The sequence below is a fragment of the Mixophyes fleayi genome, chromosome 10 (assembly GCF_038048845.1).
Source record: "Mixophyes fleayi isolate aMixFle1 chromosome 10, aMixFle1.hap1, whole genome shotgun sequence".
Taxonomy (NCBI): domain Eukaryota; kingdom Metazoa; phylum Chordata; class Amphibia; order Anura; family Limnodynastidae; genus Mixophyes; species Mixophyes fleayi.
The window spans coordinates 67,000,041-67,072,129 of NC_134411.1; positions in this window are offsets into that span (position 1 = coordinate 67,000,041).

The following is a 72,089-nucleotide window of genomic DNA, read 5'->3' on the forward strand; positions in this document are numbered from 1 at the left end:
GTGTTAGAAATAATCCAAAGTTAATGCATCATTCATAGTAACAATCATGTAACAACAATTGAAGCATATATATGGAATACATATTGCGAAACTGACAGTTCTGCAATTATTAGCATCTAGATGATAAATATTGCAAATAATGGCCTGTTGGAATTATAAGGAGAATGATATTGTGTTCACAGATATTAATACTTGTGACTTATCCGATTGTGTCCTCTTTCAGCGCTGTGCATTTTCCTTTTTGTATTTTGAGATTATCAATTTGGGATGTGACACCATCCTTGCTTAGCTGCGTTTTTTGGTTCCTTTTAAGTGTATATCTGTTCCAATTAGCGCCAGGTGTTTTTTTTGAGTGGGTTTAGAAATTAACCAAACTCCGTTTGTCTTGATTAAAAAAAAGAACATTTTGCCTGAAAAATTTTATCTTAATGAAATACTGACTAGAAAACAGACAGAGAACGACTTGTACACCATTTTGGTGCAGTGGTGCTGGGTGAGGTTGAGTTTGAAGAAACATCCCTTTTAAAAATTCTAACTATTGAAATCTCTTAGGGATTCAATTCTGTAATATCAGTTGTCCAGGAACCACAAGAATGGTAATGTGCCCAATGTTGGAGGCTCCATTCTCTTTCATAAGTTATTTCCTCTCACATTTGGTTGTTGGTGTGTGAGGATCCCCAAGGGAAGGGACTTTTACCGTGACACAATTTTGACTGTTTTTTCTTCAGTTGAAGAGGGGTTAGGTAAAATGAAATTTATATATAGTTTTTCCAACTTGTTTCATCCCTATAGAGAGTTACTCAGGGGACTCTGTGTCTGAGTGGTAAACTGGCCTATCTGTTTATTTTAATATCCTGAAGGTTAACAGAAATTAACACCACAATCTAAAAAAATAGAAAAAGAACATGCAAACAATATTACTACAATTATAACACTATTATTGACTTTTAATCTCTTAGTAAAATCATCTGGTCTTTCCCTATAGCAGCCCTTATTTTCCATAAAGTGTTATGTGCTCACCGGTACTCAGTTGCATCCAGGTCTTGGGTGTTAGTACAAGTTTATGAAGACTAGTGCATACAATGATCTACTAGAGACTAGACCATGAACAGTAAACAGTAGTAAATGACTAGATATAATAAGAGTAAGACAAACATCATAAAATGGCAAGAAAAGTCAGCTCCAATCCAAAATCAAGGCACGTGGGCAACAGCGTAGAATAGGTCAGAAACCGAGGTTAGGGCAGGTGGCAGACCTTCCAATCCACTAATTATTAAATCTAGTAATTTGGAGATGAAAACCACCAGTGATGTTTGTCGATGTTCAAACCACCCAAAAAATGACACTACAAAGCCCCTTCTAAGCTTATTATTAATTTCCACACATCAGGATTCCCTGTCCCATAGGAGTACCAAAATAACACCAGCTGGTTAGGGACTCCCAATAAAGTGCTTAAGCCAATTTTAGCTACAATTGCGATGGTGTAGAGGAGGAAATCAGACATGGCCATCACCAGCAGTGGCAGGTTCTTAGTACTACCTGTATGCTTGCCAGATGAATGACCGCAATAAAGGTAGCACTATTCTGAGTGACCCAGTCTACCATTACAGCTGCTGGGCAGCCACTCCTAAGGTCTCCACTTGGGGGGTTCGTAAAGCTGCCAGTCCTGAAAATCGGTGACAAGAGGTTGCCTCTACCGGATAATTGCCAATAATCAAGCAACTGATACAGATCTAGGGCTGCCAATCTTCTACTTTATCTAAGTAATCAGCAAGACACTGTCAAGGAACATCTCTACCCTTGTTGTGGGACTGTGACTTGAAGGGAGTACGAATATCCCTCCACAATCCACTCTAGAGCCCAGAGCCATAATTCCTACCAGTAGACATGCGGGCACTGCAGGAAACACACTACATAACATATCCAGTTGGAAGAGTGATTCCCAGAACTTTCAGGCATAAGGTCTACTCCATGACCTATGACCACTAAGAAAACATCTAGCTCATTTTGCTGACCATCTCTCTTTACAAAGATTCCAGCTTCTGGTCCATATTTGTTACTTGGCTTTATTGTAAAACGCTTGCCAGACATTGGTGTACTGAACACAGGCATATTTTATGCTTTACAACATCGCTTGATGATGATGATCATTATCAACATTTATTTATATAGTGCCAGCAAATTTCTCAGCGCTTCACAATTGGAAACAAACACAATAATAAAACAATGCTCGGTAATACAGACAGAGAAGTAAGAAGGCCCTTCTTGCAAGCTTACACTCTATAGTAATGGTCTATGTGTCTCCACTGCCATCTTGTTACCATTCTGAAAAATTGCACCTAGTCATATTTCACTTGTTATATCCTTATATATAAGGAATACTCGTGCTTCAGCCAAACCATCTACTACCTAACACCCATGGACCACTCACTGTGCCTGCTGACCTAATGGATTAGTCACACCATTTTCTACTATGGGGGGTTGTGATAGTCTGTCAATATGTGAGAATATGTAGATGAAACAGCTTTACATGTCCTTGATCCAGCGTAAGCATTGTTTCCTGAAATGAAAAAGATAAAAGAAGTCAAATGAGAAAGATGCCTGAAAAAATAAGAGAATCCTCACCTCAACCTGGCATGCATCAGTTCCTCACAGCATCAACCTACCACTCCAACACAACTTGCTGAACTTTCTTAATCAAAGATGGAATGATCACATCAAGACTCACAAGCTCCTTCTTTCTACACCCCAAACTCGGGGGATTTTAAAGACATTCTTCCATATTTGAAATCACTCGTAATGAACCAAGACTTCTTATCTTTAAAGTAGGAACTTCAGGAAACTTTTCAATCAGAGATATCCACCCTTTCCGACAGACATCTCCTGCATGGGGTCAAGATTAACTGTGCTGGAGAAAAGTCAGCAGACTCAGGAAGGTACCTTATGCAAAATACAGGAAACAATTTCAATACAGGCTCTTGAGCTTCATGCACTCCAGAAATGTCTCTATGATCTGGACAATGAAGGTAGACAGAATAACTGTGAGAGTCAGAGTGTGGTGCCGATGAAGCTGTGCCTCCCGGTTATGCCCATGCAAATATCCTGGTGGGTCTTTAATCAGATGTTTTTTTTCCTCTTATGGCTGATTCAGGTGATTGGACTCTCCATGCAGGGTACAGTATCACGCAAGGCCATGAAGATTTCCTATATTTCATTGCTGCAGTGGCCATTTTTCTCCTTGTTGGATTAAACTGGCAGCAGTAGGAGCACATGTGTTGTGCATGTATGTGTTAAATCGAAGGAACATTCACATCTCTCTTGGTGCATTTATCCTCATAAGCGCAAGTACACTCTTATTATATGATAGAGCTTTATTTTAGAGTGAAAAAAATGTCAGGACATAATTAAAAACCCGCTGCTTATTGACATTGATAGGAACCCAAGTTATTTTACCAGTACTTATCTGCCTTAACATCTTGAAAATATGGAATTTGTGCTGCCTATGTGAAGGTTGTTTTTGCCTTGGTGATACTGTATGCAAGAAACTTGGAAAATTGCTTTTACTATTTGGTCCTGTGGTTGTTACAAATCCAGAACGTACTTGTGTCACTCCCAATTATTGCTAGATAACCAGAGGTGCCGAGTCTAAACGATTCCCGGGTAATCACCAAGAACCGCCGCGAGGCAGGAAGGACTTTGCTGCCGGGAAGCCGTAGGTAGCGGCCCCCTGAACTGCCTCAGGATGTAACACTAGGCCTTAAGAGCTAGGATCCCTGGAGGTATAGCTGAGACAGCTACTAAGACTGTAATCAGGAACACTGTGACTGGCTCAGAATGGTCAAACAAGCTTGGGTCTGGTACATAGGCTGTCAGGCAGATAATGGACCAACAGGCTAGGATCTGGTACATGGGTGATTAGACACATAGTGGTCAGACAGGCAGAATTCAGTACACGGGAGATCCAGCAATACGTAGTCAGACAGGCCGAGTTCGGTACACAGAAGATCCAGCAGGGAGTAGTCAGACATGCAGAGTTTGGTACACAGAGAGATCCAGCAGCACTTGGTCAGACAGGCAGTTAAAGGAACACAGGGAGATCCAGCAAAACAAAGCACCACACAAGGAGCAACAAACGGGGAGTCAGAAGTACAGCAAATGAGTTGCGCTGTCAGTGCTGAGATTATATAGAGGCAAGCTTGAAAATCTGGCCTGACAGGCGAATCATGTGACCCGCTACCCGGATGAGCCTATCACGGCACAGTGGAGACAGCGCTGGAATGCAGAGAAGGTAATCTGTTGCAGTGGTTCCCTGTTCTGACTGTGCAGGATTTTCCTTTTCATGACATCTTATTATTAAAAGCAATTTCAAATAACAGTTTGGAGGACCATACTAAACTGTCTAGTTCAGTGATAACTCTATGTGATATCCTGCGGTGCTCTAGAATCTTTTTGGGGCCGATAGGTACAGACTTCTTTGTAGTGTTAATCTACATACCTATTCTGGATATGAATTTACTCTTGCTTAAAAATTGGAGTTTCTGATAAGTCAAATCTGACTTATTTCTGCTCCATTTCTAGGCTGGTCCAGGTATCTGGGATTTTCTCTTGGTTTTATGAGCCTGTGGATTCATTCCTGCTCTGATTATTTAGGAGCATAAGCCATGTCCTCATTATTGATAGCGGTTGTGTTTTGTTCTAGCTTGCCGAACTGTATTTATTACATCATTCTGAGACACACTTGCACTTCTTTAGCCCTTGCTTTATTGTAAAACCACATACAGGATTATATTATATCTGCCTATTAGCTTCCTTGCATTGTGGTGTATTATTTGGATATCGACATTATGGACAAGAATAGCCAAGCTACCAAAACCATACGGTTGTAACAGTTTGCTCAAGCTTCTATTTCTACTTGTGAGTCTGGTGATACATCTTACACTGTGTCCTCGCAGTCTTTTGCTACATCTTTTCCCTCAAAAACCCTCAACGGACTCTGAGGTCACATTGTAACAGGTCTTACAGACCATTGGGACTTCTGTAAAACAAATGATGGAAAAATAGGAGAGGTGCAGGTTGACCTTTCCCTGCTTTGACATGATATGCAACAAACTAGGGAAAGAATTGGAAAGGTAGAGCCCCGTATATATACGCTAGAAGATGCCTCTGTTTCAGTGTGTAACGATCTGCTTACTGCTTTGCCTGGCAGCTCCTGCCTCCTGGACTTTTGGACTTTATTATTTGTTCTTTTTGTGTGTTGCAGCAGTACCTTCATTCACCAGAGGTGCTGCTATTGTGCCCTACTTGTTTGTTTTAGGGGTTAACCTGCCCTGTAATTATTCCTTGCACCTGGGTGTTTCCCTTCTTAAACCTGTCACTCCCAGCATACATGGCTGGTTATTGTTGTCATCCTGATGTCATATCCTGTGGTTTCACCTTGTGATTCTTTCTCCTGCCTTGCTCCTGTGATTGTATGCTGCATTGGGATCTATCTCAGCATACTATCTGCTGACCTGTTCCTTATTTGTACCTGGGACTTATCTGTGCATTTCCCTGTGCATGCTGCCTGGAATATTTCCTCACCTCCTATTTACCTGCATCAGCTGTATATCTGGTAAACTCTGCAAGATATTATGTCATTAACTGTTCCCCAGCAATAAACATTGTTTGTTTTTCACCTATCCATGACTCCTCAGCTGTATTTCTACTCTGATCCGTGACCGTATAACCAGCCCACAAAACAGCTTTGGAGTCAGGTGAAAGTTCTGTTTTATTCTGGGACCTTTTTCTGCAATCAAGTTTTCATTTGTTTTTTGCAACATGTCTGTTTCACCAATCATGGAATTGCCACTGCTACCAACTTTACAGATGGACATTATCTTGCTACGTTCCCAGCTGGCTAAATTTTCTACCTTACTTTTGGACCCACTCAGGAGACTGTCAGATTCTGTCTCTCCTAATTCAGAAGCTGCTGAGCTGTCTCAATCCACCTTCTCTGCTGATGAACCTGTGCAAACAGCACCTCTTAAAAGTGCTTCTACAAAGTTGCTGTTTTCTATGAACTATGGGGTAACAAATTCCCAGTACACAGGTGATCCACGCCCCCATCTGACCAAAGAGGAACGGCGGCACAGGATAACATACAAGTTGTGTCTCTACTGTGCCAGCAATGCACATTTCTTGCAGGACTGTCCTATCCGTAGACCACGTCGGCCTACTGATCCATCCCCTGTTGCTTTCCCTCTGTATTCCAAAATTGGTTATGCTCCACCATTTCTATTCTCTGGGAAGAGACCCAATCTGCCAGCTCCAGCCACCTGTCCTGAGGTGCCAGCTCCAGCCGCCTGTCCTGAGGCGCCAGTTCCAGCCACCTGTCCTGAGGCGCCAGCACCAGCCGCCTGTGCCGAGGTCCCAGCCTCTGTCTCCTGTGTCGAGGTCCCAGCCTCTGTCTCCTGTGTCGAGGTCCCAGCCTCTGTCTACTGTGTCGAGGTCCCAGCCTCTGTCTCCTGTGTCGAGGTCCCAGCCTCTGTCTCCTGTGCCGAGGTGCCAGCCTCTGTTTCCTGTGCCGAGGTGCCAGCCTCTGTCTCCTGTGCCGAGGTCACATCATCTGCCTCCAGCTCTGAGGTCACATCATCTGCCTCCAGCTCTGAGGTCACATCATCTGCCTCCAGCTTGGAGCCTGCTGTCACTGTGCCCGGTCCTAAACCTCCTGCCACTGTGTCCGGTCCTGAGCCTCCTGCCACTGTATCCGGTCCTGAGCCTCCTGCCACTGTGTCCGGTCCTGAGCCTCCTGCCACTGTGTCCGGTCCTGAGCCTCCTGCCACTGTGTCCGGTCCTGAGTCTCCTGCCACTGTGTCCGGTCCTGAGTCTCCTGCCACTGTGTCCGGTCCTGAGTCTCCTGCCACTGTGTCCGGTCCTGAGTCTCCTGCCACTGTGTCCGGTCCTGAGTCTCCTGCCACTGTGTCCGGTCCTGAGTCTCCTGCCACTGTGTGCGGTCCTGAGTCTCCTGCCACTGTGTCCGGTCCTGAGTCTCCTGCCACTGTGTCCGGTCCTGAGTCTTCAGCCGCTGTCTCTGTTCCTGAGCTTTAGCCTGCTCCAGAGGGGGCGCTGCCCTTAAAGTCTGCTTCAGAGAGGGCGCTGCCCTTCCAGTCTTCTCCAGAGGGGGCGCTGCCGTTACAGTATTCTCCAGAGGGGGCGCTGCCCTTCCAGTCTGCTCCAGAGGGGGCGCTGCCCTTCCAGTCTGCTCCAGAGGTGGCGCTGCCCTTCCAGTCTGCTCCAGAGGGGGCGCTGCCCTTCCAGTCTGCTCCAGAGGGGGCGCTGCCATTCCAGTCTGCTCCAGAGGGGGCGCTGCCCTTAAAGACTTTTTCAGAGGGGGCGCTGCCCTTAAAGACTGCTCCAGAGGGGATGCTGCCCTTACAGTCCGCTCCAGAGGGGGCGCTGCCCTTACAGTCCGCTCCAGAGGGGATGCTGCCCTTACAGCCCGCTTCAGAGGGGGTCCTGTCCCTCCAGCCCGAGTTGCCAGTCCATGTGGTCCAGCCCGAGTTGCCAGTCCATGCGGTCCAGCCCGAGTTGCCAGTCCATGCGGTCCAGCCCGAGTTGCCAGTCCATGCGGTTCAGCCCGAGTTCCCACTTGGTGCTGTCTGCCCTCAGGCTTCTCAAAGTGCTGTCTGCCCTCAGGCTTCTCAAAGTGCTGTCTGCCCTCAGGCTTCTCAAAGTGCTGTCTGCCCTCAGGCTTCTCAAAGCGCTGTCCCTTCTGAGGCTTCTCACAGCGCTGTCCCTTCCGAGGCTTCTCACAGCGCTGTCCCCTCCAAGTCTGCCGCCCAGTCCGGGCCTGGTGCCAAGTCTGAACTACCACCTACCAATCAATGGTGATATACAGCAATTTAATGCTCTGATTAAATTTTTTATATCCTATTTACCATCAGTACCTGACCTCCTAGATAACCAACGGAAGCAAGTATATAACCTGTTATCCAACTTTACAGGAAAAGCTTTGGAATGGGCCAGCCCCTTTATTGAGATCAGAGATCCCCTCCTTTCTGATTTACAGCTTTTTTGTGAGGCAGTGTTCGAAGAATTTGCTCCAACACTTGTCAGCCGTACGCCCTGCATGTCTTCTGTGCCAACTTCATTGTCTCCAATTGCCCAACCCTTGAGGCTACCTGCATGTGCTATTCAGTTTGAGCAATCCTGTGTCCCTAAAAAGAAAGCAAAGAAAAAGAAAGGTAAAAAGAAGAGAGGTGAGACTTTGGGATTCCTGCAGGCCTTGGACATGGTTCCCGTACCTTCATTGTCCATGGATGAGGATTTCTCCACTACATGCCCGATAGTGGACTATGACTCTGACACTTTCAAACACTTTTGGTAATGTGGGCGTCTGGAATCCGCCCTTAAGGGAGGGGGTACTGTAACGATCTTACTGCTTTGCCTGGCAGCTCCTGCCTCCTGGACTTTTGGACTTTATTATTTGTTCTTTTTGTGTGTTGCAGCAGTACCTTTATTCACCAGAGGTGCTGCTATTGTGCCCTACTTGTTTGTTTTAGGGGTTAACCTGCCCTGTAATTATTCCTTGCACCTGGGTGTTTCCCTTCTTAAACCTGTCACTCCCAGCATACATGGCTGGTTATTGTTGTCATCCTGATGTCATATCCTGTGGTTTCACCTTGTGATTCTTTCTCCTGCCTTGCTCCTGTGATTGTATGCTGCATTGGGATCTATCTCAGCATACTATCTGCTGACCTGTTCCTTATTTGTACCTGGGACTTATCTGTGCATTTCCCTGTGCATGCTGCCTGGAATATTTCCTCACCTCCTATTTACCTGCATCAGCTGTATATCTGGTAAACTCTGCAAGATATTATGTCATTAACTGTTCCCCAGCAATAAACATTGTTTGTTTTTCACCTATCCATGACTCCTCAGCTGTATTTCTACTCTGATCCGTGACCGTATAACCAGCCCACAAAACAGCTTTGGAGTCAGGTGAAAGTTCTGTTTTATTCTGGGACCTTTTTCTGCAATCAAGTTTTCATTTGTTTTTTGCAACATGTCTGTTTCACCAATCATGGAATTGCCACTGCTACCAACTTTACAGATGGACATTATCTTGCTACGTTCCCAGCTGGCTAAATTTTCTACCTTACTTTTGGACCCACTCAGGAGACTGTCAGATTCTGTCTCTCCTAATTCAGAAGCTGCTGAGCTGTCTCAATCCACCTTCTCTGCTGATGAACCTGTGCAAACAGCACCTCTTAAAAGTGCTTCTACAAAGTTGCTGTTTTCTATGAACTATGGGGTAACAAATTCCCAGTACACAGGTGATCCACGCCCCCATCTGACCAAAGAGGAACGGCGGCACAGGATAACATACAAGTTGTGTCTCTACTGTGCCAGCAATGCACATTTCTTGCAGGACTGTCCTATCCGTAGACCACGTCGGCCTACTGATCCATCCCCTGTTGCTTTCCCTCTGTATTCCAAAATTGGTTATGCTCCACCATTTCTATTCTCTGGGAAGAGACCCAATCTGCCAGCTCCAGCCACCTGTCCTGAGGTGCCAGCTCCAGCCGCCTGTCCTGAGGCGCCAGTTCCAGCCACCTGTCCTGAGGCGCCAGCACCAGCCGCCTGTGCCGAGGTCCCAGCCTCTGTCTCCTGTGTCGAGGTCCCAGCCTCTGTCTCCTGTGTCGAGGTCCCAGCCTCTGTCTACTGTGTCGAGGTCCCAGCCTCTGTCTCCTGTGTCGAGGTCCCAGCCTCTGTCTCCTGTGCCGAGGTGCCAGCCTCTGTTTCCTGTGCCGAGGTGCCAGCCTCTGTCTCCTGTGCCGAGGTCACATCATCTGCCTCCAGCTCTGAGGTCACATCATCTGCCTCCAGCTCTGAGGTCACATCATCTGCCTCCAGCTTGGAGCCTGCTGTCACTGTGCCCGGTCCTAAACCTCCTGCCACTGTGTCCGGTCCTGAGCCTCCTGCCACTGTATCCGGTCCTGAGCCTCCTGCCACTGTGTCCGGTCCTGAGCCTCCTGCCACTGTGTCCGGTCCTGAGCCTCCTGCCACTGTGTCCGGTCCTGAGTCTCCTGCCACTGTGTCCGGTCCTGAGTCTCCTGCCACTGTGTCCGGTCCTGAGTCTCCTGCCACTGTGTCCGGTCCTGAGTCTCCTGCCACTGTGTCCGGTCCTGAGTCTCCTGCCACTGTGTCCGGTCCTGAGTCTCCTGCCACTGTGTGCGGTCCTGAGTCTCCTGCCACTGTGTCCGGTCCTGAGTCTCCTGCCACTGTGTCCGGTCCTGAGTCTTCAGCCGCTGTCTCTGTTCCTGAGCTTTAGCCTGCTCCAGAGGGGGCGCTGCCCTTAAAGTCTGCTTCAGAGAGGGCGCTGCCCTTCCAGTCTTCTCCAGAGGGGGCGCTGCCGTTACAGTATTCTCCAGAGGGGGCGCTGCCCTTCCAGTCTGCTCCAGAGGGGGCGCTGCCCTTCCAGTCTGCTCCAGAGGTGGCGCTGCCCTTCCAGTCTGCTCCAGAGGGGGCGCTGCCCTTCCAGTCTGCTCCAGAGGGGGCGCTGCCATTCCAGTCTGCTCCAGAGGGGGCGCTGCCCTTAAAGACTTTTTCAGAGGGGGCGCTGCCCTTAAAGACTGCTCCAGAGGGGATGCTGCCCTTACAGTCCGCTCCAGAGGGGGCGCTGCCCTTACAGTCCGCTCCAGAGGGGATGCTGCCCTTACAGCCCGCTTCAGAGGGGGTCCTGTCCCTCCAGCCCGAGTTGCCAGTCCATGTGGTCCAGCCCGAGTTGCCAGTCCATGCGGTCCAGCCCGAGTTGCCAGTCCATGCGGTCCAGCCCGAGTTGCCAGTCCATGCGGTTCAGCCCGAGTTCCCACTTGGTGCTGTCTGCCCTCAGGCTTCTCAAAGTGCTGTCTGCCCTCAGGCTTCTCAAAGTGCTGTCTGCCCTCAGGCTTCTCAAAGTGCTGTCTGCCCTCAGGCTTCTCAAAGCGCTGTCCCTTCTGAGGCTTCTCACAGCGCTGTCCCTTCCGAGGCTTCTCACAGCGCTGTCCCCTCCAAGTCTGCCGCCCAGTCCGGGCCTGGTGCCAAGTCTGAACTACCACCTACCAATCAATGGTGATATACAGCAATTTAATGCTCTGATTAAATTTTTTATATCCTATTTACCATCAGTACCTGACCTCCTAGATAACCAACGGAAGCAAGTATATAACCTGTTATCCAACTTTACAGGAAAAGCTTTGGAATGGGCCAGCCCCTTTATTGAGATCAGAGATCCCCTCCTTTCTGATTTACAGCTTTTTTGTGAGGCAGTGTTCGAAGAATTTGCTCCAACACTTGTCAGCCGTACGCCCTGCATGTCTTCTGTGCCAACTTCATTGTCTCCAATTGCCCAACCCTTGAGGCTACCTGCATGTGCTATTCAGTTTGAGCAATCCTGTGTCCCTAAAAAGAAAGCAAAGAAAAAGAAAGGTAAAAAGAAGAGAGGTGAGACTTTGGGATTCCTGCAGGCCTTGGACATGGTTCCCGTACCTTCATTGTCCATGGATGAGGATTTCTCCACTACATGCCCGATAGTGGACTATGACTCTGACACTTTCAAACACTTTTGGTAATGTGGGCGTCTGGAATCCGCCCTTAAGGGAGGGGGTACTGTAACGATCTTACTGCTTTGCCTGGCAGCTCCTGCCTCCTGGACTTTTGGACTTTATTATTTGTTCTTTTTGTGTGTTGCAGCAGTACCTTTATTCACCAGAGGTGCTGCTATTGTGCCCTACTTATTTGTTTTAGGGGTTAACCTGCCCTGTAATTATTCCTTGCACCTGGGTGTTTCCCTTCTTAAACCTGTCACTCCCAGCATACATGGCTGGTTATTGTTGTCATCCTGATGTCATATCCTGTGGTTTCACCTTGTGATTCTTTCTCCTGCCTTGCTCCTGTGATTGTATGCTGCATTGGGATCTATCTCAGCATACTATCTGCTGATCTGTTCCTTATTTGTACCTGGGACTTATCCGTGCATTCCCCTGTGCATGCTGCTGGAATATTTCCTCACCTCCTATTTACCTGCATCAGCTGTATATCTGGTAAACTCTGCAAGATATTATGTCATTAACTGTTCCCCAGCAATAAACATTGTTTGTTTTTCACCTATCCATGACTCCTCAGCTGTATTTCTACTCTGATCCATGACACAGTGAAGGGCAAGGTTGCAAGTTTAGAATCTCAAGTTTCTTTGTGTAAGCATAAGCTCTCTGATACTGAAGAACGATTACATTGTAACAATGTGCGTTTGGTTGGATTACCTGAAAAAGTGGAGGATACTGCCCCAGAGAACTTTCTGGAAAATTGGTTAATTAAATTGTTCAGGAAAGATTCATTTACACTCAATTTGCAGTTGAAAGTTTACCTGGGGCATCTCCCGATAGCTAAAATCTTGCATTATAGAGATTGAGATACAGTGTTACGAATGGCTCAGCTGAAGGGTCCCTTGGAATATAATGGTCAATGAGTAGCAGTGTATGCTGATTTCTCACTGGTTGTTCAGAAAAGCAGGGCACAAGTTATTCAGATTGAAAGACACTTTTAGAACTTACAGATTCCCAATGCTATGGTTTTCCATGCTCGGATGCATGTGGCAGCAGAAGGCTGTACATTCTTCTTTGAGTCTCTCCAGAAGGCTACTGTCTGGACTGGTTGCCAGTAGGGTATGATGGCAGATACACACAATATGATGTTGTTGACTGGAGAATCCATGGATTTGAGACTCACTTAGTTCCTTTTTTCTTTTTTTTAAGTTAAGTTGAGTATCCCACTCTGCTGCCCATTGGACATTATCCGCCGCTAGACTGCTGCCTAGTTGATGTTATCTGCCACTGATCTTAGACTGCGCAAGGTGGTATGGGTCTGCTTGATGGTTGGGAGCTGGCTAGCTGAGTGTTTCTAGTTTAGTAAAGTTAGGGGTTAGTGGTATACTTTAGTTTTAGGTGGTATACAGGATGGGAGCTTGGGTTTAGTAGTAAGGTAATCAGGGTTTAGTATTTATTGTTATATTATTTTCTATTGTATCGCACGTATACTGTTTGAATACAAGTGTGTTATTGAGGTGCAGAATGCATTATGTTCAAAGTGGGTGATGTTGTCACTGGTTGGGCACTTGCAGGATCTGTTGCTGAGGTTTAAATATGTAAATGATTATGTTTTTAACTGGTTCATCTAATAAGGAGCTTAGACTCCTGCCTTGGAGTGTAAGGGGTTTAAATAATAATGTAAAATGCTTGGTTATGTGTCAAATAAGGAAAAATAATCCTTATACAGTAGTGTATTTTGGAAACACATTTGATGGGTGAGAGAATTTATTCTTTAACGAAACCTTCGGTAGGTAGGGCTTATCATGTTATATATTCAACCAATTCTCGTGGGGGTCTCAGTGCTTGTTCATATGAGGCTTACATTTACTTTAGAAAAAAATCAAAATAAATGCTATGGGGCAATGTGTTTAATGAAAGCTATTATTAACTGGTCCCTCCTGCTTCTTTTGGCAATATATATACCTCCACCATATAGTAGTGAAGTATTTTAAAACGGTGGTAAATTTATAACAATGTTTAAGCTGATATCCATTGTCTGTTTAGGTGATTTTAACAAGTTCTGAATTAAATTGTGGACAAATGGTGGGAACAGCACAACACTGGTTCTCAGTCAGCTTAAGCCATCACTGCTCTGATAGATAATTTAGGTCTGGTAGATGTCTGGCGCCTACAGCAGCCAGATATTGTTCAATTTTCATGCTTTTTCATGTCATGCCCTTAGGATGTAAGCTCATTGAGCAGGGCCCTCTTGTGTCCTTACCAGCTCTTCTGCTCCATCTCTACTGCATTAGCCTGATTGGAGCTCCTGAAGTGTCATTATTTTTTGTTTACTGTTCAGTAATGTACTACCCTGTACTGTCTACTGTTTGTGCATTGTACGGCGCTGCAGAACTCTTGTGGCGCCTAACAAATAAAGGATAATAATAATAATGTCATATAATGCATTTTTTAGAATAGATTTGGCGCATTTGACTTGTTCTCTTGTGCCAGTGGTGAGTACGATAGAGTATAGGGTCAGGGGGATTTCAGATCATTCTCTCCTTTTCCTGTCTATTGATTTTTCTATCACTGGAGGTCAGTCCTTTTGGAAATTAAATCCCTTTTGGCTTTGCCTGATGAATGCAGGAGCAGATTTGTTGACCCAATGTGAAGGGGTTTTTGCGGATAATGTGCAGTCGGCACATTTGCCAGTAGTTTGGAATGCACTTAAGGCTTTCTTACAGGGGACATTGATTGCTAGAATGGCGGACATTAAATAGTCTTTGAGGCATAGAGAGCGGGAGCTGGAGAGCAATGCTGGAAAGCAATAGTAAACTTTTAGAGCTGAAATATATTAATGATAGATCTGAGCCAAGTCGGTGGGCGTGGCAGCAGGCACAGAAGGAATGGGTTGATTATGTATTTGATAAATCCAAACGTAAACTCCACTTCTCCAAAAATGTACAATATGCACAAGGCAATAGAAATGGTAGTTTCTTTCCATATCTGATGCAAGTTGAAAAAGCTGGTGCAGCGGTTCCAGTCATAATGGATAATAGAAAGAAAACTTAGTATTTGATGCCTAATATTGTAGAAGTATTTTATGATTATTTTACCACTGTTTATAGCTCTCAGGTTCATTAAAATTTAGGTACCCTGTGGAATTATTTAGACATCTTCCTACACTCTCACTTGATAGCAAATTTAGACCGCCCCATTTATCCTTGAGGAAATTGTTGCAGCTCTCATATAATTTCCTTATGTAAAAAGCTCCTGGAGTAGATGGGATCCCAGTAGAGTTATATAAAAAGCATTGTTTTTTATGTGCCTAGATTGTCAGACATATTTGGTGAGCTATGTGAGACTGGCATCCTCTCCTCATTAATGGCAGAGACGATAGTTATTGTATTGCCCAAACCAGGTAAAGATCCATTGTATCCCAAATCCTATTGCCATATCTCCTTGTTAACAACAGATATTAAAACGCTAGCTAAATTGCTGGGCCTGAGGTTGAATAGGGTTTTATTAGAATTGGTACATGCTGAACAGATGGGATTTATGCCGGGTAAGAAAACTTCTATAAATCTTAAAAGGTTATGTAACCTCTTCCAGGTGCTCTCATTTCTAATGCACATGTTGTGATCTTTTTGGATGCTGCTAAAGCATTTGATTCAGTGGAGTAGCCGTACCTGTGGGAGGTGTTGTCCCGATTTGGGCTGTGCCCTAAGTTTGCTAATTGGATAAAATTGTTATATTTACACCCTGTGTTTGAGTTTGTGTGAATGGGTATCTTTCACAACCGTTCCAACTGGAAAGGAGCATTAAGCAGGGATGCCCATTGTCCCGGCTCTGTTTTGTCAGGCGCCGTCCCTGTGCTGTGTCCGTCGCACAGGGACGGACGCCTGCTACTACCTCTGAGCGCTCGGTTGCTAGGCAACCGAGTACACTTCCGGGTCGGCGGCCACGTTCCGTTGCTAGGCAACGGAACGCTCTCTAGTAAATCCGGTGGTGGTGTTCAGCGTCACCACCGCCGCTAATTGAAGGCTCTATTTAAGGATCACTCTGGCACTAGGAGAGTGCCAGAGTAATAGGTCCCACCTAGCTCCACCGTTCCTGTGTCCTCCTTGCTCTCTGTGTATAACCCGGCTTGCTGACCATTCTACTGCTGATATTCCTGTGTACCGAACCCGGCTTGCTGACCATTCTACTGCTGATATTCCTGTGTACCGGACCCGGGTACTCCTGACTTTGGCTTGGATTTTCCCTGTGGCATATCCTGATTCTCTTGTTTCTGACACGGCCTGCCTGACACCGTTTTCATCTCACCGCTTCACCGGTTGCTCCCTCTGAGGACCGCGACCTGCGTGTCTCCCGCAGCTAAGACCATACTCCCTTGCGGGGGTTCCTGGTGAATACCTGGAACACGTTAGACTCTGTGCCTCTTTGGTGAGTAGTGTCAAAACCAGTAAGCACATACTCCAGTTGTGACAGTTTACTCTGACCATGACGTCAGATGGAACAGGTAAACCCTCAGCTCTGGATCTGCTCATCCACCTGGGCCGCCGAGTGGAACAACAAGAAGCCGATCAGGGTCGGTTACTTCAGTGTGTCCAAGGAATACTGTCTCGTCTAGACTCCTTACAGGCGGTCCAAGCACCTCTGGTGAAACCTCCCGCTGCTCCGGTTTTGGCCGCAGTTGCTCCGGTGGCTCCATCCCCTTCCCCGGCTCATTCTACTGGGCTTAGAATTCCATCTCCAGAGAAGTATTACGGAGATCCTAAAAAATGCAGGGGGTTCCTCAACCAGTGCGCAATCCATTTTGAGTGCAACTCTGCTGCCTTCTCATCTGAGTGCACCAAGGTAGCCTTCATGATTTCCCTGCTCAGCGGACAAGCTTTGGCCTGGGCTTCACTGTTATGGGAGCACAACGATCCTTTACTAGAGAACTCCGCAGCATTCATCGACATGTTTCGCAAGGTCTTCGACGAACCAGGTCGGGTCTCCTCAGCTGCTTCTGGTCTATTAAATCTTCGACAAGGTTCGATGTCAGTCGGTCAGTATGCGGTACAGTTCCGTACTCTTGCGTCAGAGCTGCGATGGAATAACGAGGCTCTCATTACTACCTTTTGGCAGGGCCTTACAGACCGAATTAGGGATGAGATGGTCACCAGGGAACTTCCCTCTGACCTGGATACCCTCATTTCCCTGTGTATCCGGATTGACCTACGTTTTAGGGAAAGAACATCGGAGAGATCTTTCTCAAGACGTACCATCCGCTTGGCACCTACCTTTCAAAATCCTATTCCGGCTACAGAGGAACCGATGCAGCTGGGTCGCTCAAAATTGACGCCTGAGGAGCGTGAGAGACGATTCAAACAGAGACTGTGTCTATATTGCGAAGAGTCCGGACATGTACTAAGCCTCTGTCCTAAAAGACCGGGAAACGCTCCCTCCTAAACGGTAAGAGGGAGGCCGCCTTAGGAGTAGCTGTTTCCACTCCCTACTCAACTTCTAACCCTGAGTTCCTTATGCCTGTTCTACTGGTCAGTTCTAAGGGACCCCAGCAGATCCTTGCCTTCGTGGATTCGGGTGCGGCCGGGAATTTCATCTCGGCTTCTCTTGCCTCACAGCTTCAGTTATCCATTTTGGCTCTTCCACAGACATTAACACTAACAGCTGTAGACGGCAATCGTGTCAGCAACGGCACCATTTCCAGCATCACTAGTGCGGTTCAATTGCGGATTGGAGCCTTGCATCAAGAATGGATTCAATTCCTAGTGTTACCTCAATCCATCAATCCTTTAATATTAGGTCTCCCCTGGCTCCGGAACCACTCTCCACAATTTGACTGGGCTCGTGCCGAAGTTATCTCCTGGGGTCGGCAGTGCCATAATCTGTGTATTTTTTCTCCTCGCTCCAACATTTGCCTCACTCAAACCAATTCGGAGACATCCACATTACCTTCGGTCTATCTGACTTTTAAGGATGTCTTTTCCAAGCAAAGATCAGAGATTCTACCACCTCATCGCCCTTGAGGTGTCCGATCGATTTAATTCCGGGAAAACAGATTCCTCATGGTAGGACTTATCTCCTGTCTCTGCCAGAAACCCAAGCTATGTCCCAATATATCTCTGAAAACCTAGCCCGAGGGTTTATCAGAAAATCCTCCTCTCCGGCCAGAGCAGGGTTCTTTTTCGTCAAGAAAAAAGACGGATCCCTACGCCCCTGCATTGATTATCGGCAACTAAATAAAATTACCATTAAAAATCGTTATCCTCTGCCCCTTATAATGGATCTTTTTGACAGAATCAGCGGAGCCCGAGTCTTCACTAAATTGGATCTCCGAGGGGCATATAACTTAGTACGAATTCGCCAAGGGGACATGTGGAAGACAGCGTTCAACACGCGGGACGGACATTTCGAATATCTAGTTATGCCCTTCGGGCTTAGTAACGCTCCCGCTGTCTTTCAGTCCTTTGTAAATGAGATTTTTCAAGACTTATTATATCATTCCGTAGTTGTCTATCTGGACGACATCTTGATTTTCTCCTGAGATATCTCCTCCCATCGACTTCATGTCAAAGAAGTTCTATCTCGACTACGAGCTAATCAACTCTTCTGCAAATTAGAGAAGTGTATCTTCGAAGTTGAGCAACTCCCTTTTCTAGGGTACATTGTTTCAGGATCAGGATTACGCATGGATCCAAAGAAGGTATCCGCTATTAAAAGTTGGCCTCTTCCTCAAGGCACCAAGGCCATTCAAAGATTTGTTGGGTTCACCAACTATTACAGGCAGTTTGTTAAGGGGTTCTCCTCGATTATAGCCCCAATAACCGCTCTGACCCGGAAATCATCCAATCCCAGAGAATGAATGGTCTACCGATGCCTTAAAGGCTTTTGATTCTCTAAAACAAGCCTTCTCGTCTGCACCAGTTCTTTCTCAACCTAATCAATTGGAACCCTTTTTTCTGGAAGTTGATGCGTCTGCAATAGGTACTGGAGCAGTACTCTTCCAAAAATATGAACTTGGTACTCATCTTCCCTGCGGATTTTTCTCCAAAAAATTCTTGCCGCATGAAAAGAATTATGGTATTGGCGACAAAGAGTTGCTTGCAATCAAGGCCGCCTTGGAGGAGTGGCGACATCTCTTAGAAGGTTCCCGTCATCCAGTAACAGTTTTAACTGATCATAAGAACCTGCTGTATATCAGTGAAGCTCGGTGACTCAACCCACGCCAAGCTCGATGGGCTTCATTCTTTGCACGTTTTGATATTATTTTAACTTATCATCCTGGGTCCAAGAACATCCGAGCGGACGCCTTGTCTCGATCTTTTGATAACACGGATCTTTTCACATCTCTGAAGCCACTGCCAATCTTAACACCTACCAAGGTTATAGCCCTTACCAGAACCTCTCCCAAAACACCTCCTAGGGGTTGTTCTTTCTTGGAACCCAAGCTACGAGCCAAAGCTCTACGGTGGGCACATTCCTCCAAACTGGCGGGACACGCCGGGGTGAAGAAAACCTACGAATTTCTTCGTCAAATATATTGGTGGCCGGCCTTGCATTCTGACATACGGAAAATTGTGGTCTCATGTTTCACGTGTGCTCGTTGTAAAAACCCCAGATTGGCTCCACCAGGTCTTCTACAACCACTTCCTACTCCAGATTTTCCTTGGCAAAGTATATCCATGGATTTCATCACTGACCTTCCCCCCAGTAATGGGTTTACTGTCATTTGGGTCGTCGTTGACAGATTTTCTAAAATGGCCCACTTTGTACCCTTACCTGCCCTACCGTCTGCCTCTCAGTTGGCCCCTATCTTTATTAAGGAGATATTCAGAATCCATGGTTGTCCTCATGAAATCATTTCGGATCGTGGAGTGCAGTTCGTTTCTCAATTCTGGAGAGCCTTTTATAAGATTCTTGGTTCTGACCTCAAGTACTCATCCGGCTATCACCCACAAACCAATGGCCAGACGGAACGGGTCAACCAGGACCTCAAAGTATTTCTACGATGTTTTTCTGCAGACAATCAAACAGAATGGGCCAATCTCCTACCTTGGGCAGAATTTTCTCACAACTTTCATCATCACGAGTCTTCTGGTGCCTCTCCATTTTTTGTTGTTTATGGAATCCAACCCACCCTCCCAGATTTCTCTGGTCAGATTTCCTCACCAGTTCCAGCTGTGGAAAATTTAACACGGAACTTCTCTCAGATTTGTTCAGCTACTAAAACCAAACTCCAGGAGACTTCTTCACGCTATAAAAAAGCGGCTGACCGTCATCGGAGACTTATTCCTCTATTACATGTTCACGACAAAGTATGGTTGTCTACACGCAATCTTAAGTTGAGAGTTCCTTCTCAAAAATTGGCTCCTCATTATATTGGACCTTTCCCTATAACACATGTTATCAACCCGGTCACCTACAGACTTCAGTTACCTCCCTCCCTAAAAATTCATAATGTGTTTCACGTCTCTCTTCTGAAGCCACTTATACTCAATAAGTTTCATCGCTTGCCTCATCGCCCAGCTCCTGTATGGACTACCAATGGCGAGGAATTTGAAGTAAGCCGCATCCTGGACTCCCGTATTCTCCACGGACGACATCAATTCTTAATCCATTGGAAGGGCTTCGGTCCAGAAGAGAGATCATGGGTGGCTAAAGAGGATCTTCACGCCCCACGACTATTGAAACAATTCTTGGACTAAGGATCTATCCAACAAAGTAGAGGAGGGGGTACTGTCAGGCGCCGTCCCTGTGCTGTGTCCGTCGCACAGGGACGGATGCCTGCTACTACCTCTGAGCGCTTGGTTGCTAGGCAACCAAGTACACTTCCGGGTCGGCGGCCACGTTCCGTTGCTAGGCAACGGAACGCTCTCTAGTAAATCCGGTGGTGGTGTTCAGCGTCACCACCGCCGCTAATTGAAGGCTCTATTTCAGGATCACTCTGGCACTAGGAGAGTGCCAGAGTAATAGGTCCCACCTAGCTCCAGCGTTCCTGTGTCCTCCTTGCTCTCTGTGTATAACCCGGCTTGCTGACCATTCTACTGCTGATATTCCTGTGTACCGAACCCGGCTTGCTGGCCATTCTACTGCTGATATTTCTGTGTACCGAACCCGGCTTGCTGACCATTCTACTGCTGATATTCCTGTGTACCGGACCCGGGTACTCCTGACTTTGGCTTGGATCTTCCCTGTGGCATATCCTGATTCTCTTGTTTCTGACACGGCCTGCCTGACACCGTTTTCATCTCACCGCTTCACTGGTTGCTCCCTCTGAGGACCGCGACCTGCAAGTCTCCCACAGCTAAGATCATACTCCCTTGCAGGGGTTCCTGGTGAATACCTGGAACACGTTAGACTCTGCGCCTCTTTGGTGAGTAGTGTCAACACCAGTAAGCATATACTCCAGTTGTGACATGTTTGCACTGGAAATAGAGCCTCTTGCTTGTTTGATCCATGCTGTGTCCGTCGCACAGGGACGGACGCCTGCTACTACCTCTGAGCGCTCGGTTGCTAGGCAACCGAGTACACTTCCGGGTCGGCGGCCACGTTCCGTTGCTAGGCAACGGAACGCTCTCTAATAAATCCGGTGGTGGTGTTCAGCGTCACCACCACCGCTAATTGAAGGCTCTATTTAAGGATCACTCTGGCACTAGGAGAGTGCCAGAGTAATAGGTCCCACCTAGCTCCAGCGTTCCTGTGTCCTCCTTGCTCTCTGTGTATAACCCGGCTTGCTGACCATTCTACTGCTGATATTCCTGTGTACCGAACCCGGCTTGCTGGCCATTCTACTGCTGATATTTCTGTGTACCGAACCCGGCTTGCTGACCATTCTACTGCTGATATTCCTGTGTACCGGACCCGGGTACTCCTGACTTTGGCTTGGATCTTCCCTGTGGCATATCCTGATTCTCTTGTTTCTGACACGGCCTGCCTGACACCGTTTTCATCTCACCACTTCACTGGTTGCTCCCTCTGAGGACCGCGACCTGCGTGTCTCCCGCAGCTAAGATCATACTCCCTTGTGGGGGTGCCTGGTGAATACCTGGAACACGTTAGACTCCGCGCCTCTTTGGTGAGTAGTGTCAACACCAGTAAGCACATACTCCAGTTGTGACATGTTTGCACTGGAAAAAGAGCCTCTTGCTTGTTTGATCCATGCTGTGTCCGTCGCACAGGGACGGACGCCTGCTACTACCTCTGAGCGCTCGGTTGCTAGGCAACCGAGTACACTTCCGGGTCGGCGGCCACGTTCCGTTGCTAGGCAACGGAACGCTCTCTAGTAAATCCGGTGGTGGTGTTCAGCGTCACCACCGCCGCTAATTGAAGGCTCTATTTAAGGATCACTCTGGCACTAGGAGAGTGCCAGAGTAATAGGTCCCACCTAGCTCCAGCGTTCCTGTGTCCTCCTTGCTCTCTGTGTATAACCCGGCTTGCTGACCATTCTACTGCTGATATTCCTGTGTACCGAACCCGGCTTGCTGGCCATTCTACTGCTGATATTTCTGTGTACCGAACCCGGCTTGCTGACCATTCTACTGCTGATATTCCTGTGTACCGGACCCGGGTACCCCTGAGTTTGGCTTGGATCTTCCCTGTGGCATATCCTGATTCTCTTGTTTCTGACACGGCCTGCCTGACACCGTTTTCATCTCACCGCTTCACTGGTTGCTCCCTCTGAGGACCGCGACCTGCGTGTCTCCCACAGCTAAGATCATACTCCCTTGCGGGGGTTCCTGGTGAATACCTGGAACACGTTAGACTCCGCGCCTCTTTGGTGAGTAGTGTCAACACCAGTAAGCACATACTCCAGTTGTGACATGTTTGCACTGGAAATAGAGCCTCTTGCTTGTTTGATCCATAATAACAGGTTTATTAGTGGTCTTAGATCAGCGCATAGGGAGGATAAGATGGCTTTATATGCAGATATGCTGCTAAGTTACGGTGGAGTTTGAAGATTTTTCTGGGTTACAACTTCCAGTGGGCAGGGAGACCTGCATTGGGTACTGGCCATGTCATGATTACATAATTTGCTTTGGAGCCAACAAACCTAGTAGTAGTTCCTCTTAAAAAACAGCTAGAGTTTATAAGGGTTTAATCTCATAGGTATATTTTTACTAGAGATGGGCGGGCTCGGTTCCCCGAGAACCGAACCCACCCGAACTTTGCCTATCCGAGTACCGAGCCGAGCAGGCTCGGTACTCTCCTGCCCGCTTGGATTCCAAATCGAGGCCGAACGTCATTGTGACATTGTCGGATCTCGGTTCTCGCGATATTTGAAAATTATAAATACCTGCCTCCACAGCAATCCATCGCCATTTGACAGAGGGAGAGAGCAGGATATAGTCACAGGCTGATTAGAGCAGGGGCAGAGAATACAATTCTGATAACAATTCTGATTACAATTCTGATTACAATTCTGATAACAGTTGATAGAGAAGAGAGGAGAATAGAGGAGTCTTTTTTTTTTTCAATATTTGGCACTACAAGTGCTTTTGGGGTGTCCCGCATGCTTTTGCAATCATATTTCTGTCTGTCAATAGTCCTGTTTGTCAGCAATCTGAAAAATAATTTTTAGCACTCCCAAGTGCTTTTGGGGTGACCCCATTCTTTTGCATTAATATTTCTGGCTGTCAAAGTACTTTTTTTCAGCAGACTAAAAATATAATATTTAGCACTCCAAGTGCTTTTGGGGTGTCCCCCATTCTTTTGCATTAATATTTCTGGCTGTCAAAAGTACTATTTTTCAGCAGACTAAAAATATAATATTTAGCACTCCCAAGTGCTTTTGGGGTGCCCCCCATTCTTTTGCATTAATATTTCTGGCTGTTAAAAGTCCTGTTTGTCAGCAATCTGAAAAATAATTTTTAGCACTCCCAAGTGCTTTTGGGGTGTCCCCCATTCTTTTGCATTAATATTTCTGGCTGTTAAAAGTCCTGTTTATCAGCAGACTAAAAATATAATATTTAGCACTCCCAAGTGCTTTTGGGGTGCCCCCCATTCTTTTGCTTTAATATTACTGGCTGTCAAAAGTCCTGTTTGTCAGCAATCTGAAAAATTATTTTTAGCATTCCAAGTGCTTTTGGGGTGTCCCCCATTCTTTTGCATTAATATTTCTGGCTGTCTAAAGTACTATTTTTCAGAAATCTCAAAAAATAATATTTACCACTCCAAGTGCTTTTGGTGTGTCCACCATTCTTTTGCATTAATTTTTCTGGCTGTGAAAAGTCATATTTGTCAGCAGTATCTAAAACAATTTGTAGCACTACAAGTGCTTTGGGCTCATAATGGATTCAAAGCAGTCCACATATGAGCAGAATGAGCAACCAGGTTCTGTCACCAGTCCTGATGGTAGTGTTCCCAGTACGTCATCTGGGAAAGGCGATGTCAAACTACACAGTCTTTTGAAATCAGGCAAAAAAACACACACCAAAAAAAAATGTACCGTGTTGAAGCGAAAAAAAAGTGTAGCTGAGGTTAATTGCCGATAAAAAAAAAATTGCCAACATGCCATTCTACACATGCAGTGTCAAAGAGAGAATGAGGCCTTCACCTTTGTCTATTAGTGGCAGATCAAAAAATGTTACAGAGCCTACAAGTGGTGCACAACTACTGTTACGCGTCAAAGCCGAGCTGCAAGATAACAGTAAGGCATTAGAGGATAATGTTTGCTCAGAATCAGAAATTACACCAATTCCTGTGGAGAGTCCATCCAACAGTGGGATATCTAATCGTGAGCATTCTGTTAGTGTACCCATAAAGAGGGGCCCTTTCAGCAGTTCTGCTGATGTGTGCCTGAACAGCCTGAGTGTAGCCGGTGATACACCAAGTGTTGATGACAGTTTGTCTTTAGAAGAGGATGTGGGGGAGATTTCGGTATCCGACGAGGGTGCTGATGATGATGCGGTTGATTGTGTAAGTCCTGCACCAGAGGCAGCAGTGTGGCACCAGTGGCAGCCGTTCTGGCACGTGAGGTTCTGGCACCAATTTGCACTTTCCAAACACAAGCAGGGATGAAGCAGGTGGCAGACCACAACAGCTTGACATCTGGGCTAGTTTGAAGGATTTGTCAAAAAAATGTGTGACCTTGACCATAGCTCCAACCAATCCTACTATTAACATGCAAAGGATGGTGGAGGGCCTATCAGGGATTAAACTGTATTTTTCCTAATTTGCACTAATAATGTTTGGGTGTAATATACACCCAAAGACGAGTGCTCAATTGCTAAGAGTCATTAATGAAGAGGAAGACAAGCAGGCTTGTCTGTAGAATTTGCAGGCAAATTGTGCTGCGTTATATAGGTAACACCCAAAGAGAAGAGCTCCATTGCTCCATTGCTCCATTGCTAATTCTAATTGCTGAAATAGAAATAATAGGGCTGACAGTCTTGGTCTAAATCGGCAGTTACATTTTATTGTACCATAGCTCACTCCGAAACAATAGAGGTGGCAGGGTTTAGTGATAATCTTCCTCAAACAATACTAATTCATCCCACCTTCATAGAAGTCTGTGTAGTATGATGTAAATGCTGATAATGGCCTTCCAAATGGAATTACTAGTTGATTTAAGGGCAGAGCTGTTACGATTTTTGGGCAATTATTTTACAGCAGAGCAAATATCAAAATGTTGTGCGAACTCATCTCCATCACCACTGGGTGTCTTGGGAGAGCAATTTTTTTTACAACAAGCAGTTGCCAGAGAAACTGAAGGAGAAGACGTCCAAACAAGATGTTGATAAGTCTGGGATCCTTGCAAAGAAAATTAAGTATTTAATCTGCAATTAAAATATAGTTAGCACATTTACTTTGCTTTATTTCACACTATAATTTTCTGTAGCACCTTTTCAAAATGTACTATTAAGGCAATCACTTGACTCAAGCTAACCGTGTCTGCACTTTCTTTACAGGTAACTACTTCGCTGGACTAAAGTATATTCCCCCTCAAATGCTAGTCTTCTTGCAGCTGCTGCATTCTCCTACATGCTGTTGCAGAAACCAGAAATTGCCCCTAAATGTTTCTGGACACAAACACCATCTCCTGCATTGTGTGTGCAAAACAGGAAATGTGATGGAATTCAACTCCGTTGTAATGCTTGACCAATATTGGGGTCGTAATCAGAAATGACATATCCTCAAGAGAGTCCAAGCAGGATTAGCCATCTTTCAATGACATCCCTTAGTTTTTGGAACAGATTGTCAGCTGTATGCCTCTTACTGAAGCCGCTGATACACAGAGTAGCCTACTTCTCAAAAATGTGACGTACCTGGGTACATGCTGCTGCTGTTCATGCTGGGGAAGGCGAATGACCAACCCAGTGGGCTTTCACAGTCTTATAATCTTAAGTTTGCCCAGTTCCGCTTGTCCACATATCTGTGGTTAAGTGTACAGTGGGTAGAATGCCATTTTGTCGCCCAATAATTAAATTTTTAGGAACTTTCCGGTACAGGAGAGAATTAGCTTTTCTAGTAAAATGGTATAGCGATGACATTTGCTAACAGGGACAGAACACCTCAAATAAATGTCTTAAACCAACTGTATTAATAGTGGACATTGGACGCAGATCTAACACTAGCATAGTACCCAGGGCGTCTGTGATCCGCTTTGCGATGGGGTGACAGGTTTCATTCCTGCTTCCTCTTGCAAAGGATTGTTTTACTGGCAATTGTTGGTTCAGGGGATATTGATTATGAAGGTGTTGGTGGGGAAGATTGCAGGTGCTGGGATGTAGATGAGAGAAGGGAGGTAGATTATGCTGGACTGCTTGTTGTTATTTTTTTTTAACCTAAGTTTCTGATTTTACAAACAGTTTTCCAAGAACTCGCTGAAAAATGACGAAACATGGATGAGGATCCCAGATGTTTAAGGTCCCTACCTGTACTGAGTGTGGCTTTAAAAACGCTACAAGTGGATAGACAACTCTTGCCAGGATTTGTGTAAAAATAATTCCACACTTAAGAGGTGGATTTTTGGTCTTATGCCCAGGCATGACAATGGACTTTTTGTTATCACTGGCAAGAACTGCAGCAGTTTTTCTTTTCAAGTGTATGAAAATCATATTGTGACATAGGAGGTGGTCAAAATTGAATAAAAAATTACTGGAAATTAGTGTTAGTAAGGTTAATAATAATATAGCTACAAAATAATACCTAAATTATGTTATTTTAGCACGAGATGAGCGCACTCGGATTTTCTGAATCCGAGCCCACCCGAACGTTGCTGATCCGAGTCGGATCCGAGACAGATCCAGGTATTGGCGCCAAATGAAAAATTGAAACCGAGGCTCGGAGTCATAATCCCGCTGTCGGATCTCGCGATACTCGGAACCTATAAATTCCCCGCTAGTCGCCACCATCTTCACTCGGGCATTGATCAGGGTAGAGGGAGGGTGTGTTAGGTGGCCCTTTGTTCTGGTAGATCTCGTGCTGTGCTGTTTAGTTCTGTGCTGTGCTGTGTTCTGCAGTATCAGTCCAGTGGTGCTGTGTGCTGTGCTCTGTCAATTTTGAGTTCAGTGGTCCTGCTGGGTCCTGTGTGCTGTGTCCTGTTCAGTCCAGTGGTCCTGTGTCCCGTGCTCTGTGCTTCTAAGGGCATAGTTATTTCCCCAATATTCCCAAGTGTTTAAAAAATTAAAAAAAAGTTAATAAAAAAAAAATACAAAAAACGAATTCAATTTTTTTTTTAATTACAACAAAATTTGCCAAACCAATCCTGCAGTATAAGCCCATTGGTACTGCAATATTACCAAGTTCACACATTCTGCAGTATCTTGTGCTACATATAATGAAGAGCAAAAATTTGGAGGAAAAAGTAGGGAAAGATCAAGACCCACTTCCTCCTAATGCTGAAGCTGCTGCCACTAGTCATGACATAGACGATGAAATGCCATCAACGTCGTCTTCCAAGCCCGATGCCCAATCTCCTAGTACAGGGCATGTAAAATCCAAAAAGCCCAAGTTCTCAAAAAAAAGCAAAAAGAGAAACTTAAAATCATCTGAGGAGAAACGTAAAGTTGGCAATATGCCATTTACGGCCCGTGTTCATGACTAGTGGTCCAGCTTCACCCAAGGATCTTAGCCCTCCTCCTCCTCCCCCCCTACAAAAAATTGAAGAGAGTTATGCTGTCAGCAACAAAACAGCAAACAACTCTGCCTTCTAAAGAGAAATTATCACAAATCCCCAAGGCGAGTCCAAGGGTGTTGGTGGTTGTCAAGCCTGACCTTCCCATCACTGTACGGGAAGAGCTGGCTTGGGAGAAGGCTATTGATGATGTAGCTGGCGCTGTGGAGGAACTTGATGATGAGGATGGTGATGTGGGTTTTGTAAATGAGGCACCAGGGGGGGAAACAGTTGATGTCCATGGGATGAAAAAGCCCATCATCATGCCTGGTCAGAAGACCAAAAAATGCACCTCTTCGGTCTGGAGTTATTTTTATCCAAATCCGGACAACCAATGTATGGCCATATGTAGCTTATGTAAAGCTCAAATAAGCAGGGGTAAGGATCTTGCCCACCTAGGGACATCCTCCCTTATACGTCACCTGAATAACCTTCATAGTTCAGTGGTTAGTTCAGGAACTGGGGCTAGGACCGTCATCGGTACAGGGACACCTAAATCCCGTGGTCCAGTTGGATACACACCAGCAACACCCTCCTCGTCAACTTCCTCCACGATCTCCATCAGATTGAGTCCTGCAGCCCAAGTCAGCAGCCAGACTGAGTCCTCTCCAATACGGGATTCATCCGAGGAATCCTGCAGCGGTACACCTACTACTGTCACTGCTGCTGTTGCTGCTGTTAGTCGGTCATCTTCCCAGAGGGGAAGTCGTAAGACCGCTAAGTCTTTCACAAAACAATTGACCGTCCAACAGTCGTTTGCCATGACCACAAAATACGATAGTAGTCACCCTATTGCAAAGCGTATAACTGCGGCTGTAACTGCAATGTTTGTGTTAGACGTGCGCCCGGTGTCCGCCATCAGTGGAGTGGGATTTAGAGGGTTGATGGAGGTATTGTGTCCCCGGTACCAAATCCCGTTGAGATTCCACTTCACTAGGCAGGCGATACCAAAAATGTACAGAGAAGTACGATCAAGTGTCCTCAGTGCTCTGAAAAATGCGGTTGTACCCACTGTCCACTTAACCACGGACATGTGGACAAGTGGTTCTGGGCAAATGAAGGACTATATGACTGTGACAGCCCACTGGGTAGATGCATCGCCTTCCGCAACAACAGCAACAGCTGCATCAGTAGCAGCATCTACAAAATGGCTGCTCGTGCAAAGGCAGGCAACATTGTGTATTACAGGCTTTAATAAGAGGCACAACGCTGACAACATATTAGAGAAACTGAGGGAAATTTTCTCCCAGTGGCTTACCCCACTTAGACTCTCATGGGGATTTGTGGTGTCAGACAATGCCAGTAACATTGTGCGGGCATTAAATATGGGCAATTTCCAGCACGTCCCATGTTTTGCACACACCATTAATTTGGTGGTGCAGCATTACCTCAAGAGTGACAGGGGTGTGCAGGACATGCTTGCGGTGGCGCGCAAAATTGCTGGACACTTTCGGCATTCAGCCAGTGCCTACCGCAGACTAGAGGCATATCAAAAAAGCATGAACCTACCCTGCTATCACCTCAAACAAGAGGTTGTGACACGCTGGAACTCCACCCTCTATATGCTGCAGAGGATGGAGGAGCAGCAAAAGGCCATTCAGGCCTACACAGCCACCTACGACACAGGCAAAGGAGTGGGGATGCGCCTGAGTCAAGCGCAGTGGAGACTGATTTCCGTGTTGTGCAAGGTTCTCCAGCCGTTTGAACTTGCCACATGAGAAGTCAGTTCCGACACTGCCAGCTTGAGTTAGGTCATTCCCCTGATCAGGCTGTTGCAGAAGCAGCTGGAGAAAGTGAGGGAGGAGCTGGTAAAGCATGTCCTATTTCAACAACATAAAGGTGGGTGGGAGGACCCAAGGACAGTTCCATCTTGCAACTATTTTTTGGGCATTATGTGACCATTCAACAGTCGTTTGCCATGTTCAAAAAGTAAAAGAAAGGGGGGGCGTGGCTTGGTAGCCAACAGGAGAAGTCGCACAGTCGGTGGGCTCCTCAAAAAAACGCCGGTAAAGTGCCCTTTATCCCATCCCTTTCCCAAAGATAACCCCACAGAAGCAGTCCAGCATCTCCGTGGACCCGGGGAGACCAGGTCCCAGAACTCTTGGTGGCCCTAGCTCGAATCCCTCTGCCCGGCTGCTGATACCGTGATCCGGACCTCGCGCCTCCCTGCTCGCCACATACCCACTCCCCTCACCTTCTACCCGAGCGGATCGGGGAACATCCGGCCCATCTGGAGAGCCACCCGCTGAATTGATCCTGAGGAGGGAAGGGGTGTTGATCCCCCCGCCGGAAGTGGCAGCCGCCATTGTCCTCTTCTCTTCCGCCCTGCTACTATCCGCAGTGCCTGCTGGGAAGTCTGGAGATCCCGGAAGTTGCAACCTCACCAGCAACGAGGTAATCCCTGGGCTCCCAAGGAGAGGCTACCCCCTGCACTCTCCACACCTCAGACGTGGAGTGATCGAACACCTCCCCCCACACACTGTAAATTGCGGTGGGAACTCCAGGACGCATCTTGGCTCTGGTGAGATAACCCACTTGATGCATATTGCACTAGCAGTCCACACCAAACAAACAAGCATCCCCTCCTTCCATCTCTGGATTTGGGTAGACAGCGCAGGTCTGGTTGGAGTCCCTCAGATTTGAAGACACAACGGCCCCCCGCGAAGATTGAGGGGAACCCACTGCTGAATTCTTCAACAGCATCTCCATAAGCTGTATTAACCCCGCCCTGGGCCCTCTCAAAGCTGCGCACCACTAGAGAGAAGATCCCCTTCCCAAAACAGCAGAGGCCAGCATTATGGTCCCGCATTAATTACAAAAATACCGTACCTCACTTATTGTAAGGACAGCTCCCGGAGGATTTCCTGGGGTAATCCTCCCTTTCCCTCCATTCTAATAGCTTAAAAGGGCTAATGTCCACCTAAACCAAATGGACTTATCCCCCACCTGTCTGTTACACTCTCATTATTGAGACGGAAGGTCTTCCAGAACTAAAATCTCCAATATGAACAGATCTGCAGGTAGAGGCCGCCGGGGCACGGCCGGCGAAATCACGCAGCATTTCTCCCGTCAAGACAAACCTGGCTCATCATCTTCTTCTCCCCCTTCCCCTCAAGAACCTCACAACGATGGAGAGTCATCAGGCACGTCAAATCCATCCACCAAGGCTGACTTTGCTGAACTGAAAAACTTAATTGTTGATCGTACCAACGCCTTCTCGGTAGATTTGCAAAAAGCAATAGGGGACCTTAAAACGGAAATGGTCATAATTGCTAAAAGAACTTCAACATTAGAAAACAAGATGGAGTCCTCACTCAAATTCCAGAACGACGCTTCTCAGGACTTGGACTTCCTACTGAAAGAAAATGATTTCTTCAGAGACAAACTGGAAGATATGGAAAATAGGGACCGTCGCAACAACCTACGACTGCGCAACGTCCCTGAAAAAATCGAACCCAAGGACCTTGAAGATTTCGTATGCAAGTTCTTCTCCTCCTTAGACCCCATGTTCTCCAACCAACCAATACAGATAGAAAGGGTCCATAGAGCTCTAAGACCACGTCCAAAGGACTCTGACCCCCCCCGTGATGTTATCCTACGTCTCCTCTCCTTCAAGACTAAGGACATTATCACCAAGGCAGTCAGGAACTCTCCCTATATACTCTTTGACGGTAATCGCATCCAAGTGTTTCAAGATCTCGCCCCATCAACTATTGCTAAACGTCGTGATCTGAGGGATGTGACACGCACCCTCAGGGAGAATGGCTATAAGTATCGTTGGGGATTCCCTTTCCGTCTAATAGTTGAGGTGGAAGGTCATCAAGAGTCAATCCGCACACCCAACGAAGGGAAAGACTTGATCCACAAACTCAATCTTCCACACTCTGAAAGACCCTCTGGAGAAGTTCCGCAAACTTCATCTAGCCAACAACCTCCCTGATTTAACTCTCTGTCTTCCTCACTAGAGAGGATGTTAATACCTAGTCACATCTCTTAACTCATGTAACGTTATGTTCTGCATTGTATTGCACACTCTGTTTTTTCCTTTTTTCCTATTGCATTGTTTGCACCCGTTCACTCAGGTTTGTTCTTGTTAAAATAACTTTTGCTGCACTACAGTATTAATCACTTCTGGTTGGCCGTTTTGCCAATAATCTATTATACTTAGATAATTTGCAAGACAGACGGGGGACACTCCTTTTGCTCCCCTGGTCACGCACCCACACATATTGGGAACTATTCACTTATAGCTCTAAATTTATATTTTGATATACGAAAAATTTCTGCACTCCCGCACCAAGTGCCTTCATTTGTAACGCTTTATAGGTTCATTTTACCTATCTTTAGTTTATCCAGATACTCAGGCACTTCACCTGTGGACTCTTCCTCTGCCTTTGAGGCCTGAGTCCACTTCCCCTACCCTCTCTCAACCTAAAACCTCTTCAACTTTTTCTATCTACTGTCCCTTTCTTCCTACGCCTTTCTCTCCTGGCGCATACTCTGCCCTTTCTTCTACTTGGTGTCCCTCCTTCCCTCCCAATTACTGAACACATTGTCCTCAAAACAACCTAACCCCCCTACAAAATAGCTATGTCTTTCACTGCACTTTCTCTCAATGTAAAAGGTCTGAACACTCCGCAAAAACGTTCTATGTTGCACCACACTATGCATAAACTAAAAGGTGATATTATTTTTTTACAGGAGACCCACTTCAAGGCTGGCGGCCATCCCTCCTTGTCCTCCAGAAATCACTCCAAGGCTTACTACTCATCTCATACTGCTAAAAAAAACGGAGTGGCCATCCTACTCCGCAATTCTGTTCCCTTCGTTGAGTCAGAGATCAGGGACGACCCTGAGGGACGATTCTTGATCTTAACGGGAAGGATTGGACACTTAGACATCACCCTTGCTAATATCTACGCTCCTAACACAGGTCAGGCGGCTTTTTTTACACACTTCTTCACAGAACTACATCGCTCACGCAAGGGTTTGGTCCTCTTGGGGGGAGACTTCAACACAGTTATGTCCCCCTCAATGGACAGATCAACTTCTAGACACCCCTCTTCCCTAGCCTCACACACCAAAAACCTGCTCAAGCAAACAACTGAAGCTGGCCTTTTTGACATTTGGCGAGCACTTTACCCCTCTTCCAGGGACTACACATTCTATTCATTCCCCCACCATTCCTATTCCAGAATAGATATGTTCATGTGCTGTTCTAACCTATTCCAACACATAAAGAAAGCTGACATAATCCCTAACACCTGGTCTGACCACTCAATACTCTCCCTCTCGGTCGACCTTTTTCAGAACCCCCGGGGCAGAACTTCATGGAGACTAAATGAGACATTACTTAAGCTACCGCACTTTAAAGAGCAAATAGCAGAAGCGTTAATAGATTATTTTGACATCAACAATAACCTAGAAGTCCCGATCCCAACAATCTGGGAAGCTCACAAAGCGGTAATCCGAGGAAACATTATACAGTTCGCTTCCCGTAGGAAGAAAGAACGCAACGAGACATACAACAAGCTTTTCTCCCAGCTCAAAATCCTAGAATTACAACATAAGCAATCTAACTCCCGTTCTCTCGGACAGCAGATTCAAAAAATTAGAGGGGAAATTCAGGCTATATTGGCAGAGAAGACCGAGCGTCAACTCCGCTGGCTCAACCAATCCTTTTACGAGAAAGGAGATAAGGCTGACACTCTCTTGGCCAAAAGAATTAGAGCTAAAAGGGCATCCCAAACAATCTCTTCCATTAGAGACAAGAAGGGAAACATATCTTATGATCCCAGGGTCATTAATGGCACTTTCCATGAATACTATGAAAACCTCTATAACCTGCACAAAGTTCAACACACCCCAGAAGCCTCTTCCCAGGCCATCAAATCATACTTAGACACATGTTCACTACCCACCCTATCCCCTTATCAGATCACATCTTTAAATCAGGAAATTACTGGGGAGGAAGTTTCCTTGGCCTTGAAATCACAAAAAAACTCCAAAGCCCCCGGCCCCGACGGCTTCATGATGCTCTACTATAAAACATTTTCTAAAACACTTGTCCCCCATCTGACCCAATTATTTAACAACATACTACACGGCGGTAAATTCCATGAAGAATCTACCCGCTCTACCATAGTGGTCATTCCCAAACCAAATAAAGACATTTCCTGTTGCTCTAGTTATCGCCCCATCTCATTAATCAACGCAGATGTAAAACTATTCGCTAAAGTCTTGGCAAACAGACTAAATAACTACATGTCGTCCCTGATTTTCCCGGACCAAGTAGGTTTCATCCCCTCTAGACAAGCCCTAGACAACACTAGGCGCACCATAGATATTATGAACTATGTCAACCAGCACAAAATTCCCACAGTGGTCCTAGCCCTTGACGCCGAAAAGGCATTTGACAGACTTTCATGGCCCTTCATGTTCAACACCCTCAAACAATTTGGCCTGAAGGGCGAATTCATGTCGGCCATCCAAGCCTTATACCACCGCCCGTCCTCATCAGTTTTGACGAACGGACTACTATCCCCCACCTTCTCCCTGGGCAATGGCACAAGACAAGGATGCCCTTTGTCACCCTTACTGTACGCACTATGTATTGAACCCTTAGCTGCCGCCATAAGAAGAAATCCAGACATCTCTGGGATTCAAATTGGCCCCCGACACTTCAAAATCTCACTATTCGCTGACGATGTCCTCCTGACACTTCCCAACCCCCTAATTTCGCTCCCAAATTTACTCAAGGAACTAAAGACATACGGTTCTTTATCAGATTACAGAATAAACAATTCTAAATCTGAAGCTCTTGCGCTCCAAACGCCTGACACGGTGAAACGCACCTTAGAGTCATCATTTAATTTCCAATGGCGTCCTAAAGCGGTTCGCTATCTCGGGATCCAGATAACCAAGGAATATAGCCAACTGTTTAACGCTAATTATTCCCTCCTTCTAAACTCCATTAAAGGCGACCTCATAAGATGGGACCCACTATTCATCTCCTGGTTTGGCAGAATAAATGTAATAAAAATGAACGTCTTACCCCGAATTCTGTATCTGTTCCAGACATTACCTATACCAGTCCCAGGGGCTTACTTAGCGAATCTCCAACTATTATGTAGTAGATTTATTTGGCAGGGGAAAAAATCGAGACTCAAAAGATCCTGTCTGGCCAAGCACTCACGATCAGGTGGTTGCGGACTACCGCTTTTTGACCAATATTACCACGCGGTTAACCTAAGCCATATAGTCTCTTGGCAGACACCCCCGGGGCTCAAGAGATGGGTTGACCTCGAAAACGCACTCACAGCAGAACATAATCTCAGCTCCCTTCCCTGGCTTCCCCGTAGTCAGAGACCGGCCTCGACCTATTCTCACCCCACTCTACAGTTCACACTCAATCTATGGGATAAACTACATAGGAGATGGAAACTCACTTCATTTCCCTCCCCTCTCACTCCACTCTGGCACAATCCAAATTTCCCCCCCGGAAACTCCAAATCCTATGCTGTACCCTGGCGAAAAGCGGGGATTACTCAATTTACCCACATCTTAGGGACATACGCCCCCCAGTCCTTCCCGGACCTAAGAGAAAAGTATAAACTCCCGCCGTCCCTGTTTTTTGCTTACATTCAAATAAGAAGCTTTATACAGTCAAATTGCAGATCTTCTAAACTACGTAGCCCCACGCCCTTTGAGAGATGCTGTATCAATCGAGTTGGAGCCCAGGGATTGATTTCCCTGATATATCACATATACCTAAAACCAGAAAATAGCCCCGTCGAATTGTTCGAGACCGCTTGGGAATTGGACATTGGCAAAACTCTGGATCAGGAGGGATGGTCCCGGCTCAGAACCAGGATCTCCAAGGTATCCATTAACACGTCGATTAAAGAAAACACATTTAAGGTCTACACAAGATGGTACCTGGTACCCACGAGACTTCACAAGATTTACCCAGGTACGTCAGATTTATGTTGGAGATCATGTGGTGGGGTGGGATCTTTTTATCACATTTGGTGGACTTGCCCTTTTATATCCAATCTATGGGAGCAGGTCTCTGATTTTATCTCCAAAATCCTGAAGGTCGGGGTTTCATCGGACCCATTGGTTATGCTATTATGTTCTCGAGACAAATCACTTAATAAGTTCAGCAATAAACTGGCACAAAATATATGTGCTGCAACACGCCTCCAAATAGCTAGGAACTGGAAGTCATCTTGCCTCCCGAACCTTCATAGCATAACCTCCCAAGTTTGGTATATAGCCTCAATGGAATACATTACAAGCCTCCTCCATGATAAAATCAACAACTTCCACAAAACCTGGGATCCATGGTACTCCTTTCACCAGTCCACTATGCCTGCCATCCAGTAACCTGTTCCTTCTCCTCATTCCGCCCTTTTAACCCCCTGTATCACCGCCCCCTCTAGATTCGATCTTTCTCTATTATTAAGTCATCCTTAGCTCACCGTGAAGGTTTGACACCAACTCTTTCCTCATTTTATTCACTAGCATCTCTTTCGAGACACACGGCCCCCTGAAAATGGGTCGCGCAGGCCGCCCCCTCCTTGGGGACTCCACTGAACCTCTTTTCTTTCTCTCTCTCCTCCCTCTTCCTCTCTCCTTCTTCCTATCTCTCTCCCCCTCTTTTAACTCATCCAAAATAAAAAAATAAAAAACCAACAACAAAAAGATAGTCTAGGGAACTGAGGGAAAGTAAATGTGCAATTTAGAACGCAACTAAGGATAATTTTGCCTGTACTCTCAGATTCTGTCCTATATTGTATATTCTTAAAATCTCTTCCTTCTTTCTCCCTTCCTTGCCACACAACCATCTTGCATTATTTGTATTGTTGTCAAAAATAAAGAGTTTAAAAAAAAAAAAAAGTAAAAGAAAATTAGAAAATGTCAACAAATTCAAAAAATTTAATTAAAACTTAAATGCCCTGTCATTATTCTAAACAAGAGGGTATGACGTGCTAGAATTAGTGTAGTGTTAATATGTTATAAACACTACACTTGGAACCTGGAGGATGTATTGTGGCCCCGGTATCAAGGTTAGTACCGGGGCCACCCCACTACACAGTCCAGAATTTTTTTTTGGGAAATTCAGAGCCGTGGAGGGTTTTTTATTAATTATATTGTGGTGACCAGACCACTCCTCTACGCAGTCCAGGTACATTATTCGGTGCGATTCATACCAGTTGATGGTTTTCTTATTATATATATTGTGGTGACCCACTCCTCTACGCAGTCCAGATACATTTATTGGTGCGAATCATACAAGTTCAGTGTTTTTAATTTATATTGTGGTGACCCACTCCTCTACGCAGTCCAGGTACATTATTCGGTGCGATTCATACCAGTTGATGGTTTTCTTATTATATATATTGTGGTGACCCACTCCTCTACGCAGTCCAGGTACATTTTTTGGTGCGATTAAGACCAGTTGATGGTTTTCTTATTATATTGTGGGGACCACTCCACTACGCATTCCAGAAAGATACCTCGTTGCAACGTTTTGGACTAATAACTATATTGTGAGGTGTTCAGAATACACTGTAAATTAGTGGAAATGCTTGTTATTGGATGTTATTGAGGTTAATAATAGCGTAGGTGTGAAAATAATCCCAAAAACTTGATTTTTGAACTTTTTATGCTTTTTCCAAAAAAAATCCGAATCCAAAACCTTAAATCCGAACCAAAACCTTTCGGCAGGTGTTTTGCGAAACAAATCCGAACCCAAAACATCGCGAAAATCCGAATCCAAAACACAAAACATGAGACACCAAAAGTCGCCGGTGCACATCCCTAATTTTTTTAACAAATTGCAAAACAAAACCAAACAAAACCAAACCAAAACCAAAACACGCAAGGGCGGTTTTGCAAAACCAAAACCAAAACAGGAAGGTAATCCAGATCCAAAACCAAAAACAAAAACAAAACACCGGGGTCAGTGAGCATCTCTAATTTTTACCTTCTATCTGAATCTGGATGTTTTGAAAAATAAATGGAAGGCAGATATAGGTCCTCTAACTGATTAAGATTGGGCTACACTTTTAGACAGCTCCCGATATTCTACGACTTCTATATGATTTCAACAAGTACAAGTATTTTTATTGCATAGGGCGTATTTAACCCCAATCCATATAGCAAAATTCTGCCCTGAAGCAGCTCCTGGTTGCCCAAAGTGCCATTCTGAAGATTGTGCCTTTTGACATCTTATTTGGGAATGTCGTCACATACAAACCGATTGGAGTAAGATGTCTTGATGTATTAGAAAAACTGGCATTGATATTCCTCTCTGGTCGCAGGCCACTTGTTTGTTTGAGCTCTCTCTAATGGTTTAAGTAAACAGACCTACGCAACTGTATATATTACATCTGTGTATGGTGGCTGAAGCTTGTATAGTCAGGTTTTGGTTTGCTCCCACGAGTCCTATGATTAAATATTGGATAGCACTGGTTAATTCTACAATAGGACATCAACAGTTTATTTACACCAGCAGACAGGCTCTACAGAAATTTGAAAATATATGGTATAGGTGGTTTGACTCTACATATGCATTAGCCTCCATGAGGTGGTCAGTTATGGATGGGTCAGCTTACGAGTACCTGTGCTACTTGAAAGAGTACATATTGCCACTAAATGCATTAAGTTGATATGTTTATGGATTAGTATGTATAACCGCTCACTTGGTTGACTACATGCACTCTGTTCTTTAATGGTACATGTTCATATGGGTGGAGAAGGGGACAAAGGGCTAGATTTACTAAGCTGCGGGTTTGAAAAAGTGGGGATGTTGCCTATAGCAACCATTCAGATTCTAGCTTTCATTTATTTAGTACCTTCTACAAAGTGACAGCAAGAATCTGATTGGTTGTTATAGGCAACATCCCCACTTTTTCAAACCCACAGCTTAGTAAATCTAGCCCAAAGGGTTTAAACGGATAAGAATTGAGAGGCTTTTCTTGATAGTTTATAATATTTCATTTTTTTACTGTTACAACAAATTTAAGTGTTTTGTATTTAGGGCTTATTTGACTCCTATCTGGTTAGTGAAATTTTGTTCTAATGTTATAAGTGGTTGTCCAAAGTGTAATTCTGATAATGGCATTCTCTGGTATCTTCATTGAGAATGCAATTATATATAAATGTATTGGTGTAAGGTAATATGATATATTCGAAAAATTGATATAGATTTTTCTTTTAGCTCACCCCCCACTTGTTTGTTTAGACTTTGTCTTAAAGGTAAAGAGAATGAAGTAAATCTATATTTATTTGTTGATGGTATCCAAGGTGACTATGGTTAAGATTTGAATGGCCCTTATGAGTCTTATAATTAAATAATGGATAGTGCTGGTTAATAATATGATACATTATGAAAGATTTGGTTATACCAGGAGATAGGCTTTGAAGATATAGACACACAAGAAAAAGGTATGCAAGATATAAGAGAGCATATGGGACAGGTGGGTTGGCTCCCCTTATGTGCTAGCCTCTATGAGGTTAATATTTTTGTTTGATTGAGCCTGCGGGTGCCCATGTTATTGCTATTGGTATGAGAAATGCACAGTATGTATTGTTTAAAATATTGTATTTATAAATGTTTAATGTATTGAACAGTTGAAATCACATGTAAGTATAGTTTATAAATATGGGTAATTCACAGTGTGTATTGATTGGTTAAATGTTATATTATATTTATAACTGATTAAACGTGTAGTGTAGTTGGAATCACATGCATCTATAACCTCCGGTCTTCTTTTTTTCATTATCCGGACAGATTATGATATATTTTCCACCTTTTTTGAATCGTATGTACTTAAATATTCCCTCAGAGTCTACAATGCCAACATAATGGAAAATGTGCTACCATGAAAGATCTTGAGGACCTAGAAAAGTTTTGTGAAACCTTGGAGCTTGAGAAAATGTCCCTTCCAGACTGGCTTGCAACCTAATCACAAATGGAACCATCAGAAGTATCACATTATAAGTCAGAATAGCAAGAACCACAGAAATCCTACTGGATCTTACTTTTTTTTGCTAAAATCACATAATTTTGCTTTTTAATATTTTGAGTAGAATGGCATGTTGGCAATTTTATGTTTTTCTCCAGTAAACTTTCATCTTTATTAGAGAGGTGTTTTTTTCTTTAAAAAGGTATAGGCTTTTTATTTACATTTTTGTTTCTCTGACTTAAAACCACTATGCACTTGAAAATAGACTTTAGCACATGAGGTAGAGGGATTAGTATCATCATGATTGAGACTGGAGAGTGACAAGAACAATGCCACCCCTCCTGTTTCTGTATAAGTTATGGCACAGTAGAATGTCACTGGAGACTTTTAAGAACACTGACAGCCCTATTATTACAATTTCAGTTTTAGCACTGAACCCTGCCACCTCTCCTGCTTCTGAGTGAGCTATGGTACAGTAAAATGTAACTGCAGATTTTGCTAGCCCCAAGTCTGTCAGCCCTATTATTTCTATTTCTGCAATGACAATTAGCAATGGAGCAATGGAGATCTCCTCTTTGTTTGTTACCTATATAACACAGTACAATGTGACTAAAGATTTAGAAGACCAAGGGCTAGATTTACTAAGCTGCGGGTTTGAAAAAGTGGGGATATTGCCTATAGCATCCAATCAGATTCTAGCTTTCATTTATTTAGTACATTCTACAAAATAACAGCTAGAATCTGATTGGTTTCTATAGGCAACATCTCCACTTTTTCAAACCCGCAGCTTAGTAAATCTAGCCCCAAGTCTGTGAGCCCTATTTTTTCTATTTTAGCAATGACGTTTAACAATGGAGCAATGGAGCTCTCCTCTTTGTGTGTTACCTATATAACACAGTACAATGTGACTGCAAAGTTAGAAGACCAAGCCTGCCAGCCCTATTATTTCTATTTTAGCAATGACAATTAGCAATGGAGCTCTTCTGAATGTCACTGAAGACTTTGAAGAACACTGCTACCCTCCTCTTTCTTTTTTACCTATGACGCTGCCCAACTGCACTAGAGACTGCCAAGAACCGTGCTTCCCCTTCTGTGTCCCTCTGTGAAATGGCGCTGGATCCCCGTGTTGGCGGTACTTATAGAGTCCAAAACTAGTGAGATCCGATGACGTAACGATGATATTTTGCCTCGTTTTCAATTCCGAGGGCATGAGAAAGTACTGAGCTGGCTTGGCTCGGTACTCGGATCTGTTAAGTTCGGGTGTGTTCAGTTCTCGGGGAACCGAACCTGAGCATCTCCACTAACAATAAACAATTATGTAATTTAAAAAGTATCTAATAGCCACACGTCACCATGTGGTCTTTCGCCTCCTTGCCCCTGGGCAAATTTGGCCAGATGTCTGCTTGCCTGAAAGCAAAAGAATCATGGCTGCTTCCAGGCCATTTAGCAACCAGCCAAAAATGGGGAGCGATGCATCAATTATATAGCCTGAACATTTATTGAGTGGAAATGCTTTTAATTCCTGAAAATAGCGTATTTTCCACACAAAAGGATCAGGACTATATGTGTACCATATACTATCCCTATAAATGTTGAAAAACTGTCTATTTGGGTAAATGACGCTTTATGGGCACAAGGGACTCCTCATCGAGTAACAGATACATTAAAAGATGTGAGACAGTAAATTATGCAGCACCACTTTCAGCACACGACTAAAGGTGAGCTGAGACAATCCTGCCACAACATCCAATGTGGTATGGAATGATCGCTAAGAGTTTTGTCAGTGGTGGTATTGCTGTAGAAATATTGTGTATAGATTTTAGGTGTCTGTGATGACATGAGGTGGAAGCTGATAACAACTGACCACTCCAGCATCTGACATCCCAAATAGGCTGACCACTGGCCTGAAGACATGCTCCATGGGACTGCATACTAGTTGTTGGTTTTGCTTGTGCAACGGTTGGCTATATGTGAGAAATATGGAGGGAAAACAATAATAAATAAAAATTACTTTATGCATTGTAGATTTTTGGTTCCCCTTTACAATTGTACATTATACAAATAAAAAATACAACTCCCACAGCTTCTTACCTTTTTACGGTTCTGTGCTAAAAAATTGCAATTCAGTAAAATAAAGTGTGTAGTTTAACAGTTTTAACAAATATATTACAATTAGAAACATAACCACTATACTAATATATGCAACTAAGCATAAAGCACTAAGCATAAAGGAGCATTACAGTTTAAAAAAATAGAATAGCAATGCTAATGTATGCAAAAGCTTTCAAAGGACCAGAAAGAAAATGTAAGAAATCTGCACATGCTAATGCATACAATGCTTTTTAAATAAAATAAAATTAGCTTTCTTGCTACTGAGATGTATTTGTGAGTTTGTGTTAGCTTATAATGCATATCTTGAATCAAAATTGCACAATAGTGTCCTCCTGCAATGGTCTTATGTAGTGTTTTTTTATTTCATGAGTGGTGTAAGGTGTGCTGGTGAATTGGCAATAATCCGATTAGATTGTAAAATGTAGTGCCGTGTTTGGTCATCACTATCATCACTATCATCTGTCCTTGAGCTGGTGCAAACCTTATGTTTAAAAAGAAGCGTACTTATGACAACGCTAGGACTTGAATCAGCCGCATCTGCGTGGGAATGCCCTTACTGTACCTGGACTACATTATTTACTCCAGTTCTGTCCTTCATGTCATCAACAGTCGTAAGTGTCATTTGTGTTCAGACATAAATTGCATGCAATTGCGATCTCTGGTGTAAGTTTCGTTCAGGAAAATGGCCAGAGTTATTTCACACAAGACATGGCACACAAATGAACTTAAAAAAAGAAAGGGAAACTGGTGCTCGGCAGCAATTGATCCATAAATGAATATTAGCAGTTAGAGTCGTAGCTGTAGTAAAGTACCTTACTACTTCCTTAATGAAAGAGAGAATTGAAAAAACTGATACAGTGCTGACTGAGATATTATCGTTAAATTAAAATGAAACAATCCTAATTAGATTAATGACAATACACTAGAGGGAAAACAAGTGATACCAGAGTGGTTACTAAAAAGCGAAAATTTATTACATCAATAATGCACCAATAATATCACACAAAAGACCCCACCTTAGGGCTGGATGATAAAAGGAAACAAATTGTTGCTCACATCAAGCTGCTATTCACTATATATGATAGTTGAGAGATTTCAGAAAGCTCATATAATTCCAGTATATAGCATATAATTAATATAACTATTGCAATAATATCATATTTATGGATCAGTCACCACAATAAATTATAATCGTTCTGATGTTTGGTATAGTGTCTTAATTTCCTTAGTCTTTTTCAAAGACACCATAACAATATCATTCGGACCTTACCACAGTCAGTAGTATTTATTCCGGCCAATAGATAAGGTATGATTCTGGGTTGGTGGTACTATGGTTTGACCTTTCCACCCTTATTGGTTTTGCTTTGCTAACTGCCCTGCTCTCGTCTTTCTTACAGTCCTCTTTAGGTTAAGATTAGGTTCTTATTAATAAATTCTATATTCATTCCAACGTTAATTTGAAGTAGCAGCCAATAAGGGCTGGAAGAGGGTCTTGTTAATCCTCATATATGGCATTTCTGCAGGGCCAGTATGTTCACTTCTGATTCCTCACAGAGTCAGGTATAGTATAGCTCGTCGTACCGATTTTGTATTTCTCCTATATTGCCTATTTTTGTTTTACTTTCCTCCCCCTCCTTCTCTCCCTTCTTTGGTTCACCTTCCTTTATGTTCTCTTTTCCATTTCTGTCTGCTTTTCTCCATTTTCTCTTTCCCTCTCTTCCCCTCCCCTCCCCCCCTTTTATTCCCTCTCCCTCCTCCTCGCTTCCTCCTTCCCTCCGTTTTTCTTAGTTTCCTTTTTTTTTTATTCTTTTTTCTTGGTCTTTTTCTCCCCTCTCCTCTTCTCCTTTACCTGCTTCATTATGTCCCATCCGAGCAGGGTCTGTAGCGCTCCCGCCCGCTATGCAGAGTCCTAATCTGCATCCTTGCTGTCCACCCCTGCCGCACGCCTCTCCCCTTTTGCAGCTCCCGGCTCTAGTTGTTTCGCCTCTAGAGCCTCTCGTAGCACTTCCCCTTCCATCTGTTTGGTCAGCTCTCGTAGGTCTGGTCGGTGGTCACGTGGTTCCTCTGCAGGTAACGCTGTTTCCTCTCGTTCAGGTCCTCATTCCAGCTCTGCTCCGGGGGGTTCTTCCTCCATGGCTCCCCAGGCAACAGGCAGTGGGGGTTCACTTCCTCCCCCCACTCCTCCTTCGGCTTGTTAAGCTCCAGCTGGCAGCAATATATTTAGGAGCTGGGAGGTCTCTGCAGCCTCCTCTGTCTATAGGACTCCTTCTTCCAATCTTGTGCTAGGTGTATCATCCCCTTACAGGGGCCTGGGGCCAGTGATATGGGATCCCCTGCTCCCTCTGATATGCATGTTTTTTTGTTTCCCCCTCCCGGAGGTAGTCTTACTATAAGGAGTGCGGGTGGGGCGAGCTCTCAGCTTCGGTTCCCCCTTCCACTGCCCCCCCCCCTCTCAGCGGATTGTCTCAGTTCCACCCACCGTCAGCAGGGCAAGTCAGAGTAGCCTTTTGTTCTCCCCGGTTTCCAGCGGGCCAGGTAATATCCTTCCGGACTATTTGTCACCACTGCTATTCTCGCAAATGGTGAGTGCTCATACCCATCTTCTTCATGGGAGAGCCTCGGCGAATAGCGCCCAGTTATCGTTAGCAGTGCCTGTGGGGCACGCATATGATACCAATAGGTTCCCCTCTGGTTCTACCACTCATGACTCTGGGACTTTCCCTACCCTCATCCTAACCACAGACCTATATCTCGTGCTGGTACATTCGGCTCCCCTCCTTATCCAACCACCGCTAGGCATTACACACACTCCTAGCCAGTCCCAGATGCAATAATTACACAGTCAAGGGGGCAGAGTCACGCATCGGCGGGTCCTTCAGTTGGTTTAGGTAGACTGCCTCCCCCAGGATTTTTAGCTACATGGCAGGGGCAGGAAGGGGTCCGATTAGTTAGTTCAGGGTTACCAGCCTTGTCGCTTGCAAGCCAACAGTATGCTTCGGAGGAAAACATGTCTATGTTTTCAGCAACACAGGTCGACTGGCATTACCGAGGTCAGAGGGGCCAGTCAGGGACTCTTCGGCAGCCCAGGGGTTGCATGCTGCGGCTCCTTCTGAAGCATTGAACATGTCGGGGTCTCAGCAGGTAGACATACAGACATCATTAGAGGCGGAAACGTCAACGTCAGCCGAGATGGCACAACAGACAGCAGCAGCAAGGGGCTGTGAGTGTGTTAATGTTATGCTAGCACATGTGCGAACACCTAGTCCCCCGGTTTCCACCACCAGTGAGGATTCTTCCTCTCCGTCCGATAGAAGCCCCCGTAAACTCGTTAAAATTATGAACACTCAGTTTAGTCATATCAAATCGCAGATAGATAGAAGGGCCACATTAGCAAAATCAGCAGCAGTTAAAGGTTTCATGATATAGTGCGAGAACACCGCCCTTTTGAAAGGTGTGCGACCTAGCATTAGAGATAAGATAAGGGGTCTTTTTGTTAGTATGTTCAAATTAACGTTGTCTGCAAAAAAAAATTTGGACGTGGCATGGGCAAAAGGGGGCATAGGAGGCCTATAAAACTTTTCCTAATTGGATAGCAGGGTATTGCGCCTTTGCAGCGTGTTATATAGAAACCAGGCTGATGGCAAGCAGGGAAGTCTGGAAATATTTGCACCTCATAAATGAGATGTGCGTGTGTGACCGCCCAGGCACTTGGCGCATATACGATGAGCAGTTCCACGAGAAAGTGAGCAGTCAAGTAGAAATGCCTTTAGGTGATAGAGAGGTAGAGATATGGATGAAGTTCAATCGGGCTGACCTCACTTTAGGTCAAGGGGCCATAGGGCAGCGGTTTCATCATGGGGGGGAGACAAGGTGCTCCCCAATTCCCCATATATAGATGTTTTGTGTTTCAACAACGCGTTGTGTGGGAGTGGTGAGTCGTGTTGGTACAGGCGCATATGCTTCAATTGCCAAGGACCGCATTCGGCCAAAGAGTGTCCGAGGAGTGCCCCCGGTCTCGGCAGAGTCCACGGAAACGACAGCAACAATGCCATTCGCCCATATGCATTGAGTACTTGAAAGATGGCTTAGACTTTATTCACATGTGGAACAGACATCCTTTCCCCGCGGAGGTTTTCGGCATGGTTTCCAGCTTCCCATTAGCTCCGCAGTATCCGCCAGAGCCTCTAAGAATCTTATGTTTTTTCCGGAAGTCCTAGACGAAAAAATTTGCAGCGAGATCAGCTTGGGTTGTATGATTGGCCCGTTTCACACCCCACCCATTGCAGACTTAGTTATCTACCCGGTAGGTGTAGTTCCTAAGAAAGTTCAGGGTGAATTCCATTTAATTCAGCACTTATCTCACCCATAAAGAAATTCCGTCAATGACGCCATAGATCAGGACATAAGTTTGGTAGTATATCAATCTTTTGAAGAGGCCCTGATACTTATTAGATGCATTGGTTTAGGAGCCCTTATGGCCAAATTGGATATTGAGTCAGCATTCCGGTAACTTCCCCTTCACCCTGACTGATTTAGGTTCATGGGCTTTAAGATTAAAGGCAAATATTAAATTGATAGATGCCTTCCCATGAGGTGTTCTCTGTCTTGTGCTTTTTTCTAATCTTTTAGCTCTTTTCTAAACTGGGCTATACAGGCAGGGACAGGTCATCAGGGAATAGCATACTACCTCGATGATTTTTTATCTGTGGGACCGGCTAATTCCACGTTATGCTTGGATATGCTGTACTCAATGCAAGCACTCTTCTCTGTCATGGGGGTTACTATAGCGCAAGACAAGACAGAGGGCCCTTCTACATGCGTATCCTTTCTAGGGATTGAAATAAATACAATGGCAGTTTGTTGTCAATTGCCTGTGGATAAGATTGCGATTTGGAGAGTTTTGATATCCAGTACATTGGACTCTTCTTGTCACACACTACGGCAGGTGCAAGCGTTATTAGGGTAATTTAATTTTGTGTGTAGGGTCATTCCTATGGGCAGGATCTTTTGTAGAAAGCTTCAGTTAGCAATGACAGGTAGGAATAGATCTCATGCATTGATTATATTAAGCGATGAGATCAAAGCAGACTTGAGAGTGTGGGCCACCTTTCTAAGACAGTTTAATGGTTCTAGAATTTGGCCATCCCCGTCAATCTCCACCAGAATGTTAGATTTGTATACAGATGCGGCAAGGTCCAGAGGATTTGTACCTTACTTTCAGGGTGAGTGGTGTGTATCTCCTTGGCCGAAAGGCTGGATAGATAAGGACCTGGTAAAAAATGTATTGGTTTTAGAGTTATTTCCAATCATTGTGTTCCTAGAGTTGTGCGATAATTTGGGAGTGGTTCAGGCAATCAACCATCAGAGCACATCTTCTAAGACAGCGGTTAATCTGCTGCGCTGCCTGGTGCTTCATTGTCTGGATTGTAACATAAATTTTCGGGCCAAACATGTCCTGGAGATAGAAAACTGTATAGCAGACTCCCTTTCACGTTTCGATTGGTTGCATTTTAAAGCGTTGGCGCCACATGCCAATCCCATCAGTATTTCTTGTCCATCTTATGTTTGGGAGATGGTGGAGCCGGCATAAGATTCCTGGCTGAAGCTTCTCTAGCTCCGTCCACTCGGAAAACCTACCGGTTGGAAGTGGTGTTAGAACTTTCTGTTCTTCTGTTTCAATAGGTCCACAGGGACCGTTTACGGTATTGCTGACTTCATGTGCGAGTGCTACCAGGAAGGGCTGAGTAAAACATCTAAGGCATCAACCTTGGCTGGTATATACTTTATGGCAAAAATGCAAGGCATTCCAGATCCCACAAAATCATTCCTTATCAGTAAAGCTTTAAAGGGGTGGATCAGAATTCACCCTATTCCCAGGGATAATAGGAGGCCGATAGATCCAACATTACTATTGGTCACCCGCTACCTACTATCTAGGTAGCGGGTGATGATTCACAGCAATTACCACCAACAAGTGGAACGGGTAAGCAGAGATCTGTGGCAGTACAGTGGAAAAGGTAGCGGGTGATAATCCACAGCAATTACCACTAACGAGTGGAACAGGTAAGTGGAGATCAGCGGCAGTACACTGGATAGGTAGCGGGTAATGATCCACAGCAATTACCACTAACGAGTGGAACAGGTAAGCGGAGATCAGTGGCAGTATGCTGGCTAGGTAGCGGGTGATGATCCACAGCAATTACCACTAACGAGTGGAACCGGTAAGCAGAGATCAGCGGCAATATACTGGATAGGTAGCGGGTGCTGATCTACAGCAATTACCACTAACGAGTGGAAGAGGTAAGCAGAGATCAGCGGGAGTACACTGGATAGGTAGCGGGTGATGATCCACAGCAATTACCACTAACGAGTGGAACAGGTAAGCGGAGATCAAAGGCAGTATACTGGATAGGTAGCGGGTGATAATCCACAACAATTGCCACTAACGAGTAAAACCGGTGAGCGGAGATCAGTGATAGTACACTGGATAGGTAGCTGGTGATAATCCACCATACGAAGGAGAGAGCTCCTTCCAGACCCAAAGTAGACACGAAGAACCAGCACTGATAGGTGAGGGGAGAAGCCTTATAAAGGGGTGTCAAGAAAGTATAACCAATGGGAGAACAGGGCAGGTAGAACAGGTGAGACGGTGTGCAGAAGCGCATGACCGCCGCCGACATTACAGCCGTCGAGGAAAGCAAAGGATCAGGACTAGGGTAGGCGCGCCTGTCCTCAAGTGTTGGCCATGGGAGGCCGACGTGTGACAGAATGTTATTTGCAATACTGATAGTGTGCAGTGTGAAATCATATGTTCCAAAACAGATCAGGCAGATATAGGCCATTGGTTTTCCTTACTTAGACATCAAGATCAGATAATCTGCCCGTTTCGGCTATGTCATCAGTTTTCATGGTTACGTCCCCATCATGCCGATATTTGGCTCGTGCACAGAGATGGTTCTCCTGTTACTAAATTTCAGTTCCACGCTTTACTGAAGCGTGCACTAGATTATTTAGGTTTACCCCCCGTGGATTTCGGGACGCATTCTTTTCGCATTGGGGTGACTACGGCTGCAGCATCAGGAGGGGCATCTGTAACATCCATTCCGGCTTAAGGCAGGTTTAAGTCCAACAGTTATAAAAGTTACGTTAGACCTTGTTTTGTTCCCTCTTCACAGCTCTGCTTTACCTCTTTTCTCTTCTTAAGTAGTGGACCCAGGGCTATGCTGCTCGCCGCTTTTAGCGGGGGCGTGACGGGATTTTTTTGTATACCTCCTATGGGTGCCCTGATTGGCTTGGAGTCTTCCGGGCTTTTATAGGTTTTTAACCTTCACTTGGGTTGCTGCTTTTCCTTTCCTTTATTTTAAGATGTGTTAGCATAATTTGTGTATCTCCCCTCCCTTCTCCCCTCATAATATCCATTATGTTCAAAAAGCGATTAGTTTATCTTTCACACTGTTTGGTAGTTATGTGAACATATTAGTGGTTGGGGCAGGGAATTGGTTAGTCCTCTGGTGAGGAAATTTTGTTTTCTAGATTTAACCTTATACATGTTTTTTATCTTCCTTCTTAGGTGGGGACAACAAGAAGATGTTTATTTGGTTTTTGGTGCATTCTTATGTTTACTGGGCGAGTAAGCATCTCATGGCTCAGAACTGCCCTTGGTTGCCTGCCCACACAAAAGTCAGATGGATAGGAAAGAGGGGCATGAAGGGGGCCGAATTTATTTCACTCCTTTCCAGTGAAATTAACAAGCATGGTATTCAGGATTTTCTGGTCATACATTTAGGGGGTAAGGATGTGGGCCAGGTTAAATCATTGGACCTTATTATTAGTATGCGTGAGGACATGTCAGCTGTTGCCCATAGATGGCCTAGCATTAGATTGTGCTGGCCATACATAGTTCCACGTCGACAATGGAGGCAATAGCACCATAGCATCCGTCATTAGGAAAGTGAATCAGTCAGCCAGTAAAGTTGTCCAGGCGCTTGGGGGTTCAGCTATACCCCATCCATTGTTGAAAGTTTGCCTACTTGTTTAGATTGGATGGGGTATATTTCTCTGATGAATGAATTCAGTACTTTATAGACAAGTTGTGTTGGAAGGTAAGGGTCTGTTTGATGGTGGGCCGCATATATGTATAAAGAAGGCTGTGTGGGTAGGAGAGCAGTGCAGTCGGTAGGTGTGCATATGGTGCTGGGTTAATCTTGTCAAAGGTCACTACACCACCTTTTGGTTTGTGATGTCAACATATGAATGGTCCGCCTGTGAGGAGGACTCTTGGCCGGTATTTACAGGTTAATACTTGCAGTTAATAAGGGGGCGTATGCATTTTAGGGGTTGATAATGTCAATCAAAAGGTTTTTTGATAGTAAATTATTCTGTCACTTGGGGAGAAAAAAGGTGCAGCACGGTGGCTTTTTGAGTAGTGCTGCTACCTCCCATTGCTGATGTTATTCGTTCTAATCCTGGCTGAGATCTGAGTGATGGGTTGGGAAATATACATTGTGGTGTATTATAAGGTTAGAGGATGACTATCTAACTTCATAATGGATCTTTATTTTGACAGTCTTCAGGTTAATGAGTGAATAGAAAATGTAATTTTTTTATTGACAACAGAGTGGTTATCTACATTTTATTGATTTTATAATTGTTGTTTTTTGAAGGTTTGTCAATTCTATTTGATATTATTTTTATTGATGGTGCAGATTGCTAATATTAAATATTTGATTTGATTTACATTTAATTGTATAATTAATTATTTATTATTTTTATGCTAGATTGTTTAGGAAATTCTGACTATTTTGGCATTGATATAAAGGACATATTCACAATAGAACAACTAACAATAATAAAATGAATAGATATAAAAGCAAAACAGATTAATTTGCAGTGAGTTCAAGAATGTTACATCAATTAGACAAGGAGTGGCCCCTATTAGTCTAATTATGGGCTGAATAAATACTACTGACTGTGATAAGGTCAAAATGAAATTGCTGTGGTATCTTGAAAAAGTCTGAGTCAGATGAAACGTACCTGATTATCCACCTGATTATTCAGAATTATACTGTTATTTTCAGCAGCGTGAGCCAGATCCAAGATATCTTCATATACTGTTTAAACTACATTTCCAACCCTCCTATGTGGACCCTACATGAGGTTAAGAACATCTACTAGTAGATGGCTCCTTGCATCACTAACGCCCAGCAGTTAGCAGGCAAATACCCTGATGTGAGTAGGTCTAACTATGGTTGCAGTTTCTTTATTTTGTGTGAAAAACTTCTGAACTCATTATGCTCAGTAGTGTGGGAAAAGAAGAATTTGGAGGTATTCAATCAGTTTATTGAATGGTATATGTAACCACGTTCTGACTTTCAAATAATTATTTAATAAGTGCATTTTTATTTTTTATTACCAGTAGCTACTGTGTATTATTTAGGAGAAGATTTTTTTCTGGATTCACACTTTGGATTTATACAAATTCCAGGATTTCGAAGAAGATTAAGACACAATACCAAACTCAGTACTTTTGATACCCTGGAAATAGACATCGCCAACACCTCCATTTCTGTATGAAATAAAAAAACAAATTTTTGTATATCTTACATTTTGGTAAAAAGCAAAGTTTCAACATATAGAAAAAGGAGTATTGAAATTCTACAATAAATGGGTACAATATATAGAACCCTTAACAAATGATATCATGATAATACATCATTAAGATTTTTGGGTATAACAATTGGTATCTTTATAGACAAATTGGGGAAACTCTAGAAGATGAAGACAAGAGGATTTTAGTAATTTATCTTTTTCTTCCTTTTTTTCCAGTTCTCCATGCCACGGACCCCCCCCCCCCCCCACACACACACACACACACACCCCCACCTGATCAAAAATCGGAACTATGACTCATATTTTGTAATTGTGAATAGGAATTAGAGATATGGTGCATGACGACTGGGGATTAGATTTTCTACACCCTCAAAATGCAACACTTAAATTTTAAATAAATGTAATTAATAAAACTAATATATAAGGAGTGAAAAGATAATAATTTTAATGACCTTTATGGAACAATGTGTAAAATAAAGTGACAGGAAGAGGGTTCAATTGAAGTATTGTTAACTCCAAATAGCCCACTGAGTGAATTACAATGTGATTAAATAAATTAAAAAATATATATTTTTTAGCCCAACAGAGACATCCAAAGTGAATTTTTTTATTTTGTTGTTAATATAAAATATATCAGTACAACCTATAAATAATAAAATGCAAATTAAGTAGTGTATAAAATCTTATTGATACGTGAGTATTTCCATGAGTGTCTGTGTCATGGTATGTAATATATAACCCCTTGTTTATAATAGTCTCTAACAAATCTTTTTTTATGCCCCCTAAGTATTATTTATCGGGTACATACATTTAATTTACTTACTTCACAAAGGTTTATTTTAATATTGTAGACTGAATATTGGTATTCTGATGAGATCAATTTTGATTTAATATTCTCCTGTGGACATAAGTTAATCTTGCAGATTCATAATATTATTAATTAAAAAAATACCAATATATACTGTATACTAATTATTAGCCACATATAAATCTTAACCAATTATATTCCAAGTGTTCTTCATCTTTCAAGAAAACCTTAGGGGTTAAAAACAATGGCAACTATGACTTGTTATCCCAATAGTATGCATTATTTCATTATTAGTTTTTAACATTATTTATTATTAGTTCCTGGTGAACACCCCAATGTTCACCAGGGACCAAGGAAGTTTTTGATTTGGCTGCGTGACACGTGCAGGTCGCAGCCCTCAATGCCAGTCACCAGCGAGGTAGGTAGAGGTAATAGCAAGCGTGGTCTATGAAGTTGAGGTCAAACCAAGAGATGTAAACTAGGCCAATGCATGAAGCAAGAAAGGTCAGGATAGCCGAGGTTAAACCAGAAGATCCGATCAAGCCAAAATGTGGAGAAGAAGAATCATCATAGAAGCCGGGCCAAACCAGTAGTGCAATTGGAACCAGAAACATTGGGCAAGGTCAGGTCAGGAATGAGTAAAGGTTGGCAGCAGGAATCTAGAAATGGAAATGGAGCCAGGGGAGAACAAGCAGCAAGAAGCACACTGGAACTAGGAACCAGGTAGTGAACTAATACCCTGGCACTAGGTAATGCCAAAGTGCTTCTAAATACCCTATGCAATTTCCGTTGGCCAACTGCACTGACCGCCAGCATAATAACATAAAGACTCATCCATTTTGCCTAGCAATTGGCAAGCAAGCAGGGAGAACCTGGCGTGCACCAGCCTGGAAGTTAAAGCGCCCTTCCCTTCAACGGTGAAGAGAATATGGACTGCGCCTGACAATAAAGTTGTATAGTTTGAAACATTGTTCTGTGAGTTGTCACTATAACAACTGATGATCAGCAGAGTAGAGAGTGGCTAATTAGAGTGATCGTGAAGAAAAGAGACAGCTGATAAAATTATCTTAAGAAAGAGAGTTGATAGGAATCTGTGAGAAAGGTTGAAAGAACAATTATAGAAATATACAACAATCATCATCATCATCACCATTTATTTATATAGTGCCACTACTTCCGCAGCACTGTACAGAGAACTCTCTCATATCACTCCCTGCCCCATTGGGGCTTACAGTCAAAATTCCCTAACACACACAGACTAGGGTCAATTTGTTAGCAGAAAAATTAACCTCTCAGTATGTTTTTGGAGTGTGGGAGGAAACCCATACAAACACAGGGAGAACATACAAACTCCTCACAGATAAGGCGATGGTCGGAAATTGAACTCATGTTCCCAGTGCTGTAAGGCAGAAGTGCTAACCACTAAGACACCGTGCTGCCCAAGACATCACCTGAAACTTATACTGTAACTGAAGAAGAGGGATCATGTATACATCCCATAAAGATATGTGAGAACTCTGAAGACTTGTACATTACACATGCCAAAGATCAGAAATTCTACATGTAAGCCCTGATCAGGTGAAAATATTGTCAGAGTATGCATAGTGTCTAAGGAGAAACTAACAATATGATCAAAACTACACCATATTTAAACACTGGAGATAAAAGTAAGGGTCCACATCTTAACCTCCTGTGAAGTACCAAATGTCATAGTTTGAATTGTTGTGACCATCTAAGAAATCAATTTAATTGTTATTGTTTCTAATGTTCATATTGTAATGATTGCTGTTAAATTACGTTATTGGGTAATTTAAGAATACGGCATATCTTTTTAAAGTAACTTCTGTAAGATTGTAGAAAGTTGTCTGCATTACTTTGTGTAAATTTTTCTGAGATCCTATCCCCAAATCCATCCCTAATAAAAACCTATCCTGATGTAGCAGCAGTTTCCTTCCCTTTATTGTGTTACGGTCCAGGTACCTTAGGCAGTATTTTCGCAGGCTTACCTAGGGCGCGGAGTCTAACGGCCTTCCGGTCTTCACCAAGAACCACCGCAAGGTAGGATGGGTTTTGCTGCGGAAGAAACACAGGTCGCGGCCCCCAGGTTAGCCTACTGACGTAAGGGAAAAGGCTCTAAGTGATGGATAGACAGCAGGAAATATGACAAGGTGATGCAAATAAACGCACTAACCGTGAATTCCAGGGTCTGAAGGTCTGAAGCGGAAGCCGGCTTGGTGCATGGTATCTGTTGTATGCCTTAACAGGAGATGAGTCCAAAGTAGTAGAAACACAGCCGGGTCGGTACACAGGAGATCGTCAGATATACGGTGCCAGGGAGAATCCAAAGAGTAGCCAAGAACACTGCCGAGTCGGTACACGGGGGGTCAGTCCAATACACGGTGCCAGGGATTAGCCAAAGAATAGTCAGGACGCAGCCAGGTCGGTACACAGGAGTCTGAAGAAATATAGGAGCACAGAGGGAGCAGGATCACAGGAGTCAGGTACACAGGGAGAGATAGCCAGGAACAGGAAACACATTGCTCTGACACAGATAGAGTGTCAGAGCATGGAATATGTAGTTTTTGAATTCCCCGCCCAGGAGTCACATGACCACTGCTGCGAGAACCCGGAAGTGCAGCGACGCGATCAGAGGGAGCGCTAACCGCCGGAGAGGACAAGCTGCCAGATATCCGACAGCGCAGCGGAGCGGGGAGCAGGTAAGATCATAACACGTTGGAGTCTCTGCCCAACTGACACGTTGCATGTCTCTGTCTGACACCCAGCTGCACACTCTCCTGAGACACTTGAACCAGCACACCACCTTGCGCTACCCAGATTCGCAACACCACAAAAGATTTAATTTAGCTTTCTTTATATTGATCTTAAAAAAATAGCAAAGCGCAGACCCGAATCCTAATTCTCTGGATTATTTGACTCCAGAGGAAGCAAGGCATATGATGACAGTTGGCCCAAAGTGACTGTACAGGATGAGGCACTGATTACATTTATTTGTGTAGTACCAAATTCAAATGAGTTTTAATATGATAAATAGCTTTGTACACAACACCACTTCACCATATATAAGCAAGTATTCACTGTTAGTATTCAGTGATGAAGGTATGATGTTTTGTAGATTACACCTTAATGCTGTTACAGGAAGATTTTTTAACTTATGATATCACAAAACCACTAAAACCAGCCCATAGTCTTACAAAAAGGGGCGCAGAGAGGGAAGTACAAAGTACAATGTCTAGGTGCCTGGGCCCAGCTGAAGTCACCTCAAGTTTTTTTATTCTTAGGCTCCAGCACGGCTTTTCCACACCGGTGCTATATTTGTACTTATTCATCTGGAGGGGAGGGGGTCAGACTTCAGTGAGTGGCGCATTTCCTGCATGTTTCTGATCTCACCTCTGCTCCAAAGAACCTCTCCACCTCCCACCTGAACATCTAAGATGGACTGATATAAAATGGGTAAGTATGTGTACATATACACATAGTCCTGTAAATTTTCTATATAGTACCATTCTATCCTGTCTGTACCATTGTCTCTGCCTTTCCCCTGCGTGTGCCAGTCTATTTCCAACCACTATGTTTGCCATTCTCTCTTCTTCCCTTGTCTATGCCAGCCTTTCTCTCCTTCCCCTGACTGAACCAACCTCTACCATTCTCATCTACACAAAACTCTCTATCCTTTCTCTGTCTGCAGCAGCCACTACGCCCTTCCTCGGTCTGCTCCAGCTACTCTGCCTTTCCTCTGTCTGCACTAGCATCTTTGTCCTTACCCGTCTGTGCAATGCTCTGCCCCTCCACTGCCTGCACAAGAATTTTTGCCCTTTCCATATGTATGCCAGTCTCTGCCATGCCCATCTCTGCCAGTCTCTCTGCCCTTCCCCAATATACTGTGAGTAAGCAATTAGCATAACATACATCAGGGTAAACACATCAAGATGACATCATTCTAGTGTGATGGAAGGTTAGGAAGTTGGGGAAAACCAATAATAGCAGACCTAATTTAATATTTTATGTGTAACTTTGTAATGAACACCATAGTGAGGTGAATTAAGTCTGTCATGCAGGTTCTTATAGCTAGAACATTGAGCACATGATGCAATGTATGCATCAACATGCTGTCATGTTACAGAAAGAATTACCGATGTGAGCATGTGTATAAATGAAATAAAGTTACATGTTTGAGCATGGATAAACCAATTATTTATATATGAGACGTGAACGTATTAAATCAATACAGGGTCACAGTTAGTCTCAGTCTGGAAATTACTGAGCAACAGATGAATATGAATAATGAATTCAAATAAAATGTTATAATGGTGTGTGAATACAATGGAGTAATACAACTTGCAATCAAGCAAGAGTGGATAGATTTGCTTGGTAATCATCCTTGAGAAGTTGCAACATTAATACTAAATGTACACCAGCTGCTATGGAAACATGTATCTGGCTGTTATTCAGTAATAAGTAACAAAAATGGTATGATTAACTGGACCAAAAAGACTATCTATTGAAATTACAACCTATAATAGCACAGTGAGCACCTTAACAAGAGTATGTGCTTGCAAGTATTAAACATTTTTGTAGAAGGGTAAAAGATCCACTAGAAATTATGTTTAGTCACAAAAAAACAATATTGCGTTATATAAATTGAAGTATTTTTAGGCATAATAATGAGAGAATCTGACAAATTTTGGATGGTCATACGTATATGTGAACATTGTTGAATAAGTCCTCAGTAAACTGTATCACAGTAGCATAGCAAATAAATTGTGTCCCTACTCATTATATTTGGTCATTATGAACCTGTAGGCTAACCTTGAGAAGGTAATCCTGAGCTAATAATAATTAGTTATAATTATTATTATAATATATTAATAATTTCCATAATTAAAGGGATTAAACATGGTAGGCTGTGCCTACATGATAATCTAACTGTATATCAATTGGAAATTAGTTATATCCTTATTAACAATTCAATTTATGAATAATCTCACTGTGACAAAATCTATTTTTGGTCCAGCCCCAAAAAGTACTTGATATTAGATTATAATACTACAAGAGCAACCAAGTATTTTGATACAAAATATTAAAGGCAAACACAATGTAAAAAATTAAGGGTTATTCTATTATTACTAACTTCTAGTGCACAGTGTTTTTCTACACTCTCATTATTCTTCCTTAGTCTATGCCACCATCTGCCCTTCCCCTGTCTACACCAAACTCTTTGCCTACACTATGGTGCTAGCCATGTCCTTCTTGGGCTGACCACACTCCCTTTCTGCCAGTTGGTCATGCCCCTTTAGCTCATAGACCCCTACCACTTTTCTGTTGTTGGTGTATTGGTAGAATAGCCTAAATCTCTATCTTGTGTTTGCCCCCTAGCAGGGCTGGACTGGGACTAAAAATCAGCCCTGGCATTTAAAGTACACAGGCCCACCCCAGGTCCAGAAGGAAAAAAATCGTGAGCCGTCGCGCAGCGGCGGCGCTAAAAAGGGCGTGGCCAACATGGGGCATTGATACATACATTATAATAAAACATTACATTTATCATGCCCTCCCAGCCACATCACACCACCCCCCCAGGCACATTATGACACCCCCAGCCCACTGTACTTATCTATGCTGCTGACATCCATCAGGGTGGGAACTTCCTGTAGAGTGAACAGGGAAGCACTTAGTCTCACAAGATTACCAAATCTTGTGAGACCTAGAGCTCCTCGGCTTGCTCTGCAGGCTGTGTCCTGTCCAGGGACTGGGAGCAACTATCAGATTTCTCCTGCTAACCAGAGCTGGATTAACGCTCGGGGGGCCTGGGTTATTTAAGACAGGGGGCCCCTATTATGTAACATGGTTATCATATTAGACACAATGTTAGACAAATACACAAGCAATACTGTGTGCAATACTGTTAGGTGCCCGCAGCTTTGCCTTCACAAGCAGTACAGTGTGAAGTGGGACTTACCTCCCAACTGTCCTTGTAGTCTGATCAAATCTCACTAAACGAGACAGTCATCAAAATTCGGGACTTCCCCACCTGTGTTCTTGTCACTTACACCACCTGTGGCTGCTGGTGTCTTTAGTTGCTGCTTGTCTGGATCCTCAAATGCTGGAGGCCCTATTTGGAAAAAAAAAATGGGTACATGTAATTTAGAAACCTCCAACCAGCCCTGGTGTTTAATCAATGCAACCCATGTTTTATAATTAGGCCTCCCTCCAGCCTCAGTATTAAAATTGTAGTATTCACGTTTAATAAATAAACCTATATACCTCCCTCCAAACAACCCCAGCAATAAATTAAATCGCATTTACGTTTAAGAAATATACCTATTTCCCCCAACCATCAATGCCATTAAATAATTCCTATTCACATTTAATAAATAGACGTTATTTTTTCCCCAAACGGCCCCACATTCAATTAATAGCCCCCAAATCATATTATGCCACAATAGTGCCCCAGTTCGTACAATAGTGCCCCCAAATTATTTTATACCACAATACTGCCCCCGGTTAATATTATACCTCAATAGTGCCCCCAAATCATATTATGCCATACAGTAGTGTCCCCAAATCATATTATGCCATACAGTAGTGCCCCAAATCATATTATGCCATACAGTAGTGCCCCAAATCATATTATGCCACAAAGTAAACATATTAACAACACTAAATTACATTTGCATAAAATGTGAGGTTATATAAATATCCAGTAGGAATATACAGCCCCCCCTCCCCCCTGTGTGGCATCCTCACTTTTCTCCCCCCCCCCTGCTTTCTGTGTGCCATTCTCTTCCCCCTTTTCCAGCTTTCTGTGTGCCATTCTCTTCCCCCTTTTCATGCTTTCTGTGTTCCATTCTCTTCCCCCTTTTCCTGCTTTCTGTGTGCCATTCTCTTCCCCCTTTTCCTGCTTCTGTCTGCCATTCTCTTCCCTCTTTTCCTGCTTTGTGTGCCATTATCTTCCGCCTTTTCCTGCTTTCTGTGTGCCATTCTCTTCCCCCTTTTCCTGCTTTCTGTGTGCCATTCTCTTCCCCCTTTTCCTGCTTTCTGTGTGCCATTCTCTTCTCCCTTTTCCTGCTTTCTGTGTGCCATTCTTTTCCCTCTTTTCCAGCTTTCTGTGCCATTATCTTCCCCCTTTTCCAGCTTTCTGTGTGCCATTCTCTTCCCCCTTTTCCTGCTTTCTGTGTGCCATTCTCTTCCCCCTTTTCCTGCTTTCTGTGTGCCATTCTCTTCCCCCTTTTCCTGCTTTCTGTGTGCCAGTCTCTTCCCCCTTTTCCTGCTTTCTGTGTGCCATTCTCTTCCCTCTTTTTCTGCTTTCTGTGTGCCATAATCTTCCCCTTTTTTCTGCTTTCTGTGTGCCATTCTCTTCCCCCTTTTTCTGCTTTCTGTGTGCCATTCTCTTCCCCCTTTTTCTGCTTTCTGTGTGCCATTCTCTTCCCCCTTTTTCTGCTTTCTGTGTGCCATTCTCTTCCCCCTTTTCCTGCTTTCTGTCTGCCATTCTCTTCCCTCTTTTCCTGCTTTGTGTGCCATTATCTTCCCCTTTTCCTGCTTTCTGTGTGGCATCCGTCACCCGCTATCTCCCCCCCCCCCACCGTTTTACTGTACTTACCTTTTCATCTTCTTTTCTCCTCCTGTTTCTGTCATCCTTCTTCTTCTGTTCCACGCTCCTCAGACCCGGCCGACTCGACAGTGCAGCGCGCAGCACTGCCCATGTGATCTGGTGGCTGGTTCCTGGGGAGGAGCCAGCCACCAGGCTGTCAATGCACGCTGTGTCAGTGCATGGTGTACGCTGTCAGTACACCGTGCACCGACTGCCAGGGACCGGACCGGCCCATCTGCCCATCGGCCCTTCTGGCATTTGCCAGAAGTGCCAGATGGCCAGTCCGGCCCTGCCCCCTAGGCTAAAATCTGACACTCCCATACCATTTGGGAGTGGCCCAATGTAATCTATTTACCACAATTGTCTGGGTCAGTTGTCTCTTTGGTGGGCGTCATGTGGCTTTCTTTCCACCAGCCTTTGCTCAGTTTCACCAGAGTGGAGCAGTTCTCTTCTCTATGCCCAGCTTTTTTGTAGGTCCAGTTCTTCAGATTTAATAACACATGGTTTGCCAAGTCAGTTGAAGCCACTTTAAACAGTTTTTCAGCTGTATCATTAGGACAGTCGAAATCAAGGTTCATGGGTAAAAGAGCATTTACCAGGTCAACCTGTAATTTCCTTTCATGAACAGTTTTCCAACTTAAATCACATATGAACTTTATACACAGCAACATCGCTGCTAATTTTTTAAACTGCTGGCTGAAATCCCCTCTGTCCTTTACAAAGATTTCTAAGCTTGCTTGTTCCTAGAATTGTCTCGAAAGATAAGGGACAAAAGGATACATGCACATGTATTACCCTTTATTAAAACTTCAGTTAAAACAGAAACAATTTTGCACTCACATTTATAATAGACAATAAAATCTTGGCATAAAAGTGTATCCCCTTGAATAGAGATAATTGGCTCTACCTCAAGTGTGCCCTGTATTCAGTGCATAGCGCTGATACAAGGTAAATATCAAGTTATATCATATTGACAAATGGATTTTGTTATCTTTAATAAGGATCTGTTGCAAGGTCCTTTCTGTACTTTGAATTTTTACATAAACACATGTATGGAATACTAATTTCTGCCTGTATATTTAACCCAGCGCCAGATTTTTGTTTTTTGTTTATATTCAGAGTATATCTTCTAAGATGAAATCTATGTAGTTCCTGTGATCCCGCAATCTGTGATCACCGCAAGTATTGTTCTATCTTATTGGTAAAGGCAACAAAACTTCTCAAATATAATCAGCATACAGTTATATATTTCAACCCGCTCTGGGTCTTTATCAAGGAGGTGCGGATATATACTGAATTTAAGTTTATATTCTACTTTCTTCATGCTAATCAGCATCAGAACCTTTGTATATTATTAAAGAATAGATAAAAAAACAAAGTGGTCATCATAAGTTTATATCCGCAAGATGTGGAAACAACCAATCACGGTTTCTTGTAAAGTTTATTACCACTGAAATTAAACAGAATTATAGGGTATAAAACGTATCTGTAGCTGTTATAGCATTAGAAAATAAGTGGTAAGAGGGCACTGCTCAGGATGCTTGTTATCCCTCATTTAAACATGTTTTTCCATATTTTTCTCAATTACATGTATATTGTCCAGTCCAAGGCAATATCAAGTTTTTTCAGATGGCATTTATTTTCTTGCTGTACTTTATTAAATCATTCTTTCACAGTAACACTAAAATCAGTGTCTAACATCACATTATCCCACTCCTTTATTCCTCATTCATGTTAACCAGTTTTGGTTTACATTTGTGGTATTGGTTATTGGTTATTTCTTACATTTATGGCAGCTGATATGCAACACATCCAAAGCCATTTAGCTCTTTTGTTCATTCAGATATGCAAATACATTGGTTCCAACACCAACAACAGGGGCAGACATTGTTTTAATGTTTATTTGAGGAGCAAGCTTACAGTCTTTTTCAGGTTGGAGGTGCTGAAAAAGATGAATTAGCTTTCATACACTTTTTTTTGTGAACAGACACACAGCGGAATCAGAGATAGTAGCCCATTTAAGGGTAAATTTGGACAATTTTATGTTAAATTTGGAAACCATGGTATTTACTAATGGCCAAAACATACAAGATAGTTTTAAAACCACCCAGTTTGAAACTGTCATCCCGATTATTTAAATGGTACACAAACTATGCAATTTATGAACGTGTGGTTTTGAAAAGAATAACATAAACACAAACATGTGGTTTGAGCTATCTTGCTATTCTGAACATAAGTGAAGGCACCATTGTCTTTTTTTTTAACTCTTTTTATATTCAAGAGGAAAACATCATTAAAAAATACAAACAGCAAACAAAACAGAAGATTATAAGTTCACAAGGTGTCTCCTCTCTTTTTTTTAAATTAACTAGTGGGGGGGAGTGAAAGGTCAGGGGTGGAGGGGGATTAGAGGGGGAAGGGGAGGGAAAGGGTGGGTGGAGGCACGTATATTGTCATAACTTTTACTAACTAAAATATAAACAACATGTCTGAGGATTAATGACCTATGTATTTAATAAGTAAATATCAACACGTATGGGTCTCTTACCCATGAAGCACGACACCCAACCTGGAGGATCCAGAGGCGGCGCAGAATCTATGTGCTGTTAGAAGGTGGGGAAGCTATAGAGGGTAAGCAGCTACGGCTTTCCTGTAGATACCATGGGGCCAAAACCTTATCAAAGTTGCATGATTTTTCATGACGGTAGCATGTAATACTCTCCATGCTTGCAATATGCCAGATGTAATTAAGTAACGCCTGCATGGAGACGGGGATTAGGGTCTTTCCAATGTTTAGCTATTAGGGATTTAGTAACAGCCAGTATGTGAGATATCAGCTTGTTGGAGGGAGCGCTCTCATCAGGGATAGGGCGAGAGAAAAGGAATGACTAGGGATCCTTAGTGACCTGCTGCTCAGATACGGAGTTAATAAGTGCAAGGACCATGTTCCAAAAAGGGATTATATGGGGGCAGGTCCAGCATATATGTAGCATCGTGACTCTCTGGCCACATTCCCGCCAACAGTTCGCAGTGGCAGTGGGAAACATTCTCAATAGCTTATCTGGGGTATAGAACCACCTACAGTTTGTATGCAGTTTCTTTAATAAGCGTGGATATTGAGCTCTTGGCAATCTCCTCTCTCACCTTTTCCCAATAAGACTCGTCTGGGAGGGGAGCAGATCTCTCTCCCATTCCCACTCGTGCCGTCCTGGAGTGTCAAAGGTGATCTCTATTAGCCAATTATAAATTCCTTTAGTAAGTGGGGAATGCAAACATATGTGCTCAAAGAGAGTGAGGGGCCGAATAGTGTCAGAGGCGGGCAAGGACATAACGAAGTGTCGGACCTGGAAATACTCAAAGAAAAATTGACGGAAAGGTTCAAACCTGTCATTGAGATCTGACATAGAAACCCAAGTTCCGTTGTCCACCTGGTCCGAGACCACGCGTACACCCTCACGTATCCAGTATTTAAATTGCTGTGTTAGAGGGGAAACAAGGGAGGATAATTATCCCTTCCATATGTATAACTACTATGCATGCTTCCAACATCGATTTGGGGAATGAGGTTCCTTGCAAGACAGCATTGAACAGGGTGCGGAGGTGGGGAACCAGGGTCTGAGAAAATCTCTTATAGTAGGCCGTGGTAAAACCGTCTGGGCCCGGGGCTTTGGAGATTTTTTGTACTTTAATAACCGCCAGTATTGCCTCTGGCAAGATTTCCTCATTTAATAATTAAACTGAATCACAGGAGAGAGTAGGGAGGTTCACTTGTTTCAAAAACGCCTTTATGGTTTCAGCTGGAGGGGTGCTTTTAGGGTTCGAGCTATCTAAATTATACAAAGCAGAATAAAACTTCTGAAACTCTCCTTCTATTTGGTCAGGGCTGTAGATGGGGGAGCCCAAAGCAGGTCTCAGGGCCATAGCGTTGTATAGGGAGGTTTGGGCCCTCAGACGGGTGGCCAATATCCTGTCTGCTTTGTCTTCCCTCTCGTAAAACGTCTTTTTCAGCCATTTCAGAGCCGCGGCTGTGGACTTGGAGAGGAGGAGATTCAAATCACACTGTACTTTTAGGAGTTTATTCAAGGTGGCTACATCTGGGGAAAGTTTATGTTGTCATTTCAGGGTCTGAAGTTGGATGGCTAGTGAAGTGCGTTTAGGAATAGTTAGTTTCCTACGGCAGGAGGCCATGTTAATCAAATGACTCCGTATCACCGCTTCATGGGCTTCCCAGAGGGTCGTGGGGGTAATTTAGGAGAAAATATATTCGACTAACAGGGTCTGCAGTTCAAGGGAAAGTTTCGGATCGTGTAAGATGGTGTCTATGAGGCGCCACGCAGTGAGGCGGGGGCGATAGACTATATCAGTTAGGTCAGGAGATATGGGGGAGTGGTCAGACCATACCATCAGGTGGATATGGGCTGCCTGGATATCGGCTGCCTGGAGCTTCAGGCACAGATCGTAGCTGAGGAAGACCATGTCTATTCGCGAATAAGATCCGTGGACCGGGGAATAGAACATATAATCTTGAGAGGAGGGATCCCTAATTCTCCAGGAGTCAAAGAGAAGATAATGAGAGAGAAGGGTCACCAAGGCCCTGGATTTACGGGACTCCGAGCTGCTGGCGTGGGGGAACCACAGTAGAAGATCTGTCAACCACGTCGTCTACTACAGTATTAAAGTCGCCGGCCATAATCCCTTCTCCCTGGCGGACCTGAGAAAGCAAGGAGTCTAGGGAAGCTAAAAATGAGCGCTGGTTTTGGTTCGGGGGTGTCTAAATTTACTAAAGTACATAAGGTATTGTTGAGTTTTCCCACTAGGATCAGGAAGCGACCATCCGGGTTGGAGTGTAACGACATCATCTCAAACGTTACGTGAGAAGCAGAAAAGGTTGCTACCCCCCATTTTTTCTGTCTAGGATTTTAAGCATGAAAAACAAAGAGGTACAACCTAGACTAAAATTCTGGGTGGGATTGACGAATAAAATGTGTTTCCTGAAGAAAAACTACATCAGCCCTGTGTTGTTTAAGTGTGAGATAGAGTGTTGTACGTTTTTGTGGGCTATTCAAACCTTTGACGTTCAGGGAGAAGGTCCTAAATGTCATCAAAAAGAGAAGAGTGTGCAGTCTCAGGTCCCCCAGCGAGAGTCAGACCTGCTGGAAGAGATCAAACAAGATGCACAGTATTAGCATTGTAGTAATAAGTACCAATAGAGTCAAAAAGTGCCTGAGGACAGAAAAAAGGAAAGGAAAGGACAGGGAAAAAAGGGGGAATAGGGAAGAGGACAGGACCAGTATGTGGGGACACATCTGATTTGTGATGCCGGCCAGGAAAAGTAAGGGGATGTGCCAATGGCAGAGAAAAGGCAGGGCAAGGACAGTAACCCCATTACGGGGATGTGGTCAGGGATACAGTTAGAGGTCCTGTGGTCCCAACTGCAAGAGGTGGACGTCCAAACTACGCCGCGTCAAGGTCAAAGGAGCTAAAAAGAAAGCCAGGTGGAGGAGGAATATCTACTGCTTTGGTCTAGAGAGTTGGTAAAACAGTAGGAGGTAAATCAGCAGAAAAAACAGTTTCTAAAACAGTATATAAGCAACACAGCAAAAACACAGAAAATCAGTGAAGAACAAAGTGAAGCATCAATAGAAAAAATATTGGCACTGATAGATATGTAGAAAATTGGGGTGAGGGCCAGGACGCTTAACTGACAGTTTTTTTGATATCCTCTGAAAAAGTCACCTAGGGTGATGAAACACGTTAGTTAGGAGTAAGGAAGGAGCAGGAAGGAGTACTCTTATCATTCATACATACATGTGTATACACATTAGAATATTTCCATTCATGAAGTTGGATTGAAGTTTTAACAGAACGAAGTTGTAGTGATTGCTGTCCGCCTCACGACCACCAGGAGTCGCTGACCCTAAGAGCAGCATACAACACACACTCAGACCCTCTGGTTAACATCATGCTGTTTTCCATCCGAATTGTCAGCGGCGAACGCCGGGCACAGTGTATCTACTCGAGCGGACGGCCCGTGCAATACCAGCTGCTACCAAACAGGCAAAGATTCACCCGCATGACGGTGGATTCATTACCTGGACTTACCAGTTTCTATTTCGTCCATGAAGAGTACCGTGAGTACCTGACAGGGGCGGATCTAGAAAAACGCTGTACCTGGGGCGATTTAGGGGGGGGGGCGATTTAGGCCCCGCCCCTTTCTAACATCTTAGGCTGCCGCCGGCTGCACACTATGTGCAGGTCCGTCCAGCCATGACAGGCAGGGACAGTGTGCTGCCCGGCTGCTCTGATTGTGTTTTAAACACAGTCACAGCAGCCGGGCAGCACACTGTCCCTGCCTGTCACGGCTGGACGGACCTGCACATACTGTGCAGCCGTCGGCAGCAAGTGTCTGCTAGGGAGGGCGATCGCCCCGATCGCCCCCCCCCCCCCCCTGGATCCGCCACTGGTACCTGACATCCATTTGTACAGCTTTTCATCGTTTTTAATTGCACATTGTATATCCTATTAATCCATTGGAGGCTTTGCATCATAAATACTGGATACGTTTTGCATATGTGCACATACATAGATATATTCCTATTTGTTTCAATACGGATGTAGTCATGTATAACCAACCATAGGGTTGTGGTTACGGGACTGTGACACAGAATAACAGCTGTTCATTACAATCTCTATTTTGCTCCGTCCTGGGTAGGAACAGTGATCCAAATCACATATATTGATATCTGGACTGTGATGTGCATATGATTATCATTGGAGTTCCTATGGGCCGATCACTCATGGGATCATCTTTTTATGATAAAGGTTGTTCATTCATCCGATATTTGTAGAGACATTTTAGCTGTTTTATTAACCACTTATGTGGTCATGTGAATGTTTTTAACATTTTTTATTTGGTCTATCAGTGCACTGATATCAGGAAGTATATACATACAAATATTATTCATTGTGTGTCTTCAGAAACATTATATGATACCATGTGCAATTGTTATTAATATTGTGTGGTAATAAACATTTTTTATACATCATCCTACTCAAGTATCTAGATTGGTGTATGTACCAGTTTCAGCGCTGTGAAATCTTTTGTTTAAAGTAAAGCATCATCCTATTTTTAGGGTATATCACTCCTTATCAAATAAGATTACGTCAGACTTACGAGATTCCCGCAGAATCGCCTCCTTAGTAGTGTAATAATGACATCTGAGGATGACATCCTGGGGCTGGGACAGTTCCTGAGACCTAAGGCGTATGGCTCTGTGTGCTCTGTCCAGGAGGAGATGGTCTTCTGGGGTAGCAGTAGCTATATGAGAAAAGAGTATTTTCAAGTATTAGCCAAGGAGAGATTGGTCAACTTCTTCAGGGATACCTCTGATGCGGAAATTATTTTCCCTTGCTCTGTTTTCCTGGTCTTCTTGTTGTTCTTGCAGGTGAAGCATATCTTGTTGGAGGCGGTGAAGATCTGCCGCTGTATCTCGGTGGGAGGAGAATACTTCACCCATTTTAGTTTTCAAGTGATCTGTCCTGTCTCCAAGGTTATGCAATTCAGCCTTGAGAGAGCCTATCGCTTTTTGCACTTCAGTTTGGACGGCCTGCACCGATCTCCTCATCTCCTTGAATTCGCGGACCAGAGATTGTAAGTCTTTGCCAGTCAGTGGAGAAGAATCCAAGTCATCGGATTCAGAATGAGTTTCATGTCGTGGAGATGAAGCACTCGTATTCTTTGCTTCTGTGTAGGCAAATTTATTAAGGCTCTGAGGAAGATCCGAGCCACCCACCTTCCTGCCCCCTTTCGGCATGGGTTACTCAGTGCAGGGGCTATAGATAGGTCAAGCAGGATGAACCGTTGTGAAAGATTTTGTGTTTAGGTTAAAAGAGAGGACAGTGACACGACATTCCAGGTTAGGACCCTGGCTCGTGGGCCATGCAGGATGTCACAGATTAGTCCATGTTGCGGGTTACATTAATTTCAAACCGTGCTCAGATACATAGAAGTCAGAGATAAAAGCAGTGCAGCAGCTGTTGTCTAATATTATATAGACTGTGTAAAAGTGGCAGTGGTCAGAAGGTATAGTACCACTAATCAGACAGTAGATGGCAGCAAAGCCACAGTTAGAAATTCAAGCAGCAATCAAATCGGCACAAGTGCGAGACACAATCTGACTGGGTGATCACAGCATGTACTCACGGCAGAGGAACGTGGATGAGGCCAGCCTGGTGACTGCAGCACAGGTAGGTCGGAGGAGAGGTCCCGGAGAGGTTCAGTCGCCCAGGGTTCCCAAAGGGCTGCCAGCAGTGCTATGTCCCGTCTACTTATTCTTGCCTGCAGATGTGCAAATGGGGTATGACATTAATTATGAGTACTTTTCACCTGAGAATTGTATATTTCTGACAGACTTTTATTGGCAACACAAGCGTCCTCTACACCAACCTGCCTAATTCTCTATCTTCCTTCTCCACACTCTCAACCACAGAAATCCCTTTCTTTCCTCTCTTCATTGTCTCCCCGTAACAGTTTACACTGAACACAGGAAATAAATATATAAAATAAACTTCACTAACTAACAAAAATATAAATCCCACACAAACAGGACTTAAAGCAAAAACAACAAACAGTAATAGGAACTGTATACTGTACATAACAAGAAAACAGAGAATGACAAAACGGCTGCCAGAACTCCCAAAATATCTACTAAGTACATCTCCAACCTCAAATTCCTTCCCTCATAGCACTTTGCTCTCTCTCGCCCTCTCTCTCTCTCTCTCTCTCTCTCTCTCACACTCTCTCTCAGTCAGCAAGTGAAAACCAGAGTTGAAACCATCTGCGTTCACAATAATGAATGACCACTGGTTTTGTAACTTTACATGCACTTTTATTTTTCAGCCTTCATATTGTTTGATCGTAAGCTGAACACTGCATCCATTGTGTGGTGATTCGCAAATCACCATAGAAGCACTCCTTAATATATTTAAACTTTAGCCTATCATAATTATCATGCTTTAGAAATGAGTCTGGTAATAAACTATGTCAACTCGAATTTATTTGTTATCTAATTTCTAAAAAAAAAGCAAACAATCTCTCTAATTCTTACAAATCTCACAAACACACATTAGTATCTGTTTTTAATGATTTTAGTAGGTGTTATCGGATGTGGATCTGAATTATCATATGTGGGATAAAAACACATTTTAGTCCCTGTAGTGTACAATAAGAGACAATGTAGACAGTATGTAACAGTATGACAGTGAAAGGTCACTGATTGCATGCAATCAATTGCAATGCATACATTTTAGTAATTTAGAGCCACCAAATTAGTTTGTGAATGTCTTAATAAGGTTTAGAAAAACAATCTCAATTTAGAGATTCAACAATAGTCTTACCTGTTTTTTATATGCATGCCCTTTAACATTTTATTGTGCACTAATTATAGGAAATAATTAGATTGACATGTGAGTTTAAATTAGAAACACTGACCCTGGGGAAATAAATTAAAAGTGGTAATGTGTCTGACTGCATCCACTGTTAAATAAAAATAGTGATATACTGATTGGTAAGAATTGACAGCTGTGTGCCATTCTGCAATCATCACCTTAATCCCATTACTTTGAATCATACAATTCAAAAAATTGCTTAAATTGATACAGCAGATATTCTAGATTAAATTTAAACTTGCATCACCACTCTTGGATTAAGTTGATTTATGTTCACACTCGTGTTCTATTCACTAAATTCTTCAGACTTCACCAGTCGGCAACGTTCAGATCATTTTCACTCCTCCTTTCCTGGGTTCCTGGCGACATTTGATGACAGGTGACACATTACAAGACAGTAGATCAGTGCACCTCCACTTTCTAACCTGCATTGATCGATCAGCGTTGATTAAAGGAGTGCAAATTAGTTTTCTGTTTTGCACATAAGTTAAATACTGTATGTTTCTTCATGTAGCACACAAATACTTGATAGCTTATTTGTACACTGAAATTTAAAGTTGATATTTGTGTGCTACATGAAAAACAAACAGTATTTAACTTATGTGCAAAATAGAAAGCTAATTTGCACCCCTTGCATTATAACATGGTTTTGTCCAGGAGACTACTTATTCAATTTTTTTACTTAACTTTCCTTAATCAATCAGGCCCTCATTAAGTAGTATAGCTCTCATATTTTGTATCAGTTATTGCTTAAATTGATAGAGCCACAATTGGCCACATTTTTATCAAGTTCTGTGACTTTTATTTCAAATCTGTAGCCATCAGGATCTAACCTGTCTCTAATAGAGCTTATTTGCATCTAGCTGCCTCCTATTATCACCTGAGAGGCTAAACCTGCCTTTTTGACGCCCTATGAGCTCAGAAGTCAGGACGTTGTGACTAGACCACAAATCCCCAGTTTAAGCCTGAGAACTTCTCATCTCCAGGTCACGTCTCCCACGGCCTTAATATCAAGCACTATACCTCCCTGGCTCCACAAGCTGAGCTCCATGCTCAGGACAAGCAGACCTGTCCTTCATTCCAGGGAACAGTCCTATAAAACCTCCATCCCATCCTTGCTGCTGTGGAAACCCAATCACCGGAGTCCAAGTGGAGAAGCCTTCAGTATTTTTCCTCCACCAGTGATTCAAACTTACGCCTGCTCCAGCCACACTCTACTCAGGTCAACACTTCTCCCACTATTCCCAAAAAATTATCCAAAGAGGGCTCTCTGAAGTCAATTCTGTGACTTGAATGAATGAGAGCTCTCCAGCCTATTGCACTGGCCTCTAGTAGTTCCAATTAGATGCTTCATCCCAGACCCTTAACTGATGGATTTCAAAGTGTGGTATGGTCCTCTAACCTCAGGACTTCATTGGCACCAAGTGACCCCCAGAATAAGTGGTCATATTTTCATGTACTCAAACCTCTCTTGAATCTTATGTTCCTGCAATAAAACCAACTCATACACTTACTGTCAAATCTCAAACTTGTTTGTTCTACTCTCAACCCTTTAACTTGGTTCTGGAACTTCTGTGTCATACACTGTCAAGACGCAGAATCCTTGTAAATGTTCCCCAGACCTCAGATTAAACAGAAAATTAAGGTAATCAGCTAACTTGCTCCATTTCTGCCGTAGTGTGGTTTTGACTTCTCTGGATGGTACTGCATTCTTTACAGCATAACACAGGTGACAAAGCACTCAGTGTTTTATTTATTTCCTTCTAATATTAATTGTTGTGAACATTGAGATCTTACAGTTATTTATAAGTGTTAACCTATCACATAATTGTGGGGAATAAGGCCTAAATCTTAACTGCAGTGTAAATATGGTAAATCAATTGAATCCATTGATAAGCTGAGTTACTAAAGTGTAAAATGTGAAGTCAGAAAGTCTGTTGTATGTGTATTTGATGGCTCTGACATCACCGTTTAGAAAACAGCAGTGTCACCTGTGGCAGCTTCAAAGGGCCCCTGCTGTGAGCTATACCCTGACACAAGTTAGTTTTTGGACACTGTGACAAAAAGTAGTATATCTAATGACTGATTGTTATTTTCTGTTGAATCTATGTATAACACTGTGAATATTTTATGTAACCTTTCAAAGTGTATTTGGTTTACTGACGTGAATCTGACCTAGGCAAGTGTCAATGGTCTTTTGAAAGTAGCCAGGCCCAGAGACAGATATCTGGGTAGTTTGTGTTTGCAGAGGAGTTAGGCTTAGCCAGGCAGAAAGACCAGAGGTGAGAGATTCTCTGAGGTGCCCAAACATATATCTTAGTGATAGATAATTTACTTCGGGAAAATTCTGTGTCAATTTGGGAATCAACCTGACTTCATTGAAAGTGCAAAATTCTAAGGTAAAGGTGAAGAGCCTGTAAGAAGAGTTTAAAATCTTCTGCCGTAGTCTATAAGGTGTGCATTTCATGAGGGGTCTATCAAGACTGAAATGTCCCATACTTTTCTTGGTGTTCCCTCACACACAGCAAGACTACCTCGTAAGTAGTACTCTGATTTTATTTCCTATTTTATTTTTTTAAACTTATATACAACCTCGTATGTCTGTTTATTATCTTTTTGTAAATAAACATAGGAAATATTTTTCAGATTAAACATATTTAATCTAACGTATTTCTCCATGATTATTTGTAAACATACAAAGCCCCAAGGAGGCTCATGCTACATGTGTATGTGTGAAAATTTAATAAGTGGTTTTGGTGAACTTAAGGACAAAATTAATAAATCCTTTGTGGTGGTAGAAAATGTGTATTCATTGTTAATTAACTAAGGTAAGACCAGTCACAGCCAACTGTTCAGATCGCTG